This window comes from Pinus tabuliformis, chromosome 1_2 (genome assembly GCF_031772625.1).
Source record: "Pinus tabuliformis cultivar Carrire ecotype Pingquan chromosome 1_2, CPIR1, whole genome shotgun sequence".
Taxonomy (NCBI): Eukaryota; Viridiplantae; Streptophyta; class Pinopsida; order Pinales; family Pinaceae; genus Pinus; species Pinus tabuliformis.
The window spans coordinates 755,730,580-755,802,668 of record NC_142298.1 but is presented as its reverse complement, the minus strand read 5'-3'; the positions used below and the strand labels follow the sequence as shown (position 1 = coordinate 755,802,668).

The 72,089-nt window shown below is 40.6% G+C and overlaps 1 pseudogene; it reads right to left on the bottom strand.

The window, feature by feature from the left end:
- Nucleotides 1-12,922: 12,922 nt before the first annotated feature.
- Nucleotides 12,923-71,819, bottom strand: LOC149207989 (CCA tRNA nucleotidyltransferase, mitochondrial-like; annotated as a pseudogene).
- Nucleotides 71,820-72,089: the final 270 nt, after the last annotated feature.

Genomic DNA, 72,089 nt, shown 5'->3' with positions numbered 1-72,089 from the left:
TGGTTGTTTTGATTATGACGACTATTTGGTGTTCAAGTGTTTGATGCCTAGTTGATTTATCAGACATGGTATATTTATAGTTTGTTAAATGTTTGATTTATTGCATGATATGAGTATGCATCTATAGGATTGCATGAAGGAATGATATTGTCTTAAGATGATTGTACTAACACATATATGTTGAGGCAGCTGATATACACTTCAAGTGTAGTAGGTGATAATTGTAGCATTATGTCTAATGACTATGAGATGACTATGGATTATGACATGATTGTTAGTCTTGGTAACGGTTGATTTCAAATTAATCGATATAATTGTCTTGATATTTGGAACATGTGGTTGACATGTGTGAGTAGTTGTAGGGTAACATGCTTGGTATTAGCATGACAAGGTAATAGTTGATGTGTCTATATAACTAACAGTTGGGTGGTGTGACAACATATAGTAAGCCTCGATTCCAACAAGGTAAAAAGGTAAAAGAAAGGAATTGGGCAAGAATTCCTTTGGCTATGTTTGGAAACCCTAGTTTCGAACGAATGAGTGATTTGAACATAGGAAGTCTTCTTAACCTTGATTTTGTCTCACATTATGTGGATACATTCTATATTCATGAACATGTACTTGATAAGTATATTAGCTAGTCTCTAGTTACAGGTGGATATGTCAATGGATTGGAGTCCCTTGAGAGATGGTGTGGATATGTTCAGTTGAAAGCCACATAATTGGAACAACAAGGTAAGGTAAATAGTGTATTTTTATGTTTATTTATGCACTGATAGCATGTGTTTATGGAAGTATGATGTAGGGGATTGCATGGAAAAGGAAATTGCCATGAAATCTTGATGAAGGCTCAGGTAGAGCTTTCCTTGGGAACCATGGGGATTGGGTCATGTTGTTTGTTTTTAGCCTTGTGATTTTGTTCTCTTGTTATTTTCTTACACTTGATTTGCAATTTTTTATGTCTAGTGCATGGTCATGCCACTTTATTTTGGAGTCGTGTTGTTATTGGTTTTCATGGTTTTCTTTTTGTTTGTTTCTTGTCTTTCCTTTTATGTTTTCAACCTTGGGAATTGTTTGGGAAAGAGGAAAGTTAATGGAGCTTGAGGAGAGCTGTGTGGTACTCAACAGGTGATGTAAGGCTTGGATGAAGCTCGGTGTATGAGTAATCATAGTGGAAGGTAACACTATGACAATCGGTTGGACTGGCTGGGTCCAATGTGGTAAATGGGCACTGGCAATATAGTCATGAGAAGTGTAATAGGAAAAGTTAAAGTAAATGGATTCAAGGTGTCATATACCTTGGCTATGTTGGGAACGATTATTCTCAATGTTGTGTATGAATAAAGGAAGTTCTCTTAACCTTGACCTTATTATTTAGTAATGATTTTATGATGATGATGATGATGATGTTTATATATGTATACATGTAGGTGTGTATGTATGTCATTTTTGACAGGGTTGTCATGGATCATGATTATTAATGTTAACATTTATATGCATACATGTATGTATGTATGTATGTCATTGACTTACTAGATCATTAGTATTCTATGTTGATGTTTATGTATATGTATGTATGTATCCATGCATCTATGTCATTGTCTGATAGGTCATTACAAATCATTCTCATAGAGGAATGATTGCTTATGCAAGAGAATGGCATGAAGAGGTTCTTGGTTCATGAGGAATCAAGTGAGAAGAGTAGTCATGAAAAATATATGAGGTCAGTATCATGTGGTTTTGAGTTGATATTATGTGATTATATTATGTTTATGTTATGGACAAGTTATACTAATGGATACATCAACAAAGTGAAAGCAGGGTGGTCTACGACATGCTAGGATGAGCATGGATAAGACACTGGAAGCAAGGTTTCTTGGTAAGGACAGTGTGGTTTCAGATGTGTGGTAGTACTGTTGTGCATATGTTGTATATGTTTTACATGTTGCATCTATGATGATTGTGCGCATGCAATATTGAGCATATGTAGTGTGTGTACATGTTGTCTATGCAATATTATGTATAGGGTGTTAGTACAGATAATGTTGTAGGAATGTTGCATATTCAGTGCTAGGTATATATGGTGCTATGTACATGTTGGATATACGATGTTGTGTACATATTGTACTGTGTGCATGATGGATATGTGGTGTTGTATGCATATGGTGCTCTACGCATGTTGGATATGCGGTGCTGTGTACATATGATGTTATGTACATGTTGGATATGCAGTGCTATGTACATACAGTGCTGCGTGCATGTTGTACATGTGGTGCTATGTACATATGGTGTGGTGTGCATGAATTTACAAGTGGTGTTGTGTGCATGTGGTGCTGTGTACATGTTGTACAACTGGCATTGTGTGTAGGTGTTGTTGTGTACATGTCATGCATATGGCGCTGTGTACATGTGGTGTTGTGTACATGTCATGCATGTGGTACTATGTACATGTGGTATTGTATAGATGTTGTACAAGTGGTGTCATGTACATGTGGCGTTGTGTACACATTGTGCAGGTGGTGTCGTGTACATGTGATGTTGAGCACATGTTGTGTAGGTGGTGCTTTTTATAGGTGGTATGGTGTAAGTGTTGTACATATGGTACTAGTGTACATGTGATATTGTGTGCATGTCGTACATGTTTTGTTGTGTACATGCTATACTATGTATGTGTATTGTGTAGTTGTGGTATCGTGACATGCGTATTCGTTGTGTTGTACTCTGTCTACTACATGTATTTTGTTGTGTTTTATGCTAGGTGTAGGTACATGTATTGTGCAGCGTTGTACATCGGTTATAGATGTATGATTTGTGTTATGTATCAGGTGTATGTATATGCATTTGTAGTGTCACACATTGTGTGCAGATGCATGTCTTGAGGTGCATATTTTGTACGTATACATACATACATTGGGTGTAGGTGTATGTGTTGTATGTTAGGTGTAGATGCATGTGTTGCATGGAGTTGCATGTCGTATGTGTGTGATGCACACTATGTATATGTGCACCTGGTTGAGGAGAAGGCACGGGGTGTTTGTCGAGTGTGGAAACCGATCTGGTGTGCGTGCAAAATAGGAACAAAGGCAAAAGTAAGGATCAATTAAAGGATAAGTATTAGTATTGTATTTCAGTTTTACTATGCATATGATTTATGATTCTGGTTTATGATGGCTACAAGTCATTTATGATTTTGATGTTTATGTTTTGAGCTAACATGATGTGATGTTTTTATACATGTTGATTCAGTCAATTATGCTAGTTTGACTTCTTGTGACAGGAAGTGAACATGATTGCAAATGTACCTTATTGATGAGCTACCAATGAGGTATGATGTGAATTTATTTCAAATCTAATGGAAGTTATGTGTTTGGTACATGAATGCATGAAATGCCTAGTTGGGTGATTGAAATCGACTACAAGAATTGGCAGCAATAACAAAAGAAATTGGAACATGCAACAACATGCTGGTAAAGTATTCAGGAGTACACCATTGTGGGACACTGTTACCCAATTGTGTCCATTGATTTCCATGAGAATGCTATGACTGGTATGATGGTTTTGAGGCAAAGATATGCCTTGGTTTTTGTATCTTCCGATGTGAGGAAGCCTTGCCAAGGGATGGACTTCTCGGGATGGGGTTGCCGACAGAACTTGGAAGGTGTTGGACCCGCCAACATGTAAGGGGATATCCCCAGTAATAAGTCCCAATCAGAACTCAGATTGTTTGGTGTAGGAGTCCCAGCAGTGGGTCGTATGGTAATGCCTTGACTTTGAAGTCACACAAAGGCAAGTAAGATAACTCTGTCAGTAGCAATGATGTGACTGCTGCAATGAGTCAAGGAAGGTGTATGAGAGGTTCTAACATAGGTTGGTTGAGATGAGGGTGAAGGTGAGTTCTAGGTTGAAAGGGATCAATCCCAATTCAGTTAGGAACACACAACACACAGGGCATACACAACTTCTGGTGGAGAAGTCCACATGGATGTAGCAGTCACAACATACAAGGTAAGATAACATGTACAACACTCAGATTAGTCCAAATGAGTGCAACGATTGTTACATCGAGCTTCATATGAAAGGTTTTTATGATGTGTAGCAGAGTAGTCGACACAGACGGGAAAACATTAACAACATATACAACACATTTCTATTAATAGGTTATGCATTACAATAAATGAAATAGTTCAGATGTAGAACACAGGTTAAAGCAACATGGATTACAAGTGTTAAATATCAATCTTACAACAGATACAATACATGTGTTAAAACATGTTGGCTCTTATTATATAAAGAAGTGTAAGTTCCAATCATACAATACATCCATGTAAACCTGCTTGCCCCAACAATGGAACATTACATCCACATTCGCCTGCTCCTCCAAAGAGATGTACTAGCTCCGTGCAGTGGATAATCCAAGGTGCGTTACAATACTGTCCAAGCTCTTTCCAAGAATAGTCTTATCAGAAGCTTGGCTAATGAAAAGCCTCTACAATGAGTTATGAGGGACTATTTATAGCAAAGGGTGGGGTGACCCTTAACATTCCCCTTTGTGAAAGTTCAACTACCCTCATGACTCTTCACCTACTCTATGACTGTTACATCCAACTATTGACTCTTGACTTACACTTGACATGACTCAACATTACAATGCACATATACTCATGTGAGACAACATGGCTTGAGCAAGCTATGCAAGACATCATTGACACTCGGTCCACTGTGATGAGAGCAACTCTTTGACATGCTTGTGATGGTGAAGGTGGTGAGCTAATGCCAAGCTTGGTCATCCGTGATGGTGTGCATGCACCTCATGGTGACATCTTACTGAAATGAACTCTTGCCTCCGTTGCAACCGGTGCATTGGTTCAACCCCTTCATCCAACTAACATGCACATGCATAGTGTCCATGATGATTTTCAAGTGTGTGCTGGTGGTCATGTGCATCAACTTGGTGAAGTACATGTTCAGTTCTAGTTGGACTCTCTTCTTGTCTTCACCTTGGTGAGTGTGTTGAATGGTTTGGATTGCATGCGTATTCACAATGACATGCCTGCTGCTGAATCCCTTGCAGGTGATCAAAAACACTACTCACCATTTCTGCTTCGTGTCCGCTGCTAGGATGGATCTTTAACTTGTACGGGCGTAGTTTCATCTGTGAGTGCATGTTGCACCCACTGTTGTTCGTGTTCCTGCTGCAACTCATTCATTTATCTATGCAGCTTTGTGTTCTTCCTAAGTTGTTGTTTCAACACATGCAACTCCTTCTCTATTCCATTCTATTTCTTCGCTTGACCTTCATGTCACGTTTTCACCTCATAGCCTGCGTCTCCAAATTTGATTTCATTATCAGTGGATCTACTTGAACTTGCAACTGTGTCCTGCCTCTGTGTTGTCAACAACCTTCCTCTTGCATTCGCTGCATTCATTGCATTCGGTTCATTCATTGGGTTCACTGCATTCGGTATGCTACCTTCAGCTGCTATTCATGATGCTGCTTGTTGTGATGCTACTGTTGTCATATCTTGATGTCCTTGTCTATGAACAACTTGTTGTTTTCATGAGTAGGCAAGCTCATAGACACTTAATTGATTGCATCTCTGGGTGTGCTCTAAACGGTGTCTTCGACTTTGATCTCTTGGAAACCATTGTACCTACACTACTGAGAGGTATATGAACATCTACAATACCTCGAGACATGGCAACACTCATGGCAAGAAATCTGTCAATCAAAAACTAAAATGAACTTGAGAACTGACTTGTAACATACTTGGGTGACTGATCATGAAGGTTACGCAATTTCAACCGGTAGGTCGAGGCATCGACTTCCAAGACTGCAGAAGGCATAGTCTGGGCTATTGGGAGAATGACTGACTACTGGAACTGTGCAATGCACAGTCTGGTCTAGCTGCTGACTACTGGGATTATGTAATGCATAATCTTAGCTGGAAATGGCTTCAGGCTCAGTGACTACATTGCATAGTTTCTTGGCCAGCAGTCACTCTCCTTCAGGATTGCGTAAAGTAGGCTCAGGGAATAGTTGTTGGGTAGAAATGTGCATTTATGGAGAGGAAGGAAAAGCCTTCCCTCTCAATCTTGTGCAATGCTGTCTTGGTGAGGCTCTTGGTGTGGCAGAGTCTAGGCCGAGGCTGCCCAGACTCGCCGACAGGAAACTAAAAGTGAATGTGACTGAAAATGCACGCTGATAATGAGTTAAGCATAAGTGAATGATCATGCATTCAAATGGTGAATGAAAAATTAAAAAAATGGAACAACATGCACGTGGGTGAGGCGAGTCACCGAATCGGTGACCGTTGGCGAAAAACAGTTTCATGCATGCGACATCAGCGAGATGTTGACGAAAACTGAAACAATTCTAGGGCAAGATAATATACATGTAAACAATATAAAGCATTCAAAGAAATCAATTAAACAATACCCATAGAAGCGGAAACACAAAAAGCGACAAAAATGCAACATAAGGCATGGGAAGCAGGCTAACCCCACAACAGCTGAGATGAATGTGCTGATTGCTCCTAGATGTGATGTGGGATGTCAGAGCTACATGTTTGATGTGAGGAATGAGCTTTGCAGCATTCGGTTGATGAGTTTTGATAACATCGAGGCTGTGATGCACATGCCACAAATCTAGGGAAAGCAACACTAGGTGGGAGGTTTTTGAAATGATCCTTGCATGTAACCTCCAACTTCTAAACATAGATCCATGAAGAAAAGGATTCCTTTGCATGATGCCTTGAGAGAAGTAACCCATGCATGCAAGTCAGTTTTTCTCAGTCCCGAAGGGAACCGGTCAACTCAGCTGTACACGTAAGAGACTGCTTGACTGCTGGAGAAAAATGTGCATTTATGGCTGGGAGCTAGGCTGGCTAGCCAAGAGATTTGTGCAATTTTTGGGCATAGCAGTTGAATGCTGCCCAAATTTGCATAAATTTTGGGCTGAGCAGCTCTGTTGGGGAAAATTGCGCAATTCCTGTGGGGAGTGTTGACTGACAGAATTGTGCAATAATGGATCCCAGCATGCTGCTAGACAAGATTGCACAATTTCTGGAGGGAAGGTTGGTTTCCCTACAGAAATGCACAATTTTCTTAGCCTGCAGCTGGATCAAGTCTGGGTGAACAACCTATGAGGGGAATGCATCAAGCTATGATCGATGAGATGCCTTGGTGCAAGAAAGACACTGAAGCTTGTGAACTTGCGAAGCAAGGCAAGCTGCTATGAAGGTTGGAAGGGAGTCTCCAAAACGAAGCTAAGGAAAAATTTTGGAGGGTGGTTGTAGCTGCTACAACACTTGGAAACACACTTGTAGAACTCCAGCTCTATAAATGGATCTTGTTCGTGAAAAGCAAGTCTAACACCTCCAGAGGTATTGTTCAGCTCTCAGCTCATCTTGGTTTCACACTAGCTTGATTGTAAGATGTAGCATCTACCAGGCTCTTGGTCGATTGAAACACATTCCAAGCCAAGGAAACACAATTGTTTCAATTGGGGTTGAGGGGTATATTGGTGCACAAGTAGTATAGTCGTCAGAGTCTTAATTTCATCTTTGGTGTTGCTCCACTGCCAGCAGGGCTTGACAGTACCCTGGTAGAGTCACATAGGAACACAAGCATGGCTCCGCTTCCAGTGAGCCTGGTTAGTACCCTGATGGAGTTACTTGCATCACCTCCCTGCATAGGAAGCCTTTCTCTTCTTTCGCATTATTCATTTTCATTTTAAAATTTCTTCACTTTTCATTTTTTCATTTTTCATTTTTCACTGTGCATATCACTTATTCATTTCAGAGGCGAAAGAGGGATCCTGACTTATTGAGAGCAGAAGAGGTTTCTCCAACATAGAAGTAGTTTATTGCATCTCTGAAGTGCCTATTAAGGTTTCCCCCCTCAACTTACTCTACTTGACTAAGTTGACAAGGGTTAACCCAAAAACAACCGACTAGAGAAGGAGACACTAGTTAGCGTGCAAGCGTTGTGTTTTCACCAAGGTTCACTTCGAACAATACGTATTTTCCTTCGACGTATCATGGACTAAAAGTAACAAGTTCTTCATATAGAGGCAAGATGACAGATAACCACGTAGTGATAGCTATATAAGCCCTCTTGTACTTCAGCCAGCTCGTTTCAAGAGTCATACATGGTTTTCATGCAAAACTATCCTACAAACAAAACAAGTGAACTATACAAAACAACAAAGCAAAGCAAGAGCAAAAGTGAAAGTGAAAGAAAATCCTATAATAAAACAAGCAAGCAAACAAACCATCAAACAAAGAAAGTAAGTAAACAAGCATGCAAGTAAACAACTCAAAAGAAAACACTACTCCTACTCCTAAGCTAATTAGTGCATGGGTCATCTCACGTGAAGTGATACTTCCAATGCAGCCGCCAACGCATTGGTTGATCCATGTTGGTGAAGGCATGGTTCGCGAACAAGATAGCTGTGCGAACCAGAAAACAAGAAAGATATAATAGTGAAGACAAACACACTCCGAGATTACAAGCAACCACAGAAAAAAGATGAGTGAAAGTGCATGATAGACATTCTGTGGTGCTGCCATGATGTTGTGCTTCATTGCGTGAAGATGTTGAGTGTATGCATTCTCTTGACTGTGACATGCAAGAAAATGTGAGAAAGGTAGACCACTTGTGTTGTGCATGTGTGCTTGCTGTGTAAGATTTCTCCAACGCATGAGTGATGGGATTGTGTAGTCTGAGTGGAGGAAGTGAAATCTGGGTGTTTGGTTGATCTTCTATGTAGAGCAGAGAGTGATGAGGAGCTTTGATTGTTTCAAAAGTTTCCTAACCAGAAGTGAAACCAACCTCAGGACAGCGAGGGCTTGACATAACCATCAGCTCGACCTGAAGTGCCTCGATAGTTTGGGGGGTTTCGACTTTGTGGACAGATATATCATTGTAGACCAATGTATTAGATAGATTAACAACGGTTGAATCAACATCGTGATCAGATGAGGAAGTGAATAAATCACGACAACCAAGATTAGAAAATTCAAGATGTTCATCAGCATCCTCATGATTTGATGAATCAGGAAAAGGGGTAGATAAGAAGCAAATATGTTTACCCTCTGTGTTTTCAAGAAAGATAAATGACAGATTGAAAGAATTTTCCGAGAAAGATTTGTCCTCTCCATAATGTAATGACAGACTGACATCCGAGGTGTCCTGTGAATGATCGGAAGTAGAAGCATCCAGAAATGAGTTTTCATAGGAGAACTTAGCAGTGGCAGAATCACAAGGGATGAACCGAATGAGGCGCGGTGGGAAGGGAGTCATCCTTCACCATAGACTCTTCCTTAGATTCTCACACACACTCATCATGAGTGATGGTGCAAATTGGCTACATAACATTAACTCCGTCAATAGCTTGATCCTCGTTCATAACAGGTGAGGAGTCTGGAATGGGAGAACACAAGACAATACAATCCGAAGGATCAACAGAACGCGAGGACGGAGGTCGAGGAAATGATTCCATGTGACAACCAATAGTCTTGCAAGCCAAATCTATGCAAATCTCAATAGCAGGTGGGGTGGGATGAAGTTCAACCAAGGTGTGTGCATGATCTCCCACATCACTCCGCGATGGTGGAGTTGTTTGATGAGGTGAAGGTGGACATCCACTTGTGACAACCACTGTGCATGCTTGTGATTGCACAACTCCATCACCGAAGTGTGTTGAGTGGGGTTTGGATATGTGAAGAAGATACTAAAATATTCCATCAAGAAATTCTGAATCAATATCATCTTCTAGGAATCGATATGTGTTGGGTAGCAGATCCCCCCACAACATGTTTTTGGGGCTTAAAGCCCGAGTTTTGGTTAATGTAATGTAAAGACTACGTGAAGAACGGGCGCTGAGCGAGAAAGTCTAGGATTAGTCATAGGTTTGTTTGCCATAAGAACTGTAAAATAATGTAAAGTTGAGTCGGCCTACCCATGGTCCACTGACCATGGGATTGTATAAATAGAGTGAGGCTCTAAGTGTAAAGATAGCTCAGTGGAGTAGAAAAGAAGAAGGGGATAGATGCAAAGGCAGGGTTAAAAGATAGAAGTGGATCTGAGGTGTATTGGGTCATAGTAGTAGGTAGAGGCTTTGTAGCTAAGTGCGCAGATGCCTAGTAGAGTCCGCAGCTGAGTGCGCGGACCCCTGCAGCTGAGTGCGCAGGGCGAAGTCAGGTCTGTAACTGAACTTGAGTATTAATAAAGATAAGATTGATTCAAAATATTGTGTGTCTGTTTGTAGATCTGTATTTCTATGTTCTGGTTATCTTTATGCATTTATATGGTTTTCGAGTACGCGCACTTATTTGAAAGTTGAATAAGTAATAAGAATCTTGGGCCCGCACAAACTAAGTTAAGCACTAATATAATAACATAGTAAGGATTGGATTGGAATAATACTGTATTCACAAAGGTGCACACAGGTTGCAAATGATAGAAAGTTGCGCAGAGCAACATAGCGCGCAGGTTAGGATCGTGAACCTCCAGAACCTTCATCAAGACATCCCTACAGTGTAGAAACCTGGTTCCAGCACCCTCCCATACTGCTTCGGGTGAGACCTCAATTTGTGCTCCGCAGACTGTTGCTAAAAGGGCCAGTAGTACCAGGATTTTCTTGGCTAAACTCACTGCTGAACCTGGGTCAGGCCCCACGTAGCCAACAAATGGTTCTGCTACTAGGACCGGGATCTACCTAAGGGATGTCTAATGTCATGCCACTGGAACCCAACAAAGAAGGAAATTGAAGAGTGGTTGGACAAGAATATTCACAGGTTCGCAACATAGGAAAATAGAACTCCAAAGGTATCTGGGAAAAGGTGGCTAGATCATCACGTGTATACAGAAATCCACGAGATTTTCTTTTCATCCTTTCCCTCTGAATTATATGAGTGGATCACAAGATTAGCCGACAGCCAGGGAAGGTGTAAGCTCTGTTAGCGCTTGAAATTTCACCTCAGGCTGAGAAAGGCAAACTCCAAGGCAACATCAAACCACTTAGCCTCGTAGCTAGCCCTATGGGGAAGGAGAGGGCTCTCTCCGGTCTATCTCAGCAAAAAGTCTTCAAAGGGGCTGAGATGACTAATAAAGAACTCTGATTTTAGGCTAGTAAATTGATAAAAAGGGGTTTTTAATAAAATGATGAGGTTTTTCTGGGCTGCATGGGGCAAAGAACAGCTTGAAACAGAGAAATATAATAAAAAACATAGATTATCTCCTGAGGCAAGGTAGGTAAGAAATTTAACATCAAATTGAGATTAAATGGACTGGCAAGATTGCTGAGGAGCTGACAAGGGCATAGAAGATGAATCCTTGTCAAACAGAAGAAAACATTGAATATGAACAAACTTAAAGGCAGAGCATAAAAATTATGAATTCTACCTTAGCACTTCATTTGTTCAATTGGAAACGATCATGAAATGAAATGAAAACATAACAGGCTACATATGAAACAGAAGGAGGACACAAATGTTAAATCTCATACCACATGAATCTCAGAAGTCAGAGCTGTGTATTTTCATTAAAATCTCTGTCAAAGACTGTACAATGGAAGCTCTGTTTTCCTCCACCAGCTCTCAGAACTCTTCTCTCTTCTCTCGCTCTTACAAATGATTATTTTTATACATTAAATAAACTATACCAGAAGAAAACAGATCGACCCAACAATAAGGGCGCTGTTTCAACTGAAATTACAAAAATAAGAAAAGAGCATTACATTTATTCTACAAACGGAACAACGTCCCTCTAAATCTTCTGATGATTAGTTTATTAAGAGGCAAAGCTGGAGCGCAGATCCCATCGAATCAGGACTGAAGTCATTAGTAGGAGATCGGTTGCTATATTTGGACACATTATTTCAGCGACAAGCTGTCCATTGCTTGTATCGATGAAATCAATTGGATGCAAAGCTATGCCATTGAAATTATCACTTATGTAACAACCAATAACTGCAAGGCACTCGGACGGATCCTTTGGATCCCATTCGGCACGAAAGCAGGTCAAGTGACCATTAAAATCATGACTATCGACGATCTCATGGCTTGGATAGCGCAAATCACCAAAGATAGAATCCCATACATGTATCCGATTATCTTGGCATGTAGTCATGATTTTACTGCCAGTTTATGGTGAAAAATAAGCAGAGTTCACAACACGTGGGTGTTTCAACTCTCCCAGGAAGGCCCCAGCTTTTAATTGGCGAATATCCCAAAGACGAGCAAAATGATCATTGCCACAGCTGATCAGAAGATCTGGATTGAATGGATTGGAATGAAGCCCCACAACTTTAGAACCCTTTTTGTGGATTAGAATGGGTTCCTCTGTTTTCTTATTTGAGCGAATGTCTATCTGGTAAAGAATCCCAAAGTTATCCGCAACCAGTAAAAGATCTTACTCTGAATTGATATCCATGCCATATAGCATTCTCCATGTTGCCAGTCCATTCCATCCATCAGGAGGATTGGAACTCTCATCTCAATATCAGTGCAGCTAAGTGTTCCATCAGATCCTGATGTGTATATATAATCATCCTTCACGAGATGAAATTTCATACTATTCAGAACGAAGGAATGTAACTGTATCGTAAACTGTCATTTGCTTTCTTCTGTGAAATAGCTCTTCAGATGCATTTCTTCTATCTAATTGTCACTTAATACTAGTGAGGATAGGCATCACTTCATAATCCAAATCGTATGATATTTGGAGTACATGATTTGATAAAGCAATCAAGATCAACATTACATCAAATCAGTCATGATTACCCTGGTCTTCTTTACAAAACTGAGTTGCATTTGCTTTGTTTTCTTTTCAAGTCCTGTTGCTTTAAATGTTTAATTCGAAGCGAGAACTGAAGATATCCACTCCTCGTAAGCATGTTTCGGCATTTTCTTAGGCCTCTTCAATCCTCTTCTGTGCAATTTTTGTGGGAAATCGTAACTTCACCTGAGATTAATAAATCAACCAGGATAGAGAATTCCTCAGCAGCATTGTGTAAGCTCATTACCTATTCTGCATCATCAGCCTTCAGCTTTAGAAAATCTCTGATGATTGCATTTACTACAGGAACCAATTTTCCTTTGCGATCTGCATAACTTGCTTTCCTTAAGGGCAAGAATAATGCACTATATGAACACAATCTTCTATGATCCTTATTGGGTATTTCAAATCCAACTTCACCAAGAACTTCCCAAATAGCGTCGATGCATTTCACACAAAGTCTTTCACAATCCTCTGGCAATTGATTGTCCACATTTTGAGGAAGGCTGAATACAGTCCAGAATAGCTGCAAATCGTTAAGCTGGCTAATTGCCTTGACAGGATGATTGCCAGAAAGCATCAGATCAATCTCATGACCAACTCGTTCACGACTGATTTTGCTAGCCAATGCATTTTTCACCTCTTCATCAGCAGCTGCCTTCTTTAATTCATTATCCAACTTAAACTCAAACCTTGTCCCAAATCGAACTGCTCATAGAACGCGTAATGGATCATCCAGAAATGTGGCCTTGGGTGGCAAATGTGTAGCTATAATTCCAGATTTTAAATCCGATATAGCTCTTCCAGTCAAGTCCTCCACAGAACCTGTGTTTATATTGTAGTACAAGCTATTGATTATCAAATCTCTTCGATATGCATCTTGTTCAGCTGTTCCAAACTCCATGGAAGGAATACGACTGTCCTCTGCATATGTCTCAGATCGAAGATTGACAAAGTCAATCCATACATCAAAGATACGCATTCTTGCAATCTCCAGGTGTTTTGATTGATCTGGGTTGTAAGATCCTGATAATACTTTTGTTTTAACTTTTCCATGATGGCTACCTGTTTTGTTTCTAATTTAAACTTCATATTGGATAAAAATGTCCCTGTATGTAGAATGATCCAATAATGAAGCAGCTTATGCACATTCCTCCTGAAGCAATCATTAGAAGTGGGCGCCTTCCATATTTGTCCATAATCAATGATGAGTGCACCGCCACCATCTGATGAAATCCTCTTTGCAATATTCTTTGCCAATTATGCTTCAACACATTATTACAAACTCTGTTTTCTAATTCCCTTTTTAAATTTGCTGATTTTGAATGAGGGTTTTTCTTTGTCTGCTTGCAGGGATAGGAGCTGATGAAACTGCTGCCATTTGAAGAGCTGGAGAATAAATTACATATTCTAAAACAACACATTTAATGATTTCTTCTTCAAAACAGGGTTTTGAAGAAGAATCAATCTCACATTGACTGACAAGACGGAGTCTAACAAGCTCGACCAACTGATAGTGTGGACTCTGAAATTAGTGCACATACTAGAGGCATCAAAAGACAACATCACGTGAGCTATGGACCATTGGCTTGACTGGATAATAAGGGGATTTATGATCGAGTTTGCGGTGGACACGACCATGAGCTACAGCAAGGCAGAACGACGTTTTCTCAAGGGACTATTGCACTAAAAATTGTCACCTTGACATTCTGCTATCTGTGTGAGTTCATTACCACTCATACTTCCCCCTCTACAAGTCTGAAGTATCAGTTCCTCATATCAAGCCTTGAAAGTAAGAGAAAATCCCTCAAAGTCTTTAAAACTCTGGTTCCGCACTTTCTCTATGTATTACTTGCGGTCTTGCACCTAATGGTCATGTCTCTTGCACACCTGACCGCTCTGTCTTTGTGTTAAAGGTGCGGACCCCTGTAAAAGTTAAAAAGGAGTGAGTATATTCTAAAAAAATCACTTTCAGTCATTTCTAGAAGCTTCTGGAAGGAATCTTGAGGTGGAAAGTTCACTCTCTTAAGGTTCATGCATCCCATACCTTAAGGAGCTAACCCCTTGATGTGAGGAGCTTATCCCTTTGAAGGAGGATTCTATCCCTTCATAGGTGGACCTGTAACCTCCTCCTCTACACTATAAAAAGAGGCATTGGGTTGGTTATTGAGGAGGTTGGAAGCTGAATATTTTTTAGGAGAAATGTTGTTGGAACTTAGTCTTCTTTAGTTTAGTTCTTATGAGGAGAGATTACATACCTCTAAGATCTCATTTGGAAGAGTGCAAGGCTTGTCAAAGTAAAGGAAATTCCTATTTCGGACCCTAGGAAGAGCTTGTTCAACATCAAGGCTAAAAAGGTTGTAAGGTTCTTCTACTTCAAAGTTAATACAAATAAGTTTGTTTTTCTCAATAAGTTGTTGATTCATGGTTTATTTTATGGATTCCTTGATCACCATAATAGACATGATTTATGATGTTTGCTATGCAAGTGCTATTTAATGTTTTCTTGTTTGTGATTGCAGGTCCTCAAAGGTAACTCTTTCAAACGATTGAAGGATAGCTACTACGAACAAGCATTGGATCTAAGTTAGGATCTTAACACCTTTATAGTATTTATTTATAAATCACATATGTCTAGAGAAAGATAGATTTGTTTGTCTGTTTGTTGCTAGACTATCTTCTGATACTAGGGAGATCGGTCTTGTCCGCAAGATCGATTTATCTGGCCAACAAATTGGCGACTCCGGTAGGGACATGAATTTGGTTTTTGGTTTTCCTTTGTTTTGACTTGAGAGAATTGTTTTCGTTTCTGGTTTTTGATTGATGTATGCTAGCTTGTGTAGTTTTTAGAATCTGGATTATTTTTTTCTTTTTTTTCGAAGTTTTTAGGGGACTGCACTTTCTCTTTACAGACAGTGTGGGCATCTCCGCACTTTTCCTTTAGTAAACAGAGCGGGACCGCACCTGTTTCTTCTGGAAGCTTGCGGACCTTGTAAATTTTTTTGAAAAACCTAAAATATCTTCTTCTAGTTAAGTCTAGGTTTCATTTAGGATTTTTAGCATCTACCCAGATCTGCATTTTTCCTGTCAAAAATCTCTTGTGGTTGAGTTCCGATGGTACTTTTGTTTTAGATGATTTTCTAGAAGTTTTGCATGCCTGGAGTGGTTTTCACTTTGTCTCTATAGTGGCTCAAAGATCAGAAGCTCGAGAAACCTTAGATCACCCTAGTGTCTTTTTGTCTTCTTGATGAGTCTGACTTGGTTGTGAAATCTATCCTTTGTGAGAAATAGATTTAGTTTTCTCCTTGCAAATCTTTGAACAAACTTTGTTATAAGTTTTGAATTTCATTTTTACAAAAGAAAACATATCTGGATGTTTTTTGATTGGTTTGTTATTCTAAAAAAATGAATCCTTAGTTTATTGAACAACTAAGCAAAACGTCCTCAAAAAAAATTGAAGCTTTTATTTAATTAGATTTTTAAAAAGTTTTTAGATCTCAAAATTAGTTTTTGTAGTTTTGAGTGTTTTTCTAGAACTTGTAGATCTCTTTTGAAGCAAATTGTTTTTTTGTAGTTTCGAGTTCTGAAAAGGGAAAGGGATTTATTGTGAGCATTAATTATTAGTCTTGTTTTGAGTTCTTATTGAAAAAGAAAAAAAGTTTTTCTTTCCATTGCCATGTTGAAAGAAAGAATTGTTTCTTAAAGAATTGCATTCTCGAACTCTTTCTTTTAGCTAGAATTTCAATGAAAGAAAAACGAATTGCTTATCATTTTAGGTGCATTTTTTAGTGTTTTTGGAGTCGAGTCTTCACACCATCAAAGTTTCATTTCCATACCTATTGAATTAAATAACAACCCATAAAAGCAACGCTTAATTAAAATTGATCTAGTAATCTTTTCTATTTCTAGGGCTCTTATCAACAATATAGGTTAGGCTAGTATCTTGGATTAGGGAGTAATTAACTCTCCAAGATAGTTAAAACAAACAAGTAGATACATCTTGCAGTAGGAAATAAATCCAATTGTAATTGATACATTCTGGGAAGCTTCTCTTAAACGAGTCAATCACGAGATCATGTCCGAACCTTTGAGAAAATCAATTCTGTTTCATTGGGAAAGATAGAAGATTTCTGCGTATTATAAATGGTAAACCTCAGATTAACCATTGTCGAGGAGCCTGGGGTTACTTGTTGGTAATCCTTGGATTGACCATGTCGAGGAGCCTTCAAGGGGATTGAGTTTTGTTACTCTGCCCTTGCGCGTAGATCAGATCGTAGACTGTTCCCCCAGTTGTATTTGTTGCTGTTGGTAACCTTAGTGTCCATAAACTTAAGATTATTTCCTAAGGTGACGGTGAAGGAAGGATCTCACTGTACCTAGAGCAGACGTCGACTAGACTCACTTGGACTCTCTGGGGGGTTCTCTTCACTCGAGATGGTTTTGTGAAGAAACTTGTGCTAGTCTATTTCATTAAGCACGTTGTTGGGGTAACTGTTCCAACCACCCTTTCTGTATTAAACTTCTACTACGTTGGATTTCATCGCCAACTAGTGTTTTTAGTACGGGAACTTACTGTTTGTGTGTGGTTTGCACTCTTAGATTTTTTAAGCGTGTGATTCAGTTGTTTGTTTCTTTAGAGACTTTAGGTGGTTTTATTGAAATTTTCTTTGTTTGCGTGTGATTAATTAAATATTTAATCGTGGCTAAATTACAGAGACAATCTCGTAGACTTCAGGGGAAACCTCCTGAGTATACACCAAGCTAGCTTGAAGGGCTACGAGCTCTTGTATCACCTAGTGACAATTGAGTTGGATCACCAGAAGCTGGAGAGTCATATTTAATTGTTCATCCTAATTATCAAATACAAACAATAGAGTATATTCAAGAGCCAATTTCATTTTCCGAAGTTATTGGTAGTATTTCTCCTTGCAGTGAATTAGCTAAAAAACCTGAAATTTTTGAGCCTAACACTGAACTTGCTGCTACACCAACTTCAGGGTTTTCTTCTCCAACTTCCAGTGGTCCTGGTTCACCTAGGGTAGGAAATATCATTACCCAAAATCTTCCTTCTGGCCTCATTTCTATTGAAGAACTTGTCAGTCCAGACGAAGACGTAACTCTTCCCGAAAACCAACCAACTTTAAATCTTAGGGAGCATGAATCAATATTCTACAGTCCTTTTAGGAGTGACGCTTGGTATGTATCATTGACAAATTTTTTAGAAAACCCGGGTCTTAGTTTTTCACCACCTCGAATTCCTTTTCATCCTACACCAAGAGGTTATTATCCTTCATCGATCACGTCAAGACAATCATCTATGTTTTCCCAATCACTAGAAACATTTTTATATGGTGATCCTTCTGTTCCTTCGGGGTATCAGTCACTCACTGGTACTTTTTCAGGAGCATCCCCTTGACCAACTGAACATGAGTTATCAACTGGTAGTAATGGAACTCAAATGTTGAACGCAGAAGAAATCCTTATGATGTCTGGTAGTATTCCAAATCCTCAACCTCAAGGTAGTCAGTTACCACCTGGGGGGCAACCTCAAGGTAGTCAATTACCGCTTGGGGGGCAACCTCAAGGACAGTACATACCCCAAGGTCAACCCCAGACTTAGTACATACCTCAAGGTCAACCCCAGTTTCAGTACATACCTCACGGTCAACCATAGTTTCAGTACGTGCCTCAGGGTTATCAACCTCAAGGTCAGTACCCAACTCAAGGTTTCCGATCGCTTTCTGGTTAATCATTTTTACAAGGAGCTAGAAATGTACCGCTTAATTATCAGCCCTATGTTCAACTAGGTTATGGTCCTCCATATGCACAACCTTTTATGGGTCCATACTTCGAAATGAATATGGTGTGGGATCTGTCTCAAACTCAACAGACTATGTAACCTAATGTGAAGTTATCTAATCAACCTGGACAACCTTTGGTTTCTGGTCCAACCCAACAACCTATCCAACCTACTGTTCAAACCCCTGCACCTGGTTTAGTTCAGCAACCTGGGCCTAGCTCACCTCAAACTCCGCCTCAAACTGCTGCAACTACTGCAACTTCTGTTCAACCTACCACACCTGTTTCTAGAGTATCTCTAGCTCCAGTTTCTACTATCCCTACATCAATGTAAACTCCTCAAGTATCTGTACCACAGTTAGGGCCTACAGTTTAGACTTCGGTCCAGATGCCTGCAGGACAAGCTAGACCAAGTACGATTGTCACAAGTCAACCACAATTCACTTATCAACTGTACCAGGGACAGTATCAATTCGGTCCTATTGTACAAAACCCAGTTTATCAGTATCAACCGTATCCTAGCTATACTTATCAGCAACCTCAACTACCCCAGTTTGGTTCAGTTAATCCTGGTTTCCCAGGAGGTTATAACATTCCTAATGCAAATCCAATTCTAGGTTATCCTGGATATCCTCCTCCTAGAGCTGGTCTCATTACTCAAGGTTTTCGCGACCCTAACCGTCAGTTACCATTTATCGCAACTTTGGATTTCCTGATTTGTTGCGCCTTACGAATGATCTGATTTACTATCTTCCGTATTGGCTGCCAATGCCTAGTACGTTGCCCAGTGATATCCTAAAATTCGAGGGTAAGTCATGAGAGGATCCGTCAAATCATGTTATGACTTATCACCTCTGTTGTGCATCTAATTCAATCATTGATGATTCAATTCGATTGTGTCTTTTTCAACGAACTCTTATTGGTTTTGCTGCTAAATGGTACATTGAGTTACCACGAGCCTCTTTTTATAATTTCAATCAGTTAGCCACTTCTTTCTTAACTCATTTTCAGTTGCCTATTAGATACGACAATGTCATGGAACTGTTAACTTCACTAAAACAATCCACATCCACATATATTTCTCATCATATTCATGAATGGCGACGAGGCATTTAGTGAAAGTTTTCATTCCAGATCAAATTTTAGCGGAATGGTTCATTAAATCATTGTTACCAAAAATCACTGAAGATGTAGCTAAGGGAGGAGTTGTCACTGAAGAGCAAGTCATTGCTCAGGCTTAGTACCTTGACCTCGTCTATACGCAGTCAAGTACTTTACATGAAAAAATCCCTGATCTTCTGAAACACGCTCAAATAATTGTAGCTCCTTCAGGGTCTCATGCCGCTGATGGTATGATAGGTTTGGTTAGTACTAAAAGTAAGAAGAAGTCTTCAAAGAATTCTTCTCCTATAATAACTTTACTTGATTCCCCAAAAGGAGATTCTTCCGCTGAATTTTCTGCTGACATCCATGTCGTAGACTCATCTACGACCAAATCAAAATCCGGCAGTAAAAAGAAGGGGAAGAAGAAAAACAAACAAAATTCAAAAGATAAAACAGATAAAAATGAATCTACTAATGAAAAACGTAAACCTTGCTATCCTTGTTTCATTTGTGACGAGGATCATTTTACCAAAGACTGTCCACATCGAGCAGAGGTTTTGAAAATCGTTAAAGGTTCTCAAACGCCTGCTGTCTTAAAGGATCCTTTTCCTACTCAAGATAGTAAGATGATTGGTTCTTCCTCGAATGCCTCAGAAGAACCCATTATGATGATGTCTCATGTCAGGATTGTGACGCGATTGCAAGATTATGGTAGTAAAAATCCTGTTGGTGGTAAAGAAGCAGAATTTTCTAATTCAAACACATCAACTACAACTCCTCTTGGTTTTGATCCGCTACAGATCGAGAAACCCAACCTTGACTTAGTAATCAAACCGCCTGCTAAAGGTATGCTTCGTAAATCAGCTTTCAATCCACATGTGAGAGCTGCTCAGAATTATAACATTATTGAAGACTTAGCTATTTCCCCTTCAACAATGTCATCTTTGGAAGTGCTACAATCATGCCCAGCACAACGTAAATTACTATTGTCCGCTATAGGAGATGTCGATATACAGGATTCGAACCTAATAATCTTCGATTTAGAGAATAGTACACCCCGGCTACCTCATCAAATGGCTTTCCAGATTCCAGTGTTAGTCAAAAACAGGCCTTGCTTTCGGACTGTGATTGATGAAGGGGCTTCTACGTGTATTATGTCGATCCAGTGTTGGAGATCACTTGGTTCTCCCACACTCAATCAGTCTCTGACAATTCTAAAGGCTTTTGATGGCCGATGGTTCCATCCTTTTGGTATTTTGTAGGATTTACCTATAGGGGTCAAAGGCAAAACCGTAAATCTAGATGTGGAAGTGGTTGATGCCCCTCTAGATTACAACCTTCTCCTAGGTCGCAGTTGGTCTTATGCTATGACTGTTATTTTTTCATCGATCTTTCGACTAATCAAGTTTCCTCATAACGAAAAGATCGTTACGATAGACCAGCTGACTTATTTCTCATCTGACCCAGCCTCTACAGATAGTATTCAGCACGTCGAAAAACAACTATCCCTTACAAGGATGTTGGAGTAGGTTTGATTAAAGATTCTAGTTTACTAGGAACTTTTTCCTTCTCTCCTCCTAACGTATCGCCTTCTATTGCAACTATTCATATGATTTCATCGAACACTATTACTTTTGATGATCCTTGGATCGTACCTTCCAATTCTGAGGTGGATTCATTTGATGGCGTGATGCCTTTGAGTCCCTTTGAAATTGCATATCAGGCTGTATAGTTGTTTTCTGATTCTTGTTCAACCGAAACTGATCCAATGAATGTGGTCCATGGGGAATCACTTTCAATATCAACCTCAGCTACAAAAACACTTTCTAATCATATTCATACTGATGAGCGGATTCGTGAACTTTTGTCTGTTGATGATTTACCATGGGAAGATCTTCATCACCGATCTTCGTTTTTACCTAAGCTTGATCATTTTGAAAATGTTTTTTCTTCTATTTTTACTACTGACTATGTGAAAGAACCATAAAATCCATTGCAACATTCTGATTCTGAGTTAAATTTCAGAAATATCTCTCAAACGGTTCCTATTGGCATTTCAGTTAAGCCTCGAATTATTGAAACATTCATATAGGTGCTTCTTGTATGGACGATGAAATCCAAACTTATAAAGCCCTATTTCAAGAATTCCGCGATGTGTTTTCCTGGTCATATGAAGAAATGCCAGGAATCGATCCATCAATTGTTGTCCATGAAATTAAAACTTACCCGGATGCTAAACTTGTTCGACAACATTTACATCAGATACATCCAAGAAAAGTTGCTGCTATCAAAGCTGAAGTTGAGAAATTACTTCACGCATGTTTCATTTATCCAATTCCTTTAACCGATTGGGTATCAAATATTGTTCCTGTTAACAAAAAACAAGGACGATAAGAATATGTATCGACTATAGGGATATTAATTAAGCTTGTCCTAAAGACAATTATCCAACCCCCTAAATCGATCAAATTATCGATGATTGTGCCGACAGTGAAATGTTCTCCTTTATGGATGGTTTTTCCGGTTACAATCAAATCAACATACTCCCTGCTGGTCAACCTAAAACAACTTTCATTTGTCCATGGGGGACATTTGCTTATTGCAAATTACCCTTTGGATTGAAGAACATTGGAGAAACTTTTTAAAGGGCTATGTCTTACGCATTTCATGACATCAAGCACATTGTGCAGCCTTATCTCGATGATTTACCTACCCATTCATTGCGTGGAGCTGATCATCTCACTCATTTACGAGCTATCTTTATGAGATGTAGGCATTATCAAATTAGGCTGAATCCACACAAATGTGTATTTTGTGTAGAAACGGGTCGCTTACTGGGATTTGTCACTTCAAAAGCTGGCATTTGTGTTGATCCCTCAAAGGTTGAAGCTATCGTCAATCTACCTCCTCCTTCCACTTTTCACCAACTCCAAAGTTTGCAAGGGAAAGCAAACTTTTTACGTCATTTCATTCCTAACTACGCAGAGATAATGAAAGGTTTTACCAGGTTGTTGAAAAAGAATACTCCATTCTTTTGGGATGAGATCACTAACAAATCTTTTGATGCACTTAAACACATGTTAGCCCATGCACCATTACTGCATCCTCCCAATTACAACCAGGATTACTTTTTTATCTCGTCGGTTCTGATTCCATGTTGGGTCCCTATAATACTAGTGATTACCCCATTACTATTGTAGTTATACCCCTTATTTATATTGTTGTGCCCCTATTACCCCCATATTGTTATTTCTGTGCCCTATAGAATCCCTCTATTGTTATTTTTGTGGCTTTATATTATTATTGTTAGGTCGGCTGGATTATATTGTGACTCCTTAGACTCCTATATTTAGAAAGGAGGTTTTGTCATTTGTATCATCCAAGAATTGTTCATTTATGTAATGTAAAGGAGGTTGCCCCCTCGAAGAGGCTGAATTCCAAGGCGTTGATCTTTCTTTTCTATCTTTTCTTGAGCTGGTTTCATAACATTTGGTATCAGAGCTTTGTTACAATTATGATAGCAAAAGGGCTTTGTTACAATTGTGATAGCAAATACACAAAAGGTCATAAGTGTGCTGAGAAGAAATTATTCTACATATATTGTGAAGAGGAAGAAGAAAAGGAGCAAGAAAGGTCAAAAGAAGAGGATATATTCCAAGAACAAAGCCTAGATGAAGAACAAATAAATCCGACCATATCTTGTAATGCATTGGCGGGAATTACCACTCCTCAAACCATCAAGATAGAAGGACAAATCAAGAAGAAAAAGGTAATAGTGTTGATTGATTCAAGAAGCACCCATAATTTTATTCATTGTAGGGTAGCAAAAGAATTGAATTGCTTCCTATATCTAGCACCAGAGTGTCAAGTGATGATTGCAAATGGAGGAACAATAAATTGTTCTGGAAAGTGCCATAATATCAAGCTATCCATGGGAGAATATGTATTGACTAGCCCAATGCTTTCCATTCCAATGGGAGGTGCTGATGTTGTACTAGGAGTCCAATGGCTACAATCCTTGGGTACAATAGCTTTTAATTTTCAAGAACTTTTCATGAAATTTTCTGTGGAAGGAAAGGAAGTTGAATTAAGGGGTATTGCAGGGAAACCAGGAAAGATAATCAGCTCTAATGGCATGACAAAGCTTCTAAAAAAGGAGCAAAGAGGTATAATTGCACAATTATGTTCGCTAGATGTTTCCACATTGGAATCATCTATTTCTCCAGATCTCCAAAAAGTCCTGGACAATCATTCCAAGGTATTTGAGACTCCCAAAGGTCTCCCACCTATGCGTGATCATGATCATGCTATTCATCTGATTCCAGGAAGTGTTCCTCCAAACAGCAGGCCGTACAGATATCCCTATGTCCAAAAAAGTGAAATTGAACGTATGGTTGCAGAAATGCTAGAGGCTGGTATAATTCAACCGAGTCAAAGTTCTTTCTCAGCTCCAGTAGTATTGGTGCACAAGAAGGATGGATCATGGCGCATGTGTCCAGATTATAGGGAGCTCAACAAGCTCACTATTAAAGATAAGTTCCCCATTCCTGTCATTGATGAATTACTGGATGAATTGCATGGATCAATTTACTTCACCAAGTTGGATCTTCGTTCGGGATATCATCAAATCAGAATGAAGATTGAAGACATTCCGAAAACAGCATTTAGAACTCATGAGGGTCATTATGAATTTTTGGTCATGCCTTTTGGCCTTACCAATGCACCTTCAACATTTCAAGGTTTGATGAATTCAATTTTCAAACCATTCCTTAGAAAATTTGTGTTAGTATTTTTTGATGATATACTAATCTACATCAAGTCTTGGAAGGATCATGTTGAACATGTTGACAGTGTGCTACAACTATTGGAGGAGAAACAATTATATGCAAAAAGATCCAAATGTTTCTTTGGAGTCCAGGAGGTGGAATATTTGGGTCATATTGTATCTCATGAAGGAGTTAAGGTAGACCCTAACAAAATTAAAGCCATTAAGGAATGGAAAATCCCCACATCCATAAAGCATCTGCGAGGATTTCTTGGGTTGACAGGGTATTATCGCAAGTTTGTTAAGAATTATGGGAGAATAGCAGCACCTCTAACAACATTATTGAAGAAAGATTCATTTTCATGGACTCCGGAAGCAACAAAGGCCTTTAAACATCTTAAAGAGGCAATGTGCCAAGCACCGGTCTTAGCTACACCGGACTTCACAAAAACCTTTATTGTGGAATGTGATGCTTCAGGAAATGGAATTGGTGCTATTCTAATGCAAGATGAAAGACCCATTGCTTTTGAAAGTCGTCCAATCAAGGGAAAGTTTTTAAGCAAAGCTATTTATGAGAAGGAAATGTTGGCAATACTCCATGCACTTAAGAAATGGCGACCCTACCTAATGGGAAGACACTTCAAGGTAAAAACAGATCATGATAGCCTTAAATACTTTTTAGAACAAAGATTATCCTCTGAAGAGCAACAAAAGTGGGTCACAAAGATGTTGGGTTATGACTTTGAAATCATCTACAAAAAAGGGAAGCAAAATGTGGTGGCAGATGCACTCTCAAAAAAGGATGAGGATATGGAAGAATTGTTGTGTGCCATTTCTATTATCCAACCAGATTGGATAAACGAAGCAAAGGAGGAATGGAAGAATGACCAAGAAGTGTGGGCACTTATTCAAAAGCTACAACAAGATTCCAGTACTTCTGATACATTTAGCTGGAAAAATGATTCGTTATGGTACAAAGATCGCTTATACCTCTGTAAAAATTCCCAGCTAAAACAAAAGATTCTTATGGAATTGCACACTTCTCCCTTAGGAGGGCACTCAGGATTTTTAAAAACTTACCACAGGGTTAAGAAGGAATTTTTTTGGGATGGCCTTAAATCATATATTCAAAAGTTTGTGGCGGAATGTTTGGTTTGCCAACAAAATAAAGTTGAAACAATTAAGACACCGGGTCTATTACAACCTTTATCCATTCCAAGCCAACGTTGGGAGGAGGTTTCAATGGATTTTATCACAGGTTTACCCAAGTCTGAGGGAAAGAGTGTCATCATGGTGGTAGTTGACAGACTTACCAAGTATGCACACTTTTGTGCATTATCACATCCATTTAAAGCCAGTACAGTTTCTACTGCATTTATGGAAACAGTTCAAAAGCTACATGGAAACCCAAAGATTATTGTAAGTGACAGAGATCCCATTTTCACTGGAAATTTTTGGACAAAATTATTTTCTTGTCTTGGTACTCAGTTAGCTCATAGCTCATCTTATCATCCTCAATCTGATGGGCAAACTGAGATAGTAAACAAATGTTTGGAAGGATATCTTCGTTGCTTTGTATATGATAAACACACACACAATGGGTCAAATGGTTGCCTCTGGCTGAATGGTGGTATAACACTTCCTTCCATACAGCAACAAAAATGACCCCATTTATGGCACTTTATGGGTACCAACCACCATCCATCACATCATATTTAAGAGAAAATTCTAAGGTTCAGGCAGTGGAACATCACATTGAACATCAACAACAAGTCCTCCAACTCTTAAAGGATAACCTCGTGTTGGCACAAAACAGAATGAAGCAACAGGCAGATCAACATCGCAGTGAAAGAAGTTTTGATGTAGGTGATTGGGTATTCCTACGGCTACAACCATATAAGCAAATGTCCCTAAAGCAAGCTAAGAAGGATAATAAATTATCACCAAAGTATTATGGTCCGTACAAGGTGTTGCAAAAGATTGGTACTATGGCATACAAATTGGAGCTTCCTGCAGCTTCTCGATTGCACCCAGTTTTCCATGTTTCATGTTTAAAGAAGGTTATAGGCAACAAGCTCCCAGTTCAAACAATATTTCCAGAACTTGACGAGGAAGGAAAAATTATATTGGAACCGGAAGCAGTCACAGAAACAAGAACTCGACAGCTACGAAATCGATCAATTTCAGAGTATCTTATCAAGTGGAAGAACTTATCTGCTGAAGATTCCACATGGGAGGATGAAAATTTTATGCAGAAGTATCCAGAACTACTCAAGTGTTGAGGACAACACTTTTTTGAAGGAGAGGGGCATGTTGGGTCCCTATAATACTAGTGATTACCCCATTACTATTGTAGTTATACCCCTTATTTATATTGTTGTGCCCCTATTACCCCCATATTGTTATTTCTGTGCCCCATAGAATCCCTCTATTGTTATTTTTGTGGCTTTATATTATTATTGTTAGGTCGGCTGGATTATATTGTGACTCCTTAGACTCCTATATATAGAAAGTAGGTTTTGTCATTTGTATCATCCAATAATTGTTCATTTATGTAATGTAAAGGAGGTTGCCCCCTCGAAGAGGCTGAATTCTAAGGCGTTGATCTTTCTTTTCTATCTTTTCTTGAGCTGGTTTCATAACATTCCACCATTGGCATGGTTTTAGTTTAGGAAGATGAATTCAGCAATGAACATGTGATTTACTATCTTAGTCGAACTCTGTATCCAACTGAGCTTAAATATTCACATGTGGAGAAATTGGCCTTGGCAACTGTCCAAGTTATCCAAAGATTTCGTCACTACATGGGTCCACACCTATTACTCACAACACGTGCGGACCAATTTCGCCCAAAATTTTTCGAACTAGCTGGTTCTAATATGTCTTTTTATGCATTGTAGGACATTCAAAATGCTTATTTGGCGAGAACGCGAGCATGAGGATGTAGATCTTACTGCAATAAATCATATGCCCACATTGCAAGCTTGAGAGCAGGCATACTGTTTAAGTTCTGGGCCATACCAGGCATGAGGACCCAAGTAGACCTCTTGCAATGGCTGGTAGACAGATGGAACACACAGGACCAGTGCTTCATGATTGGTGGCCACTGGCTCGAAATTGAGCTGGAGGATATATACTTTTTGATTGGTTTGTCCAAGAGAGGCGAACAATTATCTCTTTTCGGGACTAGGCTAGGTGGCCAGTCTGTCGCTAGTCTCCGATTGGAGTTTTGTGATGATCAAACAAAGGACAAACGGATTGATATTAAAACTATCGACCGTCCTGAGCTTAAGGTTGTTGCATTCACTGTTACCAGGCTATGCGGGAGTGCAACATTTCATGTGGCTACTAGATCCCAGATGCAAATGGTTGTAGACTATTTTCGAGGCACCATATTCAACTGGTGCGAGGCTGTGTTGGCAAATGTGAAAGGCCAACTAACCAGAGCAAAGAATGGAAAATTGAAAAATGCTGGATATGGATTTATCGTAGTCATCTTTGCTTTAGAGAGGATCCCCATGTTAGCCCCGCAGCATATTCCTGTTGATGTTGGCCTTCCTCGAGAGCCTAGGATAATTCGTTGGGTTGCTTTGATGGCCCGTCACCTTGGGGAGGGCACAGAGGTTGTTCGATTTTCTCCAGACGGATTTTCCAGAAACTTCACAGGAACTTTCTTACCCAAAAGCTCTCACTTCTCACTCTGAACTCAAATGGTAAAAATGAAGTTAGAAAAGCCCTTTTTATAAATTTTTTCGAATAAATGAATTTTTAATTTATTTAGTTTTCACTTTAAAAAGGTAAATTTTTAAATACATTTTTATTTATCTTAAACATGTATGAGTAATGTTTTGAGTTTTTGTGCAGAATATTGGATTTTTCGAGAAAATTGATCATTTTTCAACAAAGAGCATACTTTTATCACTTTTTCAGACTCTTTCAAAAATTTACGAAAAGGCGAAACATTGGAGTCCTCTTTAAGATCTTTTTTGACTCGTAAAATATGAAAAGATTGCCGAGTTTTTCCCTTTTTAACTCGTTAAATGGAATTAAAAAGGCGGTCCACTTACAGCTCTTTTCTGACTGTATAAACATGAAAATATCGCCGGACTTTTGTCGTTTCAAGTTCGATATTGGTTATGAAACGATGTGTCTTCGATCACTTTTTTACTTTTTTCGGATCAAAGCCACTAATTATGAAAAGTACTCCTTGATCATAATGGTCAAGCGGTTCTCTCGAGTATAATTTTATACTTTTTCAGGCTCGAGGGACACAAATTTACGAAAAAGGATCCCCATGGAGTTTTCTTAAGTTTTTCTTCTGACTCCCTAAAATTGAAAAACACCGAGTTTTTCCTATACTGGATTTGTTAAAATTTAACAGTAAAGGACCTGTTCAATTTTAAACAGGAACAAACCACTCCTTCTTAGGGTTCGAATTTTAAACTAAGTTGGACTCATCCAAAGGATGAACTAACAAGCAAATGTTATCCTCCTCAAGCTTGTCAAAAATAAAGAGGTACTTGCCAGAAATGGTGGGGGAAAAGAGAGAAAAATGAATCTGTTTGTTACACTTTGGTTTTTAGAAAATCCGTTAACCACTCTTGAACAGGACACTTTTTTTTCACCTGGGTTGGGAAATCCTTTGCCTAACAGTTAATCAAACCACATTGAAAGTCTTCAGTCGGTTTTTGGATATTAGCTTTGGGTCAATTGTCACCAAACCATCTGTAGTGTCTTTATGTGTTAAAGAGATCAGTTCAAGCAAACCATTCATTTGCAAGATATCTGTCATCCATTTTGACCATCCCTGAGTCAGTCCTTGCCAATATATTTCTTCAAAACTTGATCTATGATTTCGTGTTGTGGGCTTGCCTGTGATAGCTTGCTTTCTATCGACTTCAGCTCATTATCTGGGAAGTTGATCTAGAAATCGTCAGTACCTTGAAAACTACATGCCCTAATGGTAGTTTTCTCGCCTTTGACAATAGGTTGCATCATTGAACTTCGATCGAATGATTCTATGACATGTTCGACTTCAGCTCATTTATTCACGTTTCATGGATTGTACTGAGTACTTTGAGAGCCATTGACATTACTGGTGGTTTCTCTCACACTTGTTAATAGTTCACATCATTGACTGGTAATCAAGTGGTTTCTACCATGTTCGACTTCGACACATTCATTCACATGGGTAGAATCGTACTAGTTCGGGAAGCAAAAATCAAGACTGTGGATCTAGTTTCTACCATCTAGGTTGTGAGGAATTTTGTTATTCATTATACAGTGGACTATTCATAAACAGATGGCTGCGCTTATACTATGTCTACACATGTCTATACTCTTAATGTATTACAAAATCATTCCTGTATCAGAACAATTTAGTCAGTTTTGATCTGAGTATGGGAATGCCTACCTCAGCGATGATATGTCTACATATATATATTTTGCATTGAATGTTTTTACAAGTTTCGACTAGGGTGTCCACAGGATGATCCTTGAAATGATAAAGTACTTCACTCTTCATCTATTACAAACTTTGCACTTTAGGAGGCAATCTGTTGCACTAAAAATTGTCACCTTGACATTCTGCTATCTGTGTGAGTTCATTACCACTCATACTTTCCATCTATGCAAGTCTGAAGCATCAGTTCCTCATATCAAGTCTTGAAAGTAAGAGAAAAGTCCTCAAAGTCTTTAAAACGCTGGTTCTGCACTTTCTCTTTGTATTACTTGTGGTCCCACACCTAATGGTCATGTCTTCTGTGCACCTGACTGCTCTGTCTCTATGTTAAAGGTGCGGACCCCTGTAAAAGTTAAAAAGGCATGAGTATATTCTAAAAAACTCACTTTCAGTCATTTCTAGAAGCTTCTAGAAGGAATCTTGAGGTGGCAAGTTCGCTCTCTTAAGGTTCATGCATCCCATACCTTAAGGAGCTAACCCCTTGATGTGAGGAGCTTATCCCTTTGAAGGAGGATTCTTTCCCTTCATAGGTGGACCTGTAACCTCCTCCTCTGTGCTATAAAAAGAGGCATTGGGCTAGTTACTAGGAAGGTTAGAAGCTGAATATTTTTGAGGTGAAATGCTGTTGGAACCTAGTCTTCTTAGTTGAGTTTTTATGAGGAGAGATTACATACCTTTATGATCTCACTTGGAAGAGTGTAAGGCTTGTCAAAGTAAAGGAAATTCCTGTTTCGGACCCCAAGAAGAGCTTGTTCAACATCAAGGCTGAAAAGGTTGTAAGGTTCTTCTACTTCAAAGTTAATACAAATAAATTTGTTTTTCTCAATAAGCTGTTGATTCATGGTTTATTTTATGGATTCATTGATCACCATAATAGACATGATTTATGATATTTGCTATGTAGGTGCTATTTAATGTTTGCTTGTTTGTGATTGTAGGTTCTCAAAGGTAACTCTTTCGAACGATTGGAGGATGACTACTACGAACAAGCATTGGATCAAAGGTAGGGTCTTAACACCTTTATAGCATTTGTTTATAAATCGCATATGTCTAGAGAAAGATAGATTTGTTTGTCTGTTTGTTGCTAGACTATCTTCTGATACTAGGGAGATCGGTCTTGTCCGCAAGATCGATTTATCCGGCCAACAAATTGGTGGTAATTTCTGACTGTAACCCTATGATGTATATCTTGACCAAACAATTACTAGGGGGCAAGTATTCCAAATGGATAGTTATCCTGTAGGAATTTGACTTGGAATTTGAAAAATCCAAGGCAAAGAAATCTTTGGTTTTTTCCGAGCTGATGTGTGATTTCCCGCGTACTGATACTGAAATAGTGGTGGAGCAGCCCATTGCAGATGAATCGTTGTTTCTTATCAGTACTGTTGATCCTAGGTATGGAGATATTATTGTTTATCTCCAAACCCAATCTTTTCGGCCAGAAATCTCATGATCTCAGCGACGGAAAATACGTTTCCAATCCCAACAATACAATATTATTGGTGATACACTTTATCGTCGTGGGGCGGATTCTTTTTTCCGACGTTGTCTAATTCATAAAGAAGCTGAAAAGGTTCTGAATGACTGTCACTCTGGAGCATGTGGCGGTCATATGTTTGGGTATGCCACAACCCAAAAGATATTGTGCGCTAGGTATTTCTGGCCATCCTTATTCAAAGATTGTATCTATGCAATTCAGAAATGCCACAATTGTCAAATCTTTGATCGTAAAATGTGTGCTCCACCTGCTCCTCTCCACCCTATAATTGCTGTCGGTCATTTTGCAAAGTGGGGTATTGACTTTATTACATGTAACCCTCACTTGGCCAAGGGGCATGCGTATATTATTCTAGCAGTAGATTATTTTACTAAGTGGACCGAGGCAATGCCTACATTTTCGGTAGACGGAAAGACTGCTGCAGCTTTCATATTCAATCATATAATTGCTAGATTCGGTGTTCCTCAAGCTATTATTACTGATCATGGAAGTCACTTTCGAAATATCATGATGACTGAACTGATAGATCAACTTGGCCTGTGCCACGATAGTTCTACTCCATATTACCCCCAGGCTAATGGTCTGGTTGAAGCTATCAATAAAGTTTTAGTCACTATGATCCAACGAATCATTGGTATTCATAAATCGAATTGGCATACCATGCTATTTTCAGCACTGTGGGCATATCGGACCTCAGTAAAAACATCAACCGGTTTCACTCCTTTTCAACTGGTCTACGGTTTGGAAGCAATGCTACGTATTGAATGTGAAATTTCGTCATTGCAATTAGCCATAGAATTACTCCCAACTACTTCTAAAGAGGAGAAACGTTTTTTGTACTTAGCTCAGCTAGATGAGAATCATACGAAATGAGTGAAAGCTCAGTACGACAGAAATGTTACACCTTGTAATTTTTTAGAAGGAGACCTAGTTTTACTATATGATCAAGCGAATGATAAGCTAGGGGCTGGAAAATTTATACCTATGTGGCATGGTCCTTATATTGTTAAGAGAAAGCTGGCAAAAGGGGCTTATGAATTGATAGATTTTGACAGTGTCTCTTTGGGTAAACCCAGAAATGGACTTTATCTGAAGAGATACTATGCTTAAATTCTGTGTGGAGATTTTTTGTTAGATTAGTTTCTTTATAGCTAGTGTGTTTTAGATTAGAAAAGTGTGCCTAGTTTAGAGAGTGCTCTTATCACTATTCTTGCTTATCTTGATTTTACTCTTGATATTGCAGATGTCGACGTCTCTTCAAACATACATTGGTTTTGCTGATGGCGCTTGTCGTAGTATACGCAATATTTCTTCCGCAGCTTGGGTTATCTATTCACCCTCTGCTGAGTTAGTGTCTATGCGTGGGGTAAGCCTCAGTCAAACAACGAATAACATTGCAGAGTATAGTGCAGTGATTGAGTTATTATTGAATCCATCTCATTTGGGATTCGGAGTTTGATTGTTAGGTTGGATTCTAAAATTGTTGTATTACAGCTTAACAGGGTTTATGCCATTAGAAATCCTATGTTATTAAGGTTATTTTTGAGAGTTCATCTCTTGGAACGTGAATTTGATTACATTGAATATCAGCATATTCCAAGACATTTAAATACATTAGCAGATGCAGTTGCTTCTCGTATGATAAATAGACATTTGCAATAATCAAAATAGTAAATTTAATAACATTCAATAACATGTTACATGAGATAGCCGGTAATAATGATATATCATAGCATAGAAGTGTGTTTCAAAATATACATAGTCTTCGATCATAGGTTGAAAAACACCTTATGATCGACAAAACTGATAATACAAAAAGACAAAAATGTCGTGTGAGTCTACAAAATCGATCATCTTATCCCTAGTGATGATCATGATAAGAAACTACTGCTCGGGCCACTAAAAGGTCCTGGGACCCCAATCACATATCTCTGTAACCTAAGTGGAATATCATCTATGCCAGTCTCTGGAATATCTACTATCAAGTGCTCTAGATGATGCTCCAGGTCGGTCAGGATCTCTGCTGATTGGTCCTGTGGGGCTAGTACTACTGCAGCTGGGTGTCTCCTCTCATAAGGTTGGAGAGCAGCTGGTCATCGTGGACCCACATCTGCATTTAAAACTTTTGATTGTCACTTTTGGACAATTTGAAATAAAAAAAAAATTAATTAAAACTTACAAAGTGTTGAAAATGGTTTTACTTGAATCATCTTATTGCTCTCTTGGTGGAAGAGTCATGTCTGGGTCACTGCGATAATCCATCTTGGCATATGGAAAATCCTGAATCACAAAAAGTTGGTTGTTCAACCAACAAAAATACTCAGGCGGAAATCGAACAACCTCTGTGCCCTCCTCAGGGTAATGGGCCATCAAAGCAACCCAATGAATTATCCTAGGCTCTCGAGGAAGACCAGCATCAACAGGAATATGCTGCGGGGCTAACATGGGGATCCTCTCTAGAGCAAAGCTGACTATGATAAATCCATATCCAAAGTTTTTCAGCTATCCATTCTTTGCTTTGGTTAGTTGGCCTTTCACATTTGTCAACACAACCTCGCACCAGTTGAATATGGTGCGTCGAAAACAGTCTACAGCCATCTGCATTTGGGATCTAGTAGCCACATGCAATGCTGCACTCCCACATATCCTGGTAACAGTGAATGCAATAACCTTAAGCTCAGGACGATTGATTGTTTTAATATCAATCCGTTTGTCCCTTGTTTGATCATCACAAAACTCTAATTGGAGACTAGCGACAGACTGGCCACCTGGCCTAGTCCCGAAAAGAGATAATTGTTCGCCCCTTTTGGAAAAACCAGTTAAAAAGTATGTATCCTCCAGCACGATTTCAAGCCGGTGGCCACCAATCACGAAGCACTGGTCCTGTGTGTTCCATCTGTCTACCAGCCATTGCAAGAGGTCTACTTGGGCCCTCATGCCCGGTATGGCCCAAAACTTAAATAGTCCACATGCTCTCAATGCCTACAATGTGGGCATATGATTTATTGTGGCAAGATCTACATCCTCATGCTCGCGTTCTCGCCAAATAAGCATTTTGAGTGTCCTACAATGCATAAAAAGACATATTAGAACAAGCTAGTTCGAAAAAATTTGGAAGAAAATGGAAAAATTTGAATTTTTAAAATTCATTCCGCGGGGTCCGCACCTACCGCTTACAGACAGTGCGTAGGTCCGCACGTGTTGTGAGCAATAGGTGTGGACCCACAACTTTTTTCTTTGTAGAAAAAAGTCGAGGTCCGCAGCGGCCGCATGTTGCACCTACGGACCCCCGTGAGCGACTTTCTAAACCTATTTTTCCTTCAAAAACCAAATTTAAAGCCTAAAAACAAAATGTAAATAGATGAAATGCAAGTTAAGGAGGATGTGGATTACCTGGAGCTGACGGCTTTCGATTCCGACGGACGGATTTTCCAAAAACTTCACAGGAACTTTCTTACCCAAAAACTCTCACTTCTCACTCTAAACTCAAATGGTAAAAATGAAGTTAGAAAAGCCCTTTTTATAAGCTTTTTCGAATAAATGAATTTTAATTTATTTATTTTTCAATTTAAAAAGGTAAATTTTTAAATACACTTTTATCTATCTTAAACAGGTATGAGTAATGTTTTGAGTTTTTGTGCAGAATATTGGATTTTTCGAGAAAATTGATCATTTTTCAACAAAGATCATACTTTTATCACTTTTTCAGACTCTTTCAAAAGTTTATGAAAAAGCGAAATATTGGAGTCCTCTTTAAGCTCTTTTATAACTCGTAAAATATGAAAAGATTGTCGAGTTTTTCCCTTTTTAACTTGTTAAATAGAATTAAAAGGGCGGTCCACTTATAGCTCTTTTCTGACCATATAAACATGAAAAGATCGCCGAACTTTTGTCATTTCAAGTTTGATACTGGTTATGAAATGACGTGTCTTCGATCACTTTTTAACTTTTTCGGATCGGAGCCACTAATTATGAAAAGTACTCCTTGATCGTAATGGTCAAGCGGTTCTCTCGAGTATTATTTTATACTTTTTCGGGCTCAAGGGACACAAATTTACAAAAAAGGACCCCCATGGAGTTTTCTTAAGTTTTTCTTTTGACTCCATAAAATTGAAAAACACCGAGTTTTTCCTATACTGGACTCATTAAAATTTAACAGTAAAGGACCTGTTCAATTTTAAATAGGAACGAACCACTCCTTCTTAGGGTTCGAATTTTAAACTAAGTTGGACTCATCTGAAGGATGAGCTTATAAACAAGCAAATGTTATCCTCCTCAAGCTTGTAAAAAATAAAGAGGTACTTGCTAGAAATGGTGGGGGAAAAGAGAGAAAAATGAACTTGTTTGTTACACTTTGTTTTTTAGAAAAGCCGTTAACCACTCTTGAACACGACCCTTTAATTCAGCTAGGTTGGGAAATCCTTTGCCTAATAGTTAATCAAACCACATTGAAAGTCTTCAGCCGGTTTCTGGGTATTAGCTTTGGGTCAATTGTCACCAAACCATCTGCAGTGTCGTTATGTGTTCAAGAGATCAGTTCAAACAAACCATTCATTTTCAAGATATCTGTCATCCATTTTGACCATCCCTGAGTCAGTCCTTGCCAATATATTTCTTCAAAACTTGATCTATGATTTCATGTTGTGGGCTTGCCTACGACGGATCGCTTTTTATCGACTTCAGCTCATTATCTAGGAAGTTGATCTAGAAATCGTTAGTACCTTGAAAACTGCATGCCCTAATGGCAGTTTTCTCACCTTCGACGATAGGTTGCATCATTGACCTTCGATCGAATGATTCTATGACATGTTCGACTTCAGTTCATTTATTCACATTTCATGGATTGTACTGAGTACTTTGAGAGCCATTGACATTACTGGTGGTTTCTCTCACACTTGTTAACAGTTCACATCATTGACTGGTAATCAAGTGGTTTCTACCATGTTCGACTTCGACACATTCATTCACATGGATAGAATCGTACTAGTTTGGGAAGCAGAAATCAAGACCCTGGATCTAGTTTCTACCATCCAGGCTGCGAGGAATTTTGTTATTCATTATACAGTGGACTATTCATAAACAGATGGTTGTGCCCATACTATGTCTACACATGTCTATACTCTTGATGTATTACAAAATCATTCCTGTATCAGAACAATTTAGTCAATTTTCTAGTCAGTTTTGATCTGAGTATGGGAATACCTACCTCAGCGATGATATGTTTACATATATATATTTTGCATTGAATATTTTTACAGGTTCCGACTGTGGTGTCCACAGGATGATCCTTGAAATGATAAAGTACTTCACTCTTCATAAATGACAGACTCTATCTTCATCTATTATAGACTTCACACTTTAGGAGGCAATCTGTTGCACTAAAAATTGTCACCTTGACATTATTCTATCTGTGTGAGTTCATTATCACTCATACTTCCCCCTTTGCAAGTTTGAAGCATCAGTTTCTCATATCAAGCTTTGAAAGTAAGAGAAAAGCCCTCAAAGTCTTTAAAACTCTGGTTCCGCACTTTCTCTATGTATTACCTGCGGTCCCGCACCTAATGATCATGTCTCCTGCACACTTGACTGCTCTGTCTCTGTGTTAAAGGTGCGGACCCCTGTAAAAGTTAAAAAGGCGCGAGTATATTCTAAAAAACTCACTTTCATTCATTTCTAGAAGCTTCTGGAAGGAATCTTGAGGTGGCAAGTTCACTCTCTTAAGGTTCATGCATCCCATACCTTAAGGAGCTAACACCTTGATGTGAGTAGCTTATCCCTTTGAAGGAGGATTCTATCCATTCATAGGTGGACCTGTAACCTCATCCTCTACACTATAAAAAGAGGCATTGCGCTGGCTACTGAGGGGGTTGTAAGCTGAATATTTTTGAGGAGAAATTCTATTGGAATTTAGTCTTCTTTAGTTGAGTTTTTATGAGGAGAGATTACATATATCTAAGATCTCATTTGGAAGAGTGCAAGGCTTGTCAAAGTAAAGGAAATTCTTGTTTTGGACCCCAGGAAGAGCTTGTTCAACATCAAAGCTGAAAAGGTTGTAAGGTTCTTATACTTCAAAGTTAATACAAATATGTTTTTTTTTCTCAATAATCTGTTGATTCATGGTTTATTTTATGGATTCCTTGATCACCATAATAGACATGATTTATGATATTTGCTATGTAGGTGCTGTTTAATGTTTGCTTGTTTGTGATTGCAGGTCCTCAAAGGTAACTCTTTCGAACGATTGAAGGATGGATACTACGAACAATCATTGGATCTTAGGTAGGATCTTAACACCTTTATAGTATTTATTTATAAATCGCATATGTCTAGAGAAAGATAGATTTGTTTGTCTGTTTGTTGGTAGACTATCTTCTGATACTAGGGAGATCGGTCTTGTCCGCAAGATCGATTTATCCGGTCAATAGGGACTGCGAGGTAAGTATATTAAATCTTTGATTACCTGGATTAAGATGATGTTATGTGGAAAACGGGTTATGTGAATACATTAATGTTTGGGACGATGTGGAGCAGAAATATCTACAAAGGTAGCAGGGAATTAAAAAAAAACTCGTTAATTTCACCTTTGCGAGAAAGCAAGGAAGAGCTCACTCGGGTCTCTCCAAGAAGTGTGGTCAACTTGATAAGGTAGCGCATTCCGCAATTACCACCTCTGCCCATGCCACCACCCGCTTCACCTCCCTCACCTCCATTTCCACCCACTCCACCTCCACCAACCCCGCAATTCAGCATGGTGAGCGCAATCAAGCTACCTATATTCAGAGGAGTAGGGAATGAGTATCCAAACCAGTTCTGGTTCATGGTAAGAGCAGTGTGGGAAGCACAAGGGGTCACGAATGACAACATTAAGAAGGCTACATTGGTGAGCGCACTGTAGGACCGCACGTTGACATGGTATATCAGGCACTCTAATGACCACCCAAATGCAGGGCTAGTAGAGATTCAGAATACGTTGAACAAAGAATTTAGCTGGCTAAATCAGAGACACAGTCAATCATCGAGTTTAAAGAGATCACGATGCTTCTAGGTGGGACCCCTTGGGATCTATATCAGCAGCTAAAGAGTACAATCTGCAAGGCTAATATGACACTCACGGATGCACAACATCATGCATGGTTTGTGGAATCCCTGACACCGCACTTGAGGACGACGTTGTCACAACAAAAACTTTCCACCTAGGCCGAAGCGTTGGAAATGGCGATGAGGTTGCATGAGACCCCGATACAAAATCCTGAGTTGGGAGTCCAACAAATCCACGTGCAACTAAAAAATCTCTGCCTAGAAATGTAGAGCTTGAAGCAGGATAGGGCACCGCGGCCAGAAGCGCGTGAGGAAGTATGGTGCATAAAATGCAAAGGCTAGGGCCATGACAAGGACCACTATCTAGTATTCGCGAACCACTTGGTAGGAGGGGGGCCAATGTTGTTGAGACCAGAGGCACAAGCAGGGCCAAGTGTGACACCCATGTTATGGTGCATGATTTGTCAGATAGGAGGAAAACACACGATGGATAATTGTCATTTGTTACAGAAGTATACACAAACTCCCCAACAGTTTTTTTATAACTTTTGCAAGTTAGTAGGCCACGACGAGCGCACTTATCGCAGTTACAAGTTAATGATGGATCGGACCCCAGCCTATAGGATGCAGACAGAAACATGAGCCCTCGACCCAGCTGTGGGGAAGGCGTGCTCTGGATTTCAGGAGCGAGGTCAAGGATGAGGAGGAATGGGACCAGGAAGCAGCCGTAGATAGTTGATTTGCTACAATTGTTGATCCAGGTGGATATTGGTGGCCACCTGCCAAGTCCACTTGGACCCCCACCATTGTTTCTCTCAACATTTTCATTTTCCTTAATTGTAGCACAACTTACTATTTTTAACAGTTTTTTGGGTCTTGAACTTCTAGAGTCGTTTTGAGGCCCTAAACGACATTTTTTGGGAAAACTGGGACTGATGTTGTTCTTCCCAAAGTTGTAGTTCTCGGATAGATCTTTCTAACGAGATATTGTGCACATCAAATGGAGATCATATGCCAAAGTTACGACCTCGAGAAGTTGATGTACCAATTTACCCAAATGGGGCCCACAGTTTGGCTTTTCATCTTCTAGGCTTAGGTCTTTGGATGTTTAGGGTTTTCCATTGTCTCTCAACAAAAAATAGGCCTTCGAGCCTCATTGTAAGACAGTTCAAAGGCATGTAGCCGCCACATCTCTTCTCAGAGATAAGCTACCATCGCCCTAGCTGGTTTATTTCCATTACTATTTGTAAGCATATTTCAGTATTTTACATTAATGAAATGAAGTATTATTTCTGCCTCATATCTGTGTTTATGGTTATCTCTGTAATTTGTTTCATTCCTGTTTAAATCCGGATCAGTGGTATTAGAGCAGGTTACGATTCCATGGGAATGAGGGTTTCATGCATATTTCAGTTTCAAATTTTTGCAACAATATTCAACAAACTTCAGGCATGCGCTGTGACCTCCACGAAGCACTTTCTTGGGTCAAGTAGGAAGAATTTTTCTTTTTTCCATATTTTTTGCAGGAATTTTTTTTTTGGGCGGTGAGTTTGTAGATCATATCTGAAACATTTGGTGCAATATTTACAAAAACAAATATGAGATTTGGATTCCTTGTGAAAAAATACCCAAATTCAAAAAAAATGGGCCGAATCGGAGTCTAGATGAGGGAGATATTGCTGATTTAAAATCAGCTATGTTGTAGAATTTCTTTCCGACGACAACTCATGGACGATGACTCTCCTATCATTTTTTGAAGTTTTCTGTGCAGAATTTCAGAGGATGGGTTGTAGAGCTGAGCTCCTCTTGAAAAATCACCCAATTTCAAAAAAAAATGTGTCGAATCGGAGTTCGGATGTGGGAGATATCGCTGATTTAAAATCACCTATTTTTTTCAGAACTTTTGTGACAGTGGAAAACTTGCAGCACGAATCTGAGATTCTAGAGTGTTTAGATAAGGATTTCCAACACATGGGAAGATGCAAAATAGTTCTTCTGCTTCGAAAAACAGGTTATAATAAATATTCCGAGTTATATTGACTGAGTTATGTCCATTCTAATTATGGTGTAGTATTCAAAGCGGGTTCCCGTTCGAGACGTGCCTTCCCACCCCACTTTAGTAGGCACCTGCTTAACATTCATTAGTTTCAGCATAACAGCATTTGGATTGGGTTATTTGGAGATGTTCCCTCCCACCCTAGGCTATGTAGGCACCTGCTACTTCATCAACAACCAACATCATGGTTATGGGTCAAATGCACAAAATGCTTGTCATCGAAGTCCATTTGCTAGGCCGCACACTGTTAGTATCACAGTTGGTCACAAGCATTACAGGGTATCTCTATCCTTGGATCTTTGTTCATCATGGTTATGGGTCATCCACAAACCCACACTTCATCAAAGTCCATTTGCTAGGCCGCACACTCTCAGTATCACAGTTGGTCACAAGCATTACAGGGTATCTCTATCCTCGGATCTTGGTTCATCATGGTTATGGTTATGGGTCATCCACAAACCCACAAACTCACTATGTCCATAGCCTTCCATCCTCAAACTGATGGCCAGACAGAGGTTGTCAACAGGATTATTGTACACATTCTGCGCATGTACAACTCAAAGCATCCATGCACATGGGACGAGAGCCTCCCCTATGTTTAGCACAACTATAACCAAGCTCTTCACAGCTTGACTGGCCACAGCCCTTTTCAGGTGGGCTTGGGATTCCAGCCACTATGCCCCATTGATGTGGCCATGCCACTTGTAGCTACTCACACAGATTTGGCTCATGTCCAGTCTGAAACAGAAAATGCAACTAGCTTCATTGAGCACATCCAACATATTCGCCAACAGGTCCATGACATTCTGGAGAAATCAAATGCCAAGTACAAGTAGTGACATGATCAACATCGGGTGCCACACAAGTTTTAGGTGGGTGACAAATTATGGTTGCATTTGCAAAAGGAACGCCTTACTGGAGCCTATCGGAAACTAAGACCACTCTAATATGGTCCTTACACCATTACTAAGGCTGTGGGAGACAATGTATTTAAGCTTAGCGTTCCCCCATTCCTTGGCTTGCACCCAGTGTTCAATGTGGACCACCTTCAGCCATACTTTCCACCATTACTAGACACATCCAACATTGCAGAATAGCTCACACCCACAGAATTAAATCCAGATTGCATGCAACAAGCTGCAACTGATCAGATCATGGACACACAGATCAAGAACACTCGCCAACAAAATATCCAACTGTATCAAGTTGACAAAGCAGGTCAACTCCTTCACCAGGGCAAGTGGCTCACTAGGGACCAAGTTTAGCAAAAGTTTCCTCATCTCATGGAGGAACTCAACGTAATGGGGACCATTGCTTCCTAAGGGGGGAGGAATGATCCAGGTGGACATTGGTGGCCACCTACCAAGTCCACTTGGACCCCCACCATTGTTTCTCTCAGCATTTTCAGTTTCCTTAATTGTAGCACAACTTACTATTTTTAGCAGTTTTTCGGGTCCTGAACTTCCGGAGCTGTTTTGAGGCCCTAAATGACGTTTTTTGGGAAAACCAAGAGCAACATGGGTACATGGACAAATGTTTCTCTTCCCAAAGTTGTAGTTCTTGGATAGATCTTTCTAACAAGATATTGTGCACGTCAAACGGAGATCATATGCCAAAGTTATGACCCCGGGAAGTTGATGTACCAATTTACCCAAACGGGGCCCACAGTTTGGCGTTTCATCTTCTAGGGTTAGGTTTTTGGATGTTTAGGGTTTTCCATTGTTTCTCAACAATAAATAGGCCTTCGAGCCTCATTGTAAGACAGTTCAGAGGCATGTAGCTGCCACATCTCTTCTCAGAGATAAGCTACCATCACCCTAGCTAGTTTATTTCCATTACTGTTTGTAAGCATATTTTAGTATTTTACATTAATGAAATGAAGTATTATTTCCACTGCATATCTGTGTTTATGGTTATCTCTATAATTTTTTGCATTCCTGTTTAAATCCAGATCAATTGTGGAGGACCAGGGCACTACGCCCGCGATTGCACCAACCCAACGAGGATATCCTATTCGTACTGTGCTCGGTTTGATCATGAAATAGTAGATTGTCCTACATTGATCACATAGATGCACGAAAAAGGGGTATTCCAACCTCCTCTGACTCAATATCCAAATGATGAGGTCTGAATCGCATGAAGAAGACCCAAAAGTGAACATGATGCTCAGAAGCGATGCGACCATAGGGGAGGATAAGGGGAAGCAACCTGAGGAAGATACATGGGTTCGCAAGGCTCCCACAAAGGAACCTCAGTTTGACATAGAACGCGCAAAGGAGACGTTCATGGAAGCTAAGAAGAGCTTCACGGAGGCCTCCAGTTTAGGTAGTAAGGATCAAATAGAGACAGGAATGGATCCTTCCATGCTCACTACCTTTTTGGAGACATGCATGAAACTATTGCGCAACAATAAGGTAGTTAAGGGACTACAAGAATTGATCACCAGGTGCGCAGGGTCAAGGGAACTGTGCGTAGTCCGAAAACTAGGAAAGCATGCATTGCACACTGGGAGGGAAATGAGATTGACGACGCAGATTGGTGAGTATGAAATGGATTAGGTCATCCTAGATCTGGGATCGGACACGAATGTGTTACTGAAGCAAACATGGGAACGCATGGGCAAGCCCACGTTGCAGTGGTCCCCTATTCACCTACGAATGGCAAACCAATAGAATATTTTGCCCATGTGGAGGTTGCAAGGGGTAACAGTTGATATCGAAGGCGTGAGCACACAGACGGACTTTGAAGTAATAGAGATTGTCGATGACAACAATCCCTATCCCGCATTGCTAGGAATAGAATGGGCCATTGATATGAATGGAGTCATCAACTTGAAGAAGCAGAAGATGATATTTGAGAAAAAGTCCCTACTCATAGTAGTCCCGATAGACCTAGTCGAAGGAGCGTGCTACACTGAACCAGTGCGCAACGATGAAAGCGACGATGAGTTGGATTGTATTTACCAGATAACGGCACGAGACCAGGATCAGGTGAACCCAACTGCAGATAGGAGAGTCTCGTGGGAGCGCGATAGCTCATGTACTTCAGATTTAGATGAAGAAGTAGAGCATTGGGAGAATAGGTTGCACAAAGTGACAATACTGAATTGCAACATGATGATTAGATCACTGCGTTGCATGATGATAGAGGCTAGGGAACTCCCGACATATGATGGAGTGACACTGGTGGATGAATTCCTGGACAAATTTGAAAGCGCAGTACTAGAATAGTAGTGGTATGGTGCGCTGGAATGGGAACTGTGCGCAACACCCGCACGATGGTGGAATACACATCAGGAGACCATTGTAAATTGGCGCGAATGTAGAAGGTAGATGTGCTTACAGTTTGGAAGCCCCCAGCATCGAACGAGAGCCGGGCAGCCAGGACGAAGTAGCTTACATGCTCACCTGGGTCATTGGGTGCAAACGTGTGCTATGCAGTCCACAAAAGCACATCCCTGACTAAGGATCGAAAATCGAAACCAGACACAGCAGCAGGAAAAGCGACGTGCGCCACAAATTTTCCACATAGAAGCATTCAAGAAGGTATGCAGGATCTTGAACAAGGCTCACCAGGCCAGACAAACTGATTGGGACCTGTGTGTACTAACGGTTTGATGGGCCTCTAGGGCCATGTACAAGGATCTAAGCGCGAGCACGATCCCGAAGATGATAGGCAGAGTCGAGGCCATAGTTTTGGGAGGAAGGTATCCTCACATAGTTGGAACAATACATAGGGACCAGGACGAAGGAATTATGCAGCCACGTGAGGTCGAACATATGAAGGATCAGGAAGCCATTTGCCAAGGGAACCTTAAGTTTCACGAACTCAAAGATCGGGTACGACTGAGGAAGAAAAGCGTGTTAATGGATGCAGAAATCAAAGAACTAGAAACCAAATCCGTGCAAGCATGCCATGTCAATAAACTAAGAATGACATGACAAGATATGGGACAAAATACTACTGCATTAGAAGATTTCTGCCGAGAATTTGTGGCCCTGCTACCATGGCTGCGACTGCACATTACCAGACAAAGTAACCGGGGAAGTGCACCACGTAAGGAAGAACGCGCGGCATTGACTATCACGAGGGAAATTGAGGAGTGCCCATGGACTAGGCTGGGAATTGAATTGAAGCCTTGCATAGGTAGTGCGACCATCTGACTATCTGTAGGGAGCATAGTCTCAGCGCTCCAAGCAGTTGAAAGAGAGCATGGAACTATAAAAGAGTTTGTAGGGGAGCTGCGTGATAAGGGAGTTGCACGCAGGGTCAGTATGTCACAGGGGTTGCACTCACACATAGGGGGTTGCGCTGCCACATAGGTAGGCTGGGAAGTGACTGTTGGTGTCTCTATTCATGACAAGATATCCAATTTAAGACAAAAAGGAGCGGGTAATGGGCAATTAAGACACAGAGTCGGAACTAGATTTGGGACGATCTGTCGCCAAGAATGCATTAATGACATGGAAATGGGGGGAACAGTCAAATTCAAATTTGAAAGAAGCTATAAAACTACCAAGATGGGCCACGAGACAACACCTGTTTGTTTGAGATTTGAGCTATTATAGAGAGCCCACAGTGTTGAGCGCCAAGTGGTGTTTAAGCCTCCAAAGTGACGAACAACTATAGACAGTTCGAACAAGATGACAACTACTAGGAGAGCTATGGGCTTTGTCAAATGTACTGCCGAAGAAGCCACGTAGAGCCCTTCGCTGCAGGTGGGGGAGGCATCGGAAATTCCAAAATCGCCCTGGACGTCGAGGCCCAAGATGAATCCACAGGTAGCGGGACCAATCTGCATGTCCCTACGAAATCCATGATTTGGTAAACTGTCTATGGAAGATAGATGAGGAGGAGGAGGATCTATAGGCCTTCGTAGAAGATATTGAACCAGATGAAGAAATGGAGGAAGACATTCAGCCAATGTGCGCCACAGAAAAACTGCCCAAATATGTCCCCCCATGGAGAGGGAAAGCAAAAATACCCAAGGATGTGGATGCCGTTAAGAGCACACTCGAAACCCCACTCCTCCCAGATGAAATTCTATTTGAGGGTTCAGTCCTGGGCCACGTGCCCACGATGAAATTTGAAGATTAGGACCTCACGGACAATGAAACGTTCCCACATTTGGAGACTAGCCAACTTATGAAACAAAGCAAAGAGGGGTTAGTTACAACACTACAACCAGGAAAATGGCTGCGCGGGGTGGAGGAGTCCGGGCTACTCCACTTACTATGGATTCCACACTTTCACCGGGCACCAATCACGATATTCATCATCAGGCAACTGCTTTGCCTAGTGCATGATGGGTACTTGTGGCTGGAGGAGCCGATTCCCATGACAATGGAGCTTATTAATAGGATTTCTCAACTTCCCTGTATGGGAAGGGACCCTGCAGAAATAGCTGGCCAAAGCGGAGACTTGGCGCTCGCAGAAGCCATGAAGAAGAAATACAAGTTGGAGAAGAAGCAGAGGGGCTATGTCATTACTAGCATTTAAGACAAAGGGGTGCACATAGCCACCCAGTTGCTGGCAGGAAAAGTGATGAGAAAATGCCACGGCAATGAGGTACCAGCAATGGTCATCGCGCTGGGCAAACAATGCGCAAAGGGGGTACAGTTCAATTCGGCGCAGTTGCTTTGCGAGGAGTTTCTAACGAATTGAAAGGAGGCCCAAGAGCAGGGTAAGGCCTTCCACTACGCGTGGTTGCTCTTATCCATCTTGTTGGTTGTAGGGGAATTGCTAGAGAACAGTTAGTTTCCTCCTCTTGAATAGGACTTGCCAGAGGCAATGAAATACATGTCACTCTGGGTGACAAAGGACGCCACGTGAATCCGTGAGACCAAGATCTTCTAGATACTCATGGAGGCAAGCGTATGGATGTGGATCAACAAAAGGCCGTGCCTATCCCCCACAGTATATAACAGTCTACATAGCTTTGCAGACTTTAAGGCAGATATGCACAATGTGTATATCAGGGCACAGAAGGATCTGGAGCGGAAATGGACCAAACTCCCCTTCATCACGATTGATGACGTTGTTTTCGTGGTGCTCGACTCATGGCCACCCAAATGGCGTGCCCCAGATCTGGCAACGCGAGATGAAACAACGATTCAAAGATAGAAGGAGGCGACCAAGCTACTGGCACAACAAAAGTGGAATTAACAGTTCGCCAAGGAGGTAAGGGCTTCCTGCGAGGCAACGAAGGCCGCCTTAGAGCAAACCAAGGCCGCCAAAAAAGTAGCAGCATCTAGGGCCACCACGATGCAGGAAGAAAGAGGCCCGGACCTGACCACTGGATAGGGGATGGATGACATGGCGGAAGGCGCAGACCCGAGCATAACATTAACACAACTAAAACGGCCACGTGGTACGGAATCATAGGGCCATGGAAGAAGACCAAGGCATCCAAACTGGATGGGGAACCTATTACACTGACAGAGGGTGATCTATATGACATCAGCGACACAGTTCGCGAGGTCACCAGGGAAACGCTCCAAGAAGCAATGACAGAGCAACAGAATGTGTTGGGGGCCCTTAGGGCACAACTGTAGGGACTTCAGGTGCGGCCCCCACAAGAAGGAATGGTAGTCACCTACGGTGTCGTGGGTACATAGGCAACATAGCAGCTATTGTGAGCCAAAATGGATAACACCATTGTGCTTCTGGAAGGAGCACTGACAACGGACAACACGGAGAACAGAGCCGTGTGGGCCAGATCAAGGGACTTGGCCTAAACTTAGCTGCCCTTCCTCGAGATATACTATACCAGCTACAGGAAGGAGCGACAACAGAGCTCCGTGCTAGGGAAGGACGTGTAGTACAAATTCTAAGTGAATAACGAATCAACATCGAGCAGCTTAGCCTACAACGCGATGAAGCGGTGGCGCAGAACCAGCAACTAGAGCAAATTGTAGAGGAAATATGTCATTGCGCCCCAGCGCTGGAAATTGCGACAGACCTACCAATAGGGGTGCAGATCCACAAATTGGCCAGTGGATTCCATGAGGCAAAGGAGGAAGCAATGAGGATCTAGCTGGACCTCAACCTGTAGATTGCTGAACTACGATTAAAGACACAGTTTTCCACACCTCTAGAAGTTTGAGAACAACGCGCTGATGCTATCTAAAAAGGGCTGGAGGAAATAAGATAGGTAGTGCAGACTTGTATGAGTATGTTGGAAGAATCCTTCGCGGTCCTCACTTCCTTACAGGAGGACCCCACCATACAGTGCTTGGAAATAGAGGCATGGGAGCTTCAAGTATAGTATGACAGTGTGCATGGAACAGTGCAGACAGTTGTCCTGACCTAGCGGCTGGCAAAACTACAGCAGGCAAAGGCATTGAAGGAACAAGTGAATGCCGCGCGACAGAAAGATGTAGTACTTAAAGCGTGCGTCCAGCCTTGGATTGATGAGGCTTTCCACATCACTGCCGATATTGAATGAAAGCTCGCACAAATGAAGGTGATGCATGCTTTAAGACAGGGATTTTCCCCTGAAAGTGAGCATTAGGCAAAAAGAGTAGAGCAGATTTAGCAGACGGCTGAACAATGCGCTGCGGACCTTCGTGTAGCACAGGCATAGTTGGAGGGGCTTTGTGCAAAGATCGCCGCACCTGTTGGGTGTGGAGCTTGATTATCTTCTATATTCAAAGGTTCCAGCCGGATGTATACCCTAGGAAGATTGTACACCCCTCCACGCAGGGGGGTGCAGGGGAGACTTGTCAATCTGGGCCATTCATTAGGTGGATGATCTAACAATAGAAGTTATGTTTAGTTTAGGGTTTTTTTTTTTGCCCTAGAAGGCAACCCCCTCACTATATATGAGGGAATTGTATTGCATCTATGTAGATCTGTATTCTGAGCGAGAAAGAGAGAGGAGATTGAGAGTGAAGAGGGAGTTACAACGAATCTGTTGTAGGTTGTATCTCTTTGGTTTGCTGGATAATATAAAAGGAAGGACTCACTTTTTCTCCTTGGACGTAGCCCAAACTGGGTGAACCACGTATATCTGTGTCTCTCTTGTTTTATGTGTTTTCTGTGTTTATATTTTTGTAGTATTTTATGTGTTCCATTTCTCTGTAATATATAATTTTCTAACAACTAGTATCAGAGCCGAAGGTCTATTTGGCTGATAAACTCGCAGGAGAGAAGGGTTCATGGTTCGAGTAGGAGTAATGGCAGAAGATGGTAGGTTTAGGGTCAAAAAATTCAATGGAAAAAACTACCAGCTGTGGAAGATGCAGATGGAAGATTATCTGTATCAGAGAGATCTGTACCTACCATTGAGCAGAAAGACAAAGAAGCCGACGAGTATGACAGACACAGAATGGAATATTCTCAACAGAAAGGCACTTGGAACAATACGGCTGTGCCTAGTGGCATCGGTAGCATTTAATATTTCAAAGGAAACGACAACAGAGGGTTTAATGTCAACATTGGTGAAACTATATGAAAAACACTTGGCCTCAAATAAGGTATTTCTTATGAAGCGTTTATTTAATATGAAGATGTTAGAAGGTGGATCTGTTGCAGACCATTTAAATGATTTTAATACAGTTACAAGTCAGTTAAGTTCTGTAGGGGTAAATTTTGATGATGAAGTTAGGGCTCTGTTATTTTTGTGCTCATTGCTAGAAAGTTGGAATGGCTTAGTTATGGCCATTAGTAACTCTGTCTCTAGATCTAGTACTTTAAAGTTTGATGATGTTGTCGGTGCAATCCTTAGCGAGGAAATGCGACGGAAAAGCTCCGGTGAGAGATCAGGCAATGCTTTGACTGCAGAGACTAGGGGAAGAAAAATGGAAAGAGGAAAGAGCCTAGGATATCACAGTAAGTTAAGAAAAGGCAGATCCAAGTCCAGATCGGGGATAGTGTGCTGGAAATGTGGGAAGAAAGGACACCTGAAGAAAAATTGCAAGTCTCAGAAGGGAAAATAAGGAGACGCGTAGCAAGAAACTAATCATGAAGTGAATGTAACAGGTGATGTGTTGCAAGATGCTTTGATTCTTTCATTAGAAAATATTATTGATGCCTGGGTGGTAGATTCAGGGGCCTCATTCCATGCCACACCTAATAAGAAACATTTTCATGATTATGTTCAAGGAGATTTTGGATAGGTTCGATTGGGTGATGATGAACCCTGTAAAATCGTTGGAATGGGTACAGTTTTCATAAAACAACAGAATGGAAATCAATGGCTATTGAAGGAGGTAAGGCATGTTCCAGATATGAAGAAAAATCTAATTTCAACAGGGCAGTTGGGAGGTGAAGGTTGCGTAACTACTTTCACAGATAAAACCTGGAAGGTCACTAAAGGATCCTTGGTAATAGCGTAAGGAGGAAAGGTTGGTACATTGTATTTATGCAATGGTATTTCTAATTCTGTTAATGCTTTAACCTCTATAGGAGAAGATACGACATTGTGGCATCATAGGCTTGGGTACATGAGTGAGAAGGGGATGCAGATTCTTCACTCAAGAAATTTGTTGCCAGGTTTGAAGCATGTTGATTTAAAATTCTATGTGAATTGTGTTTATGGAAAACAGAAGAGAGTCAGATTCCTTAGAGTAAGGAAAGAAAATAAGAGCGAAAAATTAGAGCTTGTGCATACAGATGTACGGGGACCTGCTCAGGTATCATCTCTTGGTGGCTCTCGTTATTATGTTACTTTTATTGATGATGTAACCAGAAAAACCTGGATTTATTGTATTCGAAATAAATCTGATGTATTTGATACTTTCAAGAAATGGAAAGTTTTGGTTGAAAGTGAGACAGGGAAAAGGTTGAAGTGTCTCATATTAGATAATGGAGGTGAACATTGCAGCAAAGAGTTTGATAGATACTGTTCAGAGAATGGAATTCGCAGAGAGAAGACAGTTCCAAGAATAACACAAGAAAATGGTGTGTTAGAAAGGATGAACAAGACAATCATGGAGCGTACAAGGTGCATGAAATTGCATGCAGGATTGCCTTTACAATTCTGGGCAGATGCTGTAGATACTGCTATTTATCTAATAAACAGAGGGCCTTCAAGTTCCTTGGATGGTGGTATTTCAGAGGAGGCATGGACAGGTAAAAAGGTAAACTACTCTTTCTTAAAGACTTTTGGTTGTGAAGCCTTTGTCCACATTAATAAATAAAATAGAACAAAGCTTGAGGCAAAATCAAAGAAATGTACCTTTATTGGATCTGGTGTTAATGATTTTTGTTATCTCTTATATGATTATGAAAATCACAAAATCATTAGGAGCATAGATGTAATATTCAATGAAAAGGTCTTGTATATTAATCAATTGCAGGAAAAGAAACAGGAAAAAGAAAACAGAGAATACACAGTGCTTGACGATATCACAGGAAAAGTGATGGTGCCTGAAAATCATAATGATCAACAGCCAGAACAACAACCACAACAACAACAAGCACTTCAAACACCTGAAAGTGGTGTTAGAAGATCTACCAGGATAAGTAGAACACCTGAACGATACTCTCCTTCATTATATTATGTATTGTTGACTGATTCTGTGAACTAGAATGTTATGAAGAAGCAGTGCAGGTAGAAACTAGGAAGAAGTGGGAGCAATCCATGAAAGAAGAGATGGACTCCTTAGCACATAACCAGACTTGGGACTTAGTCAGGTTGCCTGCAGGTAAAATAGCATTGCAGAATAAATGGGTTTACAAGTTGAAGGAAGAAGATGGAGGAAAATAGAGGTACAAAGCTAGACTTGTGGTGAAGGGGTTTGCACAGAAGAAAGGTATTGATTTTGATGAAATATTTTCTCCTGTTGTTAAAATGACTTCAATTAGAACTATTTTAAGTATAGTAGCAGTTGAAGATTTGCATCTTGAGCAGTTAGATGTAAAGACATCCTTTCTCCATGGAGATTTGGAGGAAGAGATATATATGCAGCAGCCACAAGGATATGAGGTAAAAGGGAAGGATAAACTAGTGTGCAGGTTGAATAAGAGCTTGTATGGCTTAAAACAGGGTCCAAGGCAGTGGTATCTAAAGTTTGAAAAGTTTATGTCTGAACAAGGTTATACTAGATGTCACTCTGACCATCGTGTTTATCTCAAAAGGCAAAATGATGGCAGCTATATTATATTGTTATTGTATGTAGATGACATGCTTGTTGCAGGTTATAGCATGCAGGAAATAAATCTGCTCAAAAGGAAATTGGCAAACTCATTTGCAATGAGGGATTTGGGTGCTGCAAAACAAATCCTTGGTATGAGAATAACTAGATATAGGAAGAATCACAAATTAACATTGTCTCAAAGTGAGTACATAGAAAAGGTGTTGAAAAGGTTTAATATGCAGAATGAAAAACCAGTTAGTATACCTTTGGCTAGCCATTTCGAATTAAGTAAGGAGGAGTGTCCCAAGACTCAGGAAGAAATGGCTCATATGTCTAAAGTTCCATATGCATCAGCAGTTGGAAGCTTAATGTATGCAATGGTCTGCACAAGGCCTGATATTGCACATGTAGTGGGAGTTGTAAGAAGGTACATGAAAAATCCAGGAAAAGAACATTGGATGGCGGTGAAGTGGATTCTCAGGTATTTGAGAGGTACCACCAATCAAACATTATGCTTTGGTGGTTCAAGCATTGCTCTACAGGGATATGTTGATGTAGATATGGCAGGTGGTAGAGATAACAGGAGGAGCACAATAGGTTATGTGTTTACTATAGGTGGAACAGTTGTCAGTTGGGTCTCAAAACTACAAAGTGTTGTTGCACTCTCAACAACAGAAGCAGAGTATGTTGCTGCTACAGAGGCTAGTAAAGAAATGATTTGGTTACAAAGGTTTCTAGATGAATTGGGTAAAAAGCTGGAGTTGGGTAGGTTATACAGTGATAGCCAGAGTGCCATACATCTTGCAAAGAACTCTGCATTTCATTCCAAGACTAAACATATATAGCTCAAGTACCATTTCATATGGTCAGCATTGGAAGATGGACAGTTGAAGTTGGAAAAGATATACACTAGCCAAAATCCTGTAGATATGTTAACAAAAGTTGTAACCAGGGAGAAACTGAGAATCTGCTCAGTTTCAATTGGTCTTCAAGTATGATGAAGAAGATGAGAAACAACCAGGTCCAAAGTGGAGTCATTGTCTAGCAAATGAAGCAGTGGTGGAGTTGCTATAATTAGTCTCCAAGTGGGAGATTGTTGGGTGTGGAGCCTGATTATCTTCTGTATTAAAAGGTTCTAGCCAGATGTATACCCCAGGAAGATTGTACACCCCTCCACGCGGGGGGCTGCGGGGGGGGGGGGACTTGTCAATCTGGGCTGTTCATTAGGCGGATGATTTGATGGTAGAAGTTATGTTTAGTTTAGGGTTTTTTTTTTGCCCTAGAAGGCAATCCCCTCACTATATATGAGGCAATTGTATTGCGTCTATGTAGATCTGTATTCTGAGTGAGGAAGAGAGAGGAGATTGAGAGCGAAGAGGGAGTTACAGTGGATCTATTGTAGGCTGTATCTCTTCAGTTTGCTGGATAATATAAAAGGAAGGACTGGCTGTTTCTCCATAAGCGTAGCCCAAACTGGGTGAACCACGTATATCTGTGTCTCTCTTGTTTTATGCATTTTCTGTGTTTATATTTCTACAATATTTTATGTGTTCTATTGCTCTGTAATATATAATTTTCTAACAGCACTAGCAGTTACTTGGGACGAGTCACGATGATTGTGTTGGGGGCCTATTGGGTAGTGGATCCCCCCACAACATGTTTTTGGGGCTTAAAGCCCGAGTTTTGGTCAATGTAATGTAAAGACTCCGCGAAGAACGGGCGCGGAGCACGAAAGTCTAGGATGAGTCATAGGGTTGTCCACCCTAAGAATTGTAAAATAATGTAAATTTGAGTCAGCCTACCCATGGTTCACGGACCATGGGATTGTATAAATAGAGCGAGGTTCTAAGTGTAAAGATAGCTTAGCAGAGTAGAAAAGAAGAAAGGGATAAATGCGAAGGCAGGGTTAGAAGATAGAAGTGGATCTGAAGTGTATTGGGTCGCAGTAGTAGGTAGAGGTTTTGCAGCTGACTGTATAGAGACCTAGTAGAGTTTGTAACTGAGTGCGCGGACCCCTGCAACTGAGTGTGCAGGGCGGAGTCGGGTCTGTAACTGAACTTGAGTATTAATAAAGACAAGATTGATTCAGAATATTGTGCGTCTATTTGTAGATCTATATCTCTATGTTCTGGTTATGTTTATGCATTTATATGGTTTTCGAGTACGTGTGCTTGTCTAAAAGTTGAATAAGTAATAAGAATCTTGGGCTCGAACAAACTAATTTAAGCACTAATATAATATCACAGTAAGGATCAGATCGGAATAATATTGTATTCACAAAGGTGGGCACGGGTTACAAAGGATAGAAAGCTGTGCGGAGTAGTGCAGCGCGTAGGTTAGGATCGTGAACCTCCAGAACCTTCATCAAGACATCCCTAGGGTGTGGAAACCTGGTTCCAACACCCTCTCATGCTACTTCGGATGAGACCTCAGTTCGTGCTCCGCGGACTGTTGCCGAAAGGGCCAGTAGTACTGGGATTTGCTTGGCTAAACTTACTGCTGAACCTGGGTCAGGCCCCATGTAGCCAACAGTATGTAACATTACAGAATTGTGTGTGAAACTTTTCAAGAGATTCATCGGGTGCTTTTCGTAATTTTAGAATTTCTTTGTTGAGTGATTTATGATCATAGTGATTGAAAGCACGATCTATCTCTGTGACCAGATGAGCAAGAGAATGAATAGAATTTTCAGGCAACTTGGCACACTAGTGCATTGGGTGCCCTCGAAGTGTGTAGATGAACAATACGTGGCTCATGTATTCTTCAAAGAATCCATGTCTTTTGCATGAGCCTACAATGTCGACCGTGTGCCTAAGCAAGGCTACATAGCCTCCACCATCAAATGTTTTTTTTGGGTGTGGAGCATGATTATCATCCAAATTTAGAGGTCTTTGTTTCAGCTGGATGTATACCCCAGGAAGATTGTAAACCCCTCCATGCATGGGGGTGCAGGGGGAACTTAACCCCCCGGATGGGGTTTGTGGGGGGGGCGCATCCCCCCTGGCTGAGGGGTTCGGGGGCCAGCGGTCCCCCGATGGGGGTTTTAGGGCTAGTGCCCCCGAAGCTAAAAACAGATGTAAAATTTCCTTGTAAAAGTATAGTAATTTCTAGTCAATTTGGGTCGTTCATTAGGCGGATGATCTGACGGTAGAACTTATGTTTAGTTTAGGGTTTTTTTCCCTAGAAGGAAACCCCTCTCTTTGTATGAGGGTATTGTATTAAGGCTGTGGAATAGAGGTTTATTCTTAGAGCGAGAAAGAGAGAGTTGAGACTGTGAGAGAAAACAGAGGATATTACAACGGATCTGCTGTAGGTTGTGTCTCTTCATTTTGCTAGATAATAGAAAGGAAGAACTGGCCGTTCGGGGTGGATGTAGCCCAAACTGGGTGAACCACGTATATCTATGTCTCTTTGGTTTTACGTGTTTGTGTTTTTCCGCATATTATATGTCTTTCATTTCTCTGTCATATATAATATTTTTCTAACAACTGGTATCAGAGCCGAAGGTCTATTTGGCTGATAAACTCGTAGGAGAGAAGGGTTCCTGGTTCGAATGGGAGAAATGGCAGAAGATGGTAAGTTTAGGGTCGATAAATTTAATGGCCAAAACTTCCCACTATGGAAGATGCAGATGGAAGATTATCTGTATCAGAAAGATCTGTACCTACCATTGAGCATAAAAACAAAGATGCCTATGGCTATGACAGATGAAGAACGGAACATTCTCGATAGAAAGGCACTTGGAACAATTTGGTTGTGCCTAGTGGCGTCGGTAGCATTTAATATTTCAAAGGAAACGACAACAAAGGGTTTAATGTCGACATTGGCGAGACTATATGAAAAACCCTTGGCCTCAAACAAGGTATTTCTTATGAAACAATTATTTAATATGAAGATGTCGGAAGGTGGATTTGTTGCAGACCATTTAAATGATTTTAATATAGTTACAAGTTAGTTATGTTCTATAGGGGTAAACTTTGATGATGAAGTTAGAGCTATGTTATTCTTGTGTTCATTGCCAGAAAGTTGGAATGGTTTAGTAATGGCCATTAGTAACTCTGCTTTTGGATCCAGTACTTTAAAGTTTGATGATGTTGTCGGTGCTATCCTTAGTGAGGAAATGCGATGGAAAAGCTTTGGTGAGACATCGGGTAATGCTTCGAGTGTAGAGTCTAGGGGAAGAAAAATGGAAAGAGGAAAGAGCTCAGGATATCACAGTACATCAATGAAAGGCAGATCCAAGTCCAGATCGGGGATAGTGTGCTAGAAATGCACAAATAAATGACACCTAAAGAAAGACTGTAGATCTCGGAAGGGAAAAGAAGGAGATGCACAACAAGAAAACAATCATGAAGCAAATGTGATAGGTGAGGTGTTATAAGATGCTTTGATTCTTTCTTTCGAAAATATTACTGACTCCTGGGTGGTAGATTCAGGGGACTCATTCCATGCCACACCTGATAAGAAATATTTTCATGACTATGTTCAAGGAGATTTTGGACAAGTCCATTTGGGTGATGATAAACCCTGTAAAATTGTTGGAATGGGTAAGGTTATTGTAAAACAGCAGAATGGAAACCAATGGCTATTAAAGAAGGTAAGGCATGTTACAAATCTGAAGAAAAATCTGATTTCAACAGGGCAGTTAGGCGGTGAAGGTTGTGTGACAACTTTCTTAGATAAAGTTTGGAAGGTCACCAAAGGATGCCTGGTAATAGCAAAAGGCGAAAAGGTTGGTACATTGTATTTATGCAATGGTATTTCTAACTCTGTTAATGCTTTAACTTCTAAAGGAGCAGATGAAACATTATGGCATCAAAAGCTCAGACACATGAGTGAGAAGCGGATGAAGATTCTTCACTCAAGGAATTTTTTGCCGGGTTTAAAGAATGTTGATTTGGACTTCTGTGAGAATTTCATTTATGGAAAACAGAAGAGAGTTAGATTTCTCAGAGTTGGGAAAGAAAAGAAGAGCAAAAAATTAGAGCTTGTGCATACAGATGTATGGGGACCTGCTCAGGTATCATCTCTCGGTGGCTCTCATTATTATGATAGTTTTATTGATGATGAAACTAGAAAAACTTGGATTTATTGTATTCAGAATAAATCTGATGTATTTAATACTTTCAAGAAATGGAAAGCTTTGGTTGAGATTGAGACAGGAAAGAAATTGAAGTGTCTCAAATCAAACAATAGAGGTGAATATTGCAGCAAATAGTTTGATAGATATTGTTCAGAGCATGGAATTCGCAGAGAGAAGACAGTTCCAAGAACGCCACAAGAAAATGGTGTGTTAGAAAGGATGAACAGAACAATCATGGAGCATGCAAGGTGCATGAGATTGCATGCAAGATTGCCTTTACAATTTTGGGTAGATGTTGTAGATACTGTTGTTTATCTAATAAACATAGGGCCTTCAAGTTCCTTGGATGGTGGCATTCCAGAGGAAGAATGGACAGGTAAAAATGAAAACTACTCCTTTTTAAAGCCTTTTGGTTGTGAGGCCTTTGTCCATATTAATTAAGAAAATAGAACAAAGCTTGAGGCAAAATCAAAGAAATGGACCTTTATTGGATATGGTGTTAATGATTTTGGTTATCGCTTATATGATTATGAAAATCACAAAATCATTAGGAGCAAAGATGTAATATTCAATGAAAAGGTCTTGTATAAGAATCAGTTGCAGGAAAAGAAACAAGGAATACACAGTTCTTGATGGGATCACTGAAAAAGTAAAGGTGCCTGAAAATAATAATAATCAATAGCCAGAACAACAACCACAATAGCAACAAGCACCTCAAACACCTGAAAGTGGTGTTAGAAGATATACCAGGATAAGTAGATCCCCTGAACGATACTTTCCTTCATTATATTATTTATTGTTCACTGATTCTGGTGAACCCGAATGTTATGAAGAAGCAATGAAGGTTGAAAGTAGGAAGAAGTGGGAGCTAGCTATGGAAGAAGAGATGGGCTCCTTAATGCATAACTAGATTTGGGACTTAGTCAGGTTTCTTGCAGGTAAAACTACATTGCAGAATAAATGGGTTTACAGGTTGAAGGAAGAAGATGGAGGAAAATAGAGGTACAAAGCTAGATTTGTGGTGAAGGGGTTTGCACAGAAGAAAGGTATTGATTTTGATGAAATATTTTCTCCTGTTGTTAAAATGACTTCAATTAGAACTATTTTAAGTCTAGTAGCAGTTGAAGATTTGCATCTTGAGAAGTTAGATGTAAAGACAACCTTTCTCCATGGGGATTTGGAGGAAGAGATATATATGCAGCAGCCACAAGGATATGAGGTAAAAGCGAAGGAGAAAATAGTGTGCAGGTTGAAGAAGAGCTTGTATGGCTTAAAACAAGCTCCAAGGCAGTGGTATCTAAAATTTGACAAGTTTATGTCTGAACAAGGTTATACTAGATGCCACTCTGATCATTGTGTTTATCTGAAAAAGCAAAATGATGGCAGCTATATTATATTGTTATTGTATGTAGATGACATTCTTGTTGCAGGGTCTAACATGCAAGAAATAAATGCGCTAAAAAGAAAATTGGCAAATTCATTTGCAATGAAGGATTTGGGAGCTGCAAAACAAATCCTTGGTATGAGAATAAATAGAGACCGGGAAAATCGCAAATTAACATTGTCTCAGAATGAGTACATACAAAAGGTGTTGAAAATATTTAATATGCACAATGAAAAACCAGTTAGTACACCTTTTTCTAACCATTTCAAACTTAGTAAGGAGATGTGCCCAAAGACCCAAGAAGACATGGATTATATGTCTAAAGTTCCATATGCATCAACAGTTGGAAGCTTAATGTGTGCAATGGTCTGCACAATGCCTGATATTGCACATACAGTGGGAGTTGTAAGCAGGTACATGAACAATCCATGAAAAGAACATTGGATGGCAGTGAAATGGATTCTCAGATATTTGAGAGGTACCACAAATCAAGCATTATGCTTTGGTGGTTCAAACATTTCTCTACAGGGATATGTTGATGCAGATATGCAGGTGATAGAGATAATAGGAGGAGCACTACAGGATATGTATTCACTGTAGGTGGAACAACTGTCAGTTGGGTTTCAAAAATCCAAAGTGTTGTTGCACATTCAATAACAGAAGCAGAGCATGTTGCTACTACAGAGGCTATTATAGAAATGCTTTGGTTACAAAGGTTTATGGATGAATTGGGTAAGAAGCATGATATGGGCACGTTATACAGTGATAGCCAAAGTGCCATTCATCTTGCAAAGAACTCAACATTTCATTCCAGGACTAAACACATACAGCTGAAGTACCATTTCATACGATCAATGTTGGAAGATGGAGAGTTGAAGCTGGAAAAGATACACACTAGCCAGAATCCTGCAGATATGCTAACAAAAGTTGTAACCAGGGAGAAACTGAGAATATGCTTAGTTTCAATTGGTCTTCAAAGATGATGATGAAAATGAGAAACAACTAGGTCCAAAGAGGAGTCATTTTCCAGTAAATGAAGCAGCAGTGGAGTTGCTACAATCATTCTCCAAGTGGGAGATTATTGGGTGTGGAGCATAATTATCATCCAAATTTAGAGGTCTTTGTTTCAGCCGAATGTATACCCCAGGAAGATTGTACACCCCTCCATGTGGGGGGGTGCGAGGGGGGACTTGTCCCCCCTATGGGGATTCGGCGGGGTGCGGGGGGGACTTGTCCCCCCTGCGGCGATTTGGGGGGGGGGGGGACTTGTCCCCCCCGTAGGGGTTCAGGGGTGCCCATCCCCCCTTATTGGAGGGTCCGGGGGCCAGCAGTCCCCCAATGGGGGTTTCGGAGGTAGCGTCCTTGAAGCTAAAAATAGATGTAAAATTGCCTAGTAAAAGTATAATAATTTCTAGTCAATCTCGGCCGTTCATTAGGCGGATGATCTGATGGTAGAACTTATGTTTAGTTTAGGGTTTTTTGCCTTAGAAGGCAACCCCTCTCTTTGTATGAGGGTATTGTATTGAGGCTGTCAAATAGAAGTGTATTCTCAGAGAAAGAAACAAAGAGATGAGACTGTGAGAGAAAACAAAGGATATTACAGCGGATCTACTATAGGTTGTGTCTCTTCATTTTGCTAGATAATAGAAAGGAAGGACTGGCTATTCGGGGTGGACGTAGCCCAAACTAGGTGAACCACGTATATCTATGTCTCTCTGGTTTTATGTGTTTTTGTTTTTCCACATATTATATGTCTTTCATTTCTCTGTCATATATAATATTTTTCTAACAGTTCTATGAGACAAGTTATCTGAGAGTCTTTTCGGGATGATGAAATAATTTCCATGAGACATACATTTCGGAATAGCAACTCGGTAGTTAACCATGACAGATGTGTAGAGATTCAAAATAGATGTGAGGACTCAGCTTACCATCTAGCCCTCCTTCTAGCACCAACATGTTGATGGTGTAAGACCCGCCAACATGTAAGGGGATCTCCCCAGTAAGAAGTCCCAATCAAACCTTAGACTGTTTGGTGTAGGAGTCCCAGTAGTGGGTCGTATGTTAATGCCTTGATCATGAAGTTGCACAGAGGCAAGTAAGATAACTCTATTAGTAGGAAGGGTATGACCATTGCAGTGAGTCAAGGAAGGTGTATGAGAGGTTCTAACACAGGTGGGTTGAGAGGAGGGTGAAGGTGAGTTCCAGGTTGAAAGGGATCAGTCCCAACTCAGCTAGGAACACACAACACACAGGACATACATAGCTTTCAGCGGAGTAGTCCACATGGATGCGACAGTCACAACATACAAGGTAAGATAACATGTACAACACTCACAGATCAATCTGGACGAGTGCAATGGTTGTTACAACGAGCTTCATAAGAAAGGTCTGTCTGGTGCCCGACAAAGCAATTGACATGGACAAGACAACATTAGCAACATATACAACACATTTCCATTAATAGGTTATGCATTACAACAAATGAAACAGTTCAGATGTAGAACACAGGTTAAAGAAACATGCATTACAAGTGTTAAAGATTAGTCTTAAAAGAGATACAATACATGTGTGAAAATGTGTTGTCTCTTATTATATAAAGAAGTGTAAGTTCCAATCATACAATACATCCATATAAACCTGCTAGCCCCAACAGTGGAATGTTACAACCACATCCACCTGCTCCTCCAAAGGGATGTACTAGCTCCAAGCAGTGGAGAAGCCAAGGCATGTTACAAGCTCTTTCCAAGAATAGTCTTATCAAAATCTTGGTTGACGAAAAGCCTCTACAATGAGTTATGAGGTACTATTTATAGCAAAGGGTGGGGTGATCCTTGACATTCCCCTTTGTTACAGTTCAACTACCCTAATGACTCTTTACCTACTCTATGACTATTACATCCAACTCTTGACTTACACTTGACATGACTCAACATTACAATGCACATGTACTCATGTGAGACAACATGGCTTGAGTAAGCCATGCAAGAGATCATTGACAATTAGTCCGTTATGATGAGACTAACTCTTTGACATGCTTGTGATGGTGAAGGTGGTGAGCTGATGCCAAGCTTGGTCGTCTGTGATGGTGTGCATGCACCTCATGGTGACATCTTGCTGAAGTCAACTCTTGCCTCTGTTGCAACCACTGCATTGGTTCTGCCCCTTCATCCAAATAACATGTGCATGCATAGTGTCTGTGCTGATTTTTAAGTGTGTGCTGGTGTTGTGGGGAAAAATGCCTATGCAGGACGATCCTATCCACCTAAGGTGTGACAGTGCCTTAGCAACAAACAGAGACAACTATTCTAGTATTCTTCCTTTATGAATTAAGAATGAAGAGAGATGGATGGACTAACAGGTGTCTTCCGTTTGTCCCTCGATTCGGCCTCTCTTCTCTTTGGGTGTTCCCAGCTACTTGCCTTCTCGCTCGCCCAGCTTCAACAGGTCTCTGCAAGATCACAAGAGAAGAACACTACACAAAGACATAGATTCATAATCATAACTAGTTCAGGATTAGAAGTAAACTAAACATACTAATGCAATCATACATCAAGAATACATCAGCATATAGGAGAAACCAAGATAGCTTTATTGATGAATAAAAAAGTTCAGGAAGAGATACAACCCAGAGGGCTCCAATCCGACATCTCCTTCCCAGCAAAATGGAATTCCTATCTTCACCTCCCTTCAAAGCATTAAGCACCCAATGATTCCAATCTCAAACCAACAGCAATTCTTTGCAATAACAAAATTCCAGCCTCCAGATCTCATGGAGGAGAGATCCATATATAGATGTTTGGAGAGAGGATGAGTCAGCTTGAGATCTGACTAGTGTCCTCTCCCTTTGTCAGTTCTTGTATCCACTTGGAGGTTCTTGCTTCCACTTGGAGATTGAGAACCTCTTACTCATCACTAGTCGAATTCACTGAGGCAAGTGTCATTGAGGAAGATTCTGGAAGCTTCTGGGTCTTAACACCTTGTTGAATGAACTTGCCACTTGTCAACTCTCGTTCATCACACCTGGGTAGTGCTTCTACCTGCGTTGCAGTGCAGGTAGCCAGTTCAGAGTTTGCATTTCAGCGCAGACAGCTAGTGGAGCCTCTGAACTGATCCTGAATTGACTTGTTTTTGAGCAGTTTCTGGTGGAGAATTTCTGTGAATTGCTGTGGTTTGTTAGCCTTGTTCCTCTAGGGGTAGGAACAACATGTTTAGGGACTTTGGATCCCTTACATTATGGACATTTCATGCTTATAGCTGTAAGGCACAAAAATGTCTATAACAGTTGCCCCCTAAAGTATGAGGCCGTTTATCGGGTGAAATGCTTTATCAGGAGGATCCGAAGTTCATCCAATGCTGGGAGGAGACCTGTAATAAGATACAATACAATACATTATTTTTCATACTGCTTTCATGATCTAGCTGAGGCGGGCATTCCTGTGCTCAGCTTTTAAAAATTCATTTTTCTGTACATAGAACAGACAATCGTCTGATGGTAGACTGATGATTTTGATGAAATCATCATCCTTTCTGGTAGGATGATTATCTGCTGTAAGGATGTACATGTCAATGTATTTATCTTTCCTGAATATATATCGCAGCCCGGATGGATGAAACTAGATCCGGGGTCTTCAAACTCGTTCGATCTTCACTCTAAGTACAAGTCGATCCATGTGAGAAATGTTCTGAAGTCGAACATGGAAAGACATCGCTTGATTACCGGTCAATGAGGTAAACTGTTAACAAGCGCGAGAGGAATCACCGATAATGATAATGACCCTCAAGGTACTGCAGTACAATTCACGTGGTGTGAATAAAGGACTTGGCGTCGAACACCACGCAAAATCTTCCGGTCGAAGGTCATTGATGTATACCTGTCGCCGGAAGTGAGAAACTTGCCATTGAGGCATGCAAGCTTCAAAGTACTGAAGGGGGTGTTCCTAGATCAACTTCTTGGATAATGAGCTGATGTCGACAAGAAGTGATCCGTCAAAGGAGGGCCTTGATGAATCCCACATCAATGACACGGAACGGAGCTAATGATTTTGATGGAGGTGAAAACGATCTGTGACATATGATTCAGGGTGGCGGTCATGAAAGGATGAAGGATAATGTACGGCAGTGGATGGGACACGGTTGACTTCTCTGAATGACTTCTCTTGAACATATGGCGACACTGATGCGATGGATCGGTAGCATTACCCCAAATATGGATGGTATGGCGAGACCATGGTGATGTGACCGGTGAATGAAACAACCCAACCCGATTGTGGTATGGAGGAAAAGTGTCATGTTCAAGAGCGACTTGCTACCATCAAAGTTTTCTTGAGTTTCTCCCAATTTTTCCCCAGTCATTGCTGACCAGTACCTCTTTATTTTTGTCAAGCTTGAGGAGGATAACATATGCTTGTTCTATAACCTACCCTTCGGGCAAGCCCATCGCTATGTTTTAACGAGCCTAGCGATAGTGAAACTCGTTCTTGTCTAAAGACAAGTTTGTCGCTATTTAATGATTTTAACGAGTCTAACGACAAAGACAACTCGGTTCCTTTTCATTTTTAGAGAGTCTGAAAAGGTACGTAAAGATAACTCCAAAGTTCCTTTTTCGTCATCTAATCCCTTAAGTCCGAAAAAGTATAAAACAATACAGAAGGGATGAGTTTTCGATAGTTTTAACGAGCCGAATAAAACAAGCGCTCGATCTTTTTGTGCAATAATCCCTTAGGTCCAAAAAGATTAAAATCTAGAGAAGGGATAGCATTTCCTGTCCCTTTAACGAGTTGGAAGGCCAAGGACTCGGCAATCTTTTCATATTTTACGAGTCAGATGAAAAGAGCTTAAAGAAGACTCGTCTTTTGAGGAACGGGTGATGAAACAGGTTAGCAGCTGATTCCAGGTAAGCTTTGGAATTTTCCAATCACGGTAGTGTCACAAGGATGGCTAGTGAAATCACTCTTCGCAGCTGTTCCTCAAAATGGGTAAACAATCAAATGGAGGTGAATGATCGGCCAATGGAAAAGTGGAGGTGATGGTGCAAACACGACCAAGGCTTTAATGGCTGATAATTTACATTCGCAGTGGTTATTTACCGGGTAGTTCATTTTTTAACGAGCTTAAACACGGGTCGAAACACTTGCTCGATCTTATGTTTATTTTTTAACGAGCATGAACTATGTGCTAAAACTGCTCGATGATAAGTTTGCATGCCCCCAACATAATAACGCAAATCGAGGTGCATGCCCCCCCAAGCTTCATTGCATTCAACTCGGTGTTTGGAATGAAGGTTTACCTTTGAGATTTGAAAAGGGGATTTGTTTCATTTTTTTTAATGAGGTTGACACAATAAAAGAACTATCCTCATGACTCCTTGTTTCATTTTTTAACGAGGTTGACACGAGATAAGAACCATCCTCGGAGTCCAAATCCATTAGATATCGAAGGTTTCATATTCCACTGTGGCCACTTCTGCCAGATTACTCGGAGGCGGTAGGGCAAAAGTACCCATTAAGGCAGGGTCTTTTAGGAGACCTACTCCAATATTTTGGAGCGAATGATTGCTTCCATGGATCATTGGAATGCTTCCCGTAACTTGTGAACTGTTGGGGAGAAATGTTTGTTGGTCGACGATTGTAATTCCTCCTTGAAAGGGAAATGCAATCTTTCTGAAATAGGTCGACACAACAGCTGCCATGGCATATATCCATGGTCTTCCTAGTAGGATGTTGTAATCAAGATTCCCATCTATGACTTCAACATCTATTTCTACTGTTTTCCCTCCTAGTTCAACTTTCAAGTTATTTAGGATACCATATGGGGTATATGTCCTTCCGTCGAATGCTTTTAGTGTCGTCGAAGATCGCGACAAGGTTGGAGATCCTAAAGTTTTCCAGCAACTCATCGACATAATGCATGTAGATGCCCCCTCATCAATAATTGTTCGATGAACAGTTTTGTTGAGGGCTTTCACTTGAATAAGGAAAGCTAGTTGAGCTGGTAACTGAGGGTCATATCCTTTATGATCAAAGGCCACAAGATTGGAATCCATTGGGTCAATCCCACCTATTTCTGATAATAAAGCTTGCTCTTGGGAGAGGCAATTTTGCGGTACCTCAAGTGTCGACATAGCGGACGGCGATTGGGCCAGGTCCTCTATTATATTATAATTCTGTGCTATTTTTGCACGAGGATTAAATGTCGATTTGTGTACTACTCTCTTTGGCGACTTTATCATTTGTTCAGGAATGATGGGTGGCACAACTTTGGTCAAAGTTGTCGTCGAACTACTAGGTTGTTCATTAGCCTTGTTATTCGACAGCTGTGGATTCCCGTAATCTTTATTCCTTGTCAAAGAATCATTTTGCTGCTTTGAGATAGACAACATAAGCACTTGGGATCGGGAAGAATTTTGATTAGCAACCAGTTTGGTTCCCGGGTTTGGAAACGGATCAGTCAACACTGCTGAGGTTTTCGAACTCTTAAAGAATTTCTTAAGCTCAGCTTTGTATGGACATTCTGAGGTCCAGTGATCCTCATCGCATATATGACACCCCGCAGGGGGTTTCCTTTTTCTCCCTTTCTTTTTCTTCTTGCCCCCTGGTTGCTTCAGTTGTTTGCCCTTGTCGGCCGACACGGCATTTGCTTCTGAGGCAAGAAGTTCCTCATTTGCATTATGACTGGAAATCTTACGGGCCTTTTTAGATATAGCCTTTGTCGATTTCATGTCTGTTGTGCCAATCACGCCATCACTGGCATGAGAGTCATTGTTTGATTTAGGAGGAGGAGGAACTGAGAATTCTGGTCTAGGGGCGTCAGGTATTTTATCGTAGAGCGTGCCGGACTGAGTGTAAATCAAGTCCAAATATTGCGCACGAGCGATAACTTGCTCTTCCGTTACGACTCCCCCCTTCGCCACATCTTCCGTGATGGCAGGAAGTAATGACTTGATAAACCATTCAGCTAATAGCTGATCGGGAATGTACGTTTTTACCATCCTACGACGACGTCGCCACTCATGTATATGATCAGATATGTGAGTGGCCGTTGTCTGTTTGAAATTGGTTAGGATTTCCGTTGCCGTTTCATACCTTATCGGTAATTGAAAATGGGTTAAAAAGGTTGTGGCTAGGGTACTGAAGTTGTCGAATGAAGCTCTAGGCAATTCGATATACCATTTTGCTGCCAGACCAGTTAACGTCCTCTGAAAAAGGCGAAGCCTAATCGAATCATCGTTTAGGGTGTTTGATGAACACCACAGATGAAATGTCATCACATGATTTGACGGATCTTCACCCGGATTCCCATTAAATTTAGGAATATTTGACGGAAGTTTATGCGGAATCGTTGGCCACCAAGGGGCATAAGCAATTGGATCATTCGTCAGCCGGTTTAGATCTGGTAATTCTAGAGTTGCTACAAAGGGCAACTGTTGATTCAGGTTAGGCGAAGCATACCCAGGATAAGATGGAATCGCCTGAGCAGTGGGTCTTTGCATACCAGCATAATGTATTTGATGCTGGCAACTTTGGCAAGGTTGATGGGCATAACCAATTTGTTGTTGATAACCGCTTTGGAAATGCGGTTGCCCATTACTTACAAAGACTTGTTGCTCTGGTCCTTGATATGATTGCTGGAATTGCGGTTGTTGAGTTTGAACCAGCTCTGGTTGTTGGACCATTTGCTGTTGTCCAATACTGGATGATTGACCAAGATGAGAAATCATAGTACTTGTTTGAGCCTGAGTCGCTCCAGATAAGGAGGCACTAACCGGAGGTTGTGATTGAGTTGTCGAGACAAGAGGCTGTTGTATGGCAACCTGAGAAACTTGGGGTTGACATACAACAGGTAGCGCTTGTACTTGCGACGCAATCACCATACCAGGTATAGTGGCAACATTCGGCACAGGGTGGACTGGTTGCATTGAATATGCAACCCTTGGTTGCTGAGGTAGTATTGGTACCCATCCGCTGGATGTAATTCCAGTTTGACCTGAACTTTGTTGTAAACTCCCATACGGTTGTTCTCCGGGGGGGAACAATGAAAAGGCATACTGTCCTCCATATGGTGGCAATCCAGTACTTAAAGGGTAGATTGGCCTTTGAAGACACATTGGATCAATTTGTTGAGTTTCAACATAAGAAATACCAGATGATAATCCGGATGAAGAAATAGGAATTAACCATGTCGTCGAAACAGTCTCTGATTGGACTCCAGCTTGTTGTTGACAATTTGTCGGGACAGATGGTATACCAGCGAACATCGTTGGAGTAGCAGCAGGAGGCTCTGCCACTGCTGCGTCGGATGACACAGTCCTGGATGTCGACGGTTGTTCAGACATATTTAGTCTATCCAAAAGATTTCCTAGCGATTCTACAAGAACTTGCGATGAAGGGAGACTAACTTCGAAGATCAACGAGGGAAAGGTGATGATTATTCCGTTTAAAATAAATTTTAACAACGCTTAGACACAACTTGCTTTTTCAATTTTAAAGAGTCGAGAAAAAGCTAAAGATGACTCTAGTCTCCTTCGATGTTTTAACGAGCCCGAAGTGACAAATGCTCGGATGGACTTTTTCTGTTATAGAGTCTGAAAAAGGCCAAAAGAAACTGCTCTGGAGTTCTAGGCAGAGGGTGTGCCAAACTTTTCGCAAAACCGCAAAATACTTTTTAAGGTACGGGCGGTCGATCTTCCTGAATGCTGTGTTCAGTGCATTGCGATCAATAGGGTGGCCGACACGGCTTCCTAAGGATAAAGGTTTTATGCCTATAGGGGTCTCCCAATATATACGCGATGGTACGTGGGAGCACAATCCATACTGGCACTATCGTCCCTCAGGAGGAATCACCCACCTTCAACGAGATCGACAGTCACCAGGCTTTATGATGCCGGAACACGTCTCTAGCCTAGACCTCTATGTTGTGCGTTATGTTGCAAAGCGTTGTTAAGTTCATTCAGTTTATTTTAAGTTGATCTTTTTAGAAGTTTGCCTTTCTGGATCACCACGAGATGTATGATACAATTCATAAATGCAGTCTAAAGATGATAAGCAAGCTTTATATCTTTTCAACTTTGAAAATCCTAGCTACTAAGGGAAAAGAAAGACACCATCTTTTCTTAAAGAGCAATCAGCACACTCTAATGCACTTTTCCTAAATCAAACATGCAAACTATCAAAAATGCAAATGCACAATGCAGGTGTTTGTTTTCCGCTTTCTTAGTATTGATGCCTACAAAGAAAGCTTTTTGTAAAACTTTGAATTTGCTTTTAAATGACAAATACAAACAAGTTTACTTTTTCGAAATCAGAAAGGGAAGAAGAGATTACAACACTTTACGACTTTCGAAATGAACACTTATTTCGACACTTAAAAGAGACAAACTCAAACCAATAAGCAAGAGCAAATGTATAATCAACTGTAAATAGCCAATGAACTCTCTCCTAAGATCACAATCAACAGATCTGAATCAAGGGCTAGAGGATGATTATTTCACTCATGCAAAGGAAAACTGTAAATGATGCCACAAACACATAAAAACACTCACAGTCTTTTTGTACAAAAGGAGGTGGAATTTAAGCAGAGAAAAGGAGTTATCAGACTGGTACCTATGCTGGTTACAGGCTGCAAAAATCAGAGATCAAAACAGGGCAAAACAGAGCAGAGAACCCCAGCTGCACAAGGCCAAACTGGTTCAGCGCAACCTCAACACTGGGGTTTTGACATTCAGCACAGGTAGCCTTCACGGGACCTGCGTTGAAATGCAGAACCTCTTCACAGGGGTTGCGCTGAAGGAGAAACGAGAGTTTCTCACTGGGTTCTGGGTTACAGTTCGCTGATTAATCAATAGTTTCAGGCCAAATAAAAGCAACAAGCAAGGTACAATCAAAGGGATGCTTTGAGGGGGTACTAAGATCTATCACAAAGGATCATCAAATCATTTGTGAGTCCATTGTTCAGATCATAGACAAATCCAGTGATTGGATCAAAGCAACAACTGTCTTCTTTGCATCTGAGAAGAGCAAATGCAGTTCGATTGTTGCTGTTGAGTCTATGAAACAAACAATGATAGAGACACGAATAAAATGACTAAACAGATCTCCCCAGTGGAGTCACCAATTTGTTGTGGGGAAAAATGCCTATGCAGGACGATCCTATCCACCTAAGGTGTGACAGTGCCTTAGCAACAAACAGAGACAACTATTCTAGTATTCTTCCTTTATGAATTAAGAATGAAGAGAGATGGATGGACTAACCGGTGTCTTCCGTTTGTCCCTCGATCCGGCCTCTCTTCTCTTTGGGTGTTCCCAGCTACTTGCCTTCTCGCTCGCCCAGCTTCAACAGGTCTCTGCAAGATCACAAGAGAAGAACACTACACAAAGACATAGATTCATAATCATAACTAGTTCAAGATTAGAAGTAAACTAAACATACTAATGCAATCATACATCAAGAATACATCAGCATATAGGAGAAACCAAGATAGCTTTATTGATGAATAACAAAGTTCAGGAAGAGATACAACCCAGAGGGCTCCAATCCGGCATCTCCTTCCCAGCAAAATGGAATTCCTATCTTCACCTCCCTTCAAAGCATTAAGCACCCAATGATTCCAATCTCAAACCAACAACAATTCTTTGCAATAACAAAATTCCAGCCTCCAGATCTCATGGAGGAGAGATCCATATATAGATGTTTGGAGAGAGGATGAGTCAGCTTGATATCTGACTAGTGTCCTCTCCCTCTGTCAGTTCTTGTATCCACTTGGAGGTTCTTGCTTCCACTTGGAGATTGAGAACCTCTTACTCATCACTAGTCGAATTCACTGAGGCAAGTGTCATTGAGGAAGATTCTGGAAGCTTCCTGGGTCTTGACACCTTGTTGAATGAACTTGCCACTTGTCAACTCTCGTTCAGCGCACCTGGGTAGTGCTTCTACCTGTGTTGCAGTGCAGGTAGCCAGTTCAGATTTTGCATTTCAGCGCAGACAGCTAGTGGAGCCTCTGAACTGATCCTGAATTGACTTGTTTTTGAGCAGTTTCTGGTGGAGAATTTCTGTGAATTGCTGTGGTTTGTTAGCCTTGTTCCTCTAGGGGTAGGAACAACATGTTTAGGGACTTTGGATCCCTTACATTATGGACATTTCATGCTTATAGCTGTAAGGCACAAAAATATCTATAACAGCTGGTGGTCATGCACATCAACTTGCTGAAGTACATGTTTAGCTCCAATTGGACTTGCTTCTTGTATTCGCCTTGGTGAGTGTGTTGAATGGGTTGGATTGCATGTGTGCACAAAATGACATGCATGCTGCTAAATCCCTTGCAGTCGCTCAACAACATTTCTCACCATGTCTTCTCCATGTCAGTTGCTGGGGATGGATCTTTAACTTGTACAGGTGCAGTTTCATCTGTGAGTGCATGTTGTGCCCACTATTGTTTGTGTTCCTGCTGCAACTCATTCATTTGTCTGTGCAACTTCATGTTCTTCCTGAGTTGTTGTTTTAGCACATGAAACTCCTTCTCTGTTCCATTCTTTGTCTTCGCGTGACATTCATGTCGCATCGCCACCTCATAGTCTAAGTCTCCAAAGTTGCTTTCATTATCTATGGATCTGCTTGATCTTGAAATTGTGTCCCGCCTTTGTGTTGTCAACAACCTTCCTCTTGCATTCGCTACATTCGTTGCGTTCATTGCATTCAGTATGCTGCCTTTAGCTGTTGTTCATGATGCTGCTTGCTGTGATGCCGTTGTTGTTGTTAGACTCAGTCTCGTCAGCCCTTCGTCAACAATCAAAATTTCTCTTTTATATTTCATTATTAGGGGTCTCATTCATCCAGTCCGGTTGCATTCCGTTAAAAAAACATAAATTATCTGTCAGAAGGCTCTTTCCCTTATCTGCTAGCATGTGTCTGACCGCTAAAGTTCATCAAAACTTATCCAAAACAATGTTTCAGTCATTTATCATCAACAAAGGCTTGAGAATGTTTCTTCTTCAAAACCTTGTTTTGAAGAAGAAAGCATTAAACTCGTAATTATTCAAGTTTTTCAGTTAAGGATGTTTCATGTGCAGCTTTCCTGATCCACCAATCATTCCTGCAAACAAACAAAGAGTTTCATCATTTCAGCTAAAAATTCCGAGATAAAACAAGTAAAACAGAGTTGAAAATGGCAGACGCATGAATGGACAAGGTAGCGCAGTTAGCTTCTCAAATAGAGTCATTATTATGACATCCAATGTTAGAGCAGAGCTCTTGCTTGTTGAATTGTATGACCACAAAAATAAAACCGCCAAAGACAACGTTATGCAAAAAGATAGAGAGGACAGAGAATATAAACTGTGAAAATTCAAGTGAAAGCTGAATTTGGAGTTTGGAGCGAAGTTCAGTGTTGAAGGGCCGAGACAGGGTGTAGAAAGTGTGCGCGGCGCATACAAAGGAGCGCGCGGCGCATGGGATGCACGCGACACACCGAGGAGAAATTGGCAGTGTAATTTAACACTGGCGCGGCGCATTGGGCCTCTCGCGTGGCGCACAGTTCCAGAACACTAGTTTTTACATTTGGTTCTACAAAAGCTCGATCTTTTATGTTTTAAATGGGTTTGCGCAACAAATGTAGCATGTAGGGACTTTCCTCATCCACGACATTTTTGTGTAATGTTTCCTTTCAACAGTACTCTCCATGAGAAGCACTGCACACTGTGCCACTGTTATGTATGTGATAAGCCTGCTCCATGTTCGCTTTGGGGCAAAGGGACTGCCAGTAATGATCACTGTCATTCTTCAGACAAAGAAGAGAAGTGCATAACATGGAACCTTCCAGCATGCCGGAACTAACAAATATGATTACAACTCAACCTAGTGCATCTGGACAATTATCTTCTCCTTCTATTGCTCCAAAACAGGAATTACAATTATTCCCACAGCTTAGCATTTCTGCAGGGGTTTCTAATGCAGTTGATAACCTTGTTCCATGGCCTGTTGTTCATCAAACCTCAGATTTAATCACTTCAATGCCCATGGAGCAGTGTCCTTATTCTTTAGACTTTC